The 60,659-nt window shown below is 44.9% G+C and overlaps 1 protein-coding gene across 1 annotated transcript; it reads left to right on the forward strand.

Moving 5' to 3' along the window:
- The first annotated feature begins 26,717 nt into the window (after positions 1 to 26,717).
- On the forward strand, positions 26,718 to 52,376 carry LOC142588998 (uncharacterized). Its single transcript, XM_075700792.1, has 4 exons — positions 26,718 to 26,867; positions 35,561 to 35,706; positions 39,918 to 40,050; positions 50,576 to 52,376. Exons 1-4 carry the CDS (start codon positions 26,782 to 26,784, stop codon positions 50,817 to 50,819), a joined length of 609 nt encoding a protein of 202 aa, XP_075556907.1. The 5' UTR covers positions 26,718 to 26,781; the 3' UTR covers positions 50,820 to 52,376.
- Positions 52,377 to 60,659: the final 8,283 nt, after the last annotated feature.

The following is a 60,659-nucleotide window of genomic DNA, read 5'->3' on the forward strand; positions in this document are numbered from 1 at the left end:
GCTGCATGTAGTAATACTGAAGGCGACCGGGTAATGGCGCAGGGAACTGATGAAGGTAAAAGTTTCGTTAATTGAGTCTGTGATCATGATATTTATTCTCATTGTATGGCATTAAAACCAAGGAAACCTGCATAGACCCGTTGCCACTTGGAATCTAACTCCTGGCGCTGCGGAAATGTGCAAGTGAGAGCCAGATGCAAAATCGATTGAGCTACCGGTAATGTTTTTTATTGCCCAGAAATAGCGCCATTGAATTTCGTTGAAAGTTTTATGCATTGTACTAACACCGAATAGCATTTAGCATTACCGCAAGCACAAAAAGAACTAATTTTTGCAGAAGAGTCGCAAAAATGTCAACCCAGAGCAAGAGAAAACATGCGTGCTATAACAGAGGCCACTCAAGCACCAGATCAGATGTACTAGCCACAATCCATAGTTAACCGGAAAAATTACAACATGCTACATAAGGTATAAGTTGCATGTGGCTTTTGGTTGGTCGTCTAATTTGTTGTAGTATCGGCCCAACAACTCGGACACAGCAGTCACATTTGACAACACGAAGTTCTATATACTGCAATAACACTTGTGTTTTCCCGTGTTCGTGTTTTCCCCCCGGCGCTACAAGTTAAAAGAGCCGCTCTAGTTTGTCCATGTTCATCTCAGTAGAATAGGCTCTCTTTGTGTGTGTCTGCTGTGGTGCTTCAATACGCCCACTGCACATGATAACTTCAGCAGTTTCTTTTCGGAATGCGGCTCACTCATAGCGTGGTGGCTCAGCCTGTCTTCTTAAAATGTGAGGCAATGCTCTGGCTTGGCAATTTATTTGTAACTTTTCCCCACCACGCAGATTCTGAGAGCGTCTTTGTGTATATTTCGCATGAGACGTTATGTGCACGTGAAACAATTTCTTCTTGGCGAGATAGCGTCTCCACTGCGCGAGACTGTCGCACTCTCAGAATTTGTCGAGCTGCAGAAATCACCCAAGTTCCTTGCCTTTTGGTAAAGGCCAGTTTGGTACAGAATATAATTAGGTTTTGGGGCCTAGTCTAGTGATTACCTTTGTTTCTTTTTTTCCTAGGGATACCCTAGGCAATATCACAAGCGAATAAGTTTTTTCTTGATAACGATTTGCTTTCTTTCTAAACAAAAAGAACCTTCAAAACACGACTTCGTCGTCTTGGAGGTGAATTCATGCTTTCTATTCTGCTATTCTTTAGGGCCCTGACTCTTCAGCGCACACACAACAAAGTGTGATGAGCCATTAAGGAGTTACACTTGCACTTAAGCATGTGCTTCGTTCTCTGCGCTTTTATTGCTTAATTTAGACTATTTCGCCTTTCTTTGTTTGCCTACTTGAGTGTAATTCGTTTTTTTTCTATTCTCCTGCATTTCAAATATCTAAAGTTTTACCAATAATATTTATTATCCTCGGCATATTCTACGTTTGCTTAATATTTTTCTTAGATATTGAAGTAAGCACATTTTCCACATTTCTGCCACATAATTCATGGCCAATCCTCCAGATTGGCAATTTCCCCTGACAAATAAGATCCTATTCAGCTTTACTTATACTGTAATTTATAGATGCGGCTTTTATCACGCCCCGCGGTTTGCTCTTTGAAATCATACTGGCACAGTTCATAGAGACAGATCCCTTGCGCTTCCTTCGAGTTCTGAAATGCCAGTCCATACATGAAACGAAGTACACACATTGACGACCTACAAGATTGTGGCACTGTACTTTCAAGCTCTACATATACCCACGTGACGCGTGGTCCTGGGTGTGTGAAAATCAAGATGTCTGTATCTTAGAGGAGACTTTGAGGCAAATAATATGCCAACGTTGCCTCCTGAATGCCATTCCAGAAACCACGCACCACATGTGTGTCGTGCCAAGAAGCACTTAGCCTAAGGAAATATCACGTCTGAAAGGTCAGCATTCCTCTAGCACAATTCAAAGCGCCGGCACACGAATAAGTATGTATGTAAAAATAAATTGTAAAGCGGTTCAGTCAAGAGCCGGAAGGATAAACAGGCAAGTTTGTTGGTAGAGCGTCAGGCACCGAGCGCGCGAGCTCAATTTTCGAGTGAGGCGTTGATGATGCGCGTGTCTTATTTGCTACAATCCCCCCCTCCCCACATCAACGAGTGCCATCCTGGTGACTCAAGGGGAGGAGAGGATGACCGCGTCGTAGTACGGTTTGAGTCGTTATTCACGCACCGTCTCGCATCTCCGGCACTTTAAATGAGTAGACGGCGTGAGCGGCTCGACGAGGCAGTTGACAGGGGACGTCTGCTGCATGACACGGTAGAGACCGTCGTACTTCACGAGGAGTTTAAGGGAAAGACTGGGGGAGGTCGAAGGTATCTAGGGCCAGACTAAATAATCCGGCTGATATGTGCTGATGGGTCAGTCGTCATCGCGACGGACCATTTGCTGCCTTGGTCTTCAGTCGTAAAAGAGCGGGCGAGCTGGCGGCAATCCTCAGCGTTTCTAGAAGCCTCAGACAGCGGCGTGCACATGGAGGGATCAGGTGGGTAAGGAATAATCGTATCAAGTGGACAGGAATGTTCGCGGCTGCATACGAGGAAGAATACAGAAAATATAGTCGAGACCTGTAAGGGGGTGTTGTAGGCATAATTCACATATGGTAAGACGAGGTCCCAGTTGGTGTGGTAGAACGCAATGTATATGGATAGCATATAACCTAAAATGCCATTAAATTGCTCAGTCGTGCGTTTAGTGTGCGGGTGATAGGCAGTAGGGGTGTGATGGACAGTACGCCATGCAATAAGGAGTGCGTTAACTGTAGCAGAAAGGAAGACACGCCTTCTGAGACTTAGAAGTCCCCGGGCCGCACCATGGCGAAGCACGAAGTGTTGGACGAGGAAGGACGCAAAGTCGCTGTCTGTGGCGTTTAGTAGGGCAGCTGTTTCCACTTAACGTGTCCAGCGTTTCCCGCCAGCGTTTCCCGCCATGTGTGCGTTGTAGAGGGCCATAGAGGTCGATGCCGATGGTGTGTAATGGCCGAGAGGGGCGCGGAATCGGCTGCAAGGGACCACAAGAATGGCGAGCAGCAGACTTCCTGCGTTGGCATGCTGAGCATGAGCGGAGGAGGAGGAAAAACGTTTATTGAGCTCTAGAAAATTTTATGAATTTCGCGGAGTCAGATGGTGTCTTTCATCTTCTTAGCAATGGCCGTCTGCCCCTAGTCCAGGGGTCCGCTGGATGCCGCTACCAGCTGGGCCCGTCAGATCAGCCCTAGTTGGACATCCTGACGGTCGCTGGAGAGCATTGCTTCCCATTGCTCCGCACTCGGGCTTGGTATTATTGGTGCCGCATTTGTTTTCTGGCGGGCCCACGTTTTATGGTAGAGCGTGGGTGTTTCCTGGCACCATGGGCATTTGTCAGTGTACTGTGTGGGTTGTGTTTTACTGAGGGTGTTTAAGTTGGGATATGCACCCGTCTGTAGCAGCCTCCAAGCTACGGCGTCCTCTCTAGTGAGAGAGCTATGCAGCGGGGGTACCGCTTCCTGCTGCCCTTATAGTGGTTTAGGATAGCCGAGTATTCTCTGGGGACTGGCTCGGTTTCCTCGGGGTCATTGGCGGAGGGTGCTCGGTATGCATTGTATCCCCGAGCTACCCTGTCGACCTCACGGTTGCCTTCCACGTCCGTGTGACCCGGCGTACACATTATCGTGTGTCTAATTGGTTGTTCTTTTTCTGCGTTTTATGTGTGGGGATCTTCAGGGCGGAGTATGCGGAGCGCTCTGTGACCTATTCTGCCTCACAGGTAGTTTCGGCATGCTGTTTGGGAGTCGGTTAGTACTGTTAAGGACCGCCTAGTACGATAGCCCTCCGCTGCCGCTAGATCGACGGCCGCTTCTTCAGCCTCGACTACCGTGCAGTCCCGTAGAGATACACTGACGATTTCTCGCATATACGAGTTTATCACCGCGGCTACAGGGTTGGGGTTGGTCTGTCTCGCCCTTCTTGTGTATGTGGCTGCGTCCACGTATACCTTTGTTGCCTGGGAAGCTAGTGATTTTTGGATGTATTCGACTCTCCCCTTCCTTCGTTCTTTGTGTAGGTATGGGTCTATGTTCTTGGGAAAGGGAGCCATCTTGATTGTGTTTCGTATTTTGTCCGGGATAGTTGCGGTTCTTTGGGTTTCTTGCATGTGTTCGCTGCATCCCAAATTCTGCAAAAGCTCCCTGCCAGATGCAGTCGGTTGTAGTCTGCGCAGCTGAGCAACATGTTGTGCCTCTCTGAGTTCTTCGAAAGTGTTATGAAGTCCTAGTGCCAAGAGCTTCTCCGTGGATGTGCATTGTAGTAAGTGGAGCATGAGCGGATGTACTTCTGGAGAAAAGTGTACATTACGGGCCAATAAAAGCGCAAGCGCAGCGCGGAGCAAGTTTTGAAGAGGCCAGGGTGTGCTTACTGGGTGTTTGTGCCTTTATTGCAGTATGCCCGACACCTTCTTATCGTGCCACTTACCTGTAGCGGATGAAGGGTCTGTGAAATGTAGGGAGTGTTTACACATGTACCACTTCGGGAAGTGTGCTGGCCTGCTAGGAAAACCATACAAATCTAAATCGGAAATGGCAAAGAAGGCCTGGAAGTGCGTGACATGTAAGAGCAAGGGCCCTCGGAGTAGTCGCAGTGACGTTGAAGTTGACGTACATTTAGTTCCTGCATCGATAAACGAGAAACTTGAGGGCTTGCCGGCTTTAATAGGAGAAGTAAATAGCATGGAACAGTCGATTCAGTTTCTATCCCAGAAATTCGATGAATTTCAAGAAAAGATAACTAAGCAAGACACTGAAATCAAGGGGCTAAAGAAAGGGTGACAGAACTGGAAGAAAAAGAAAAGGCACATGCATCTGCAGAACGCTACCTTATACGGCAGGTCAATTATCTTGAGTTCCGAAGCAGGCGACTGAACTTGGAAGTTCACGGTATCCCTGTTGTGGACTGTGAAAACTTGATGATCTCTCTAAATGATGTCGCTAATAAGCTTAGAGTACCTCAGCTTACAAAGGCTGATATCACATCCGTGCATCGGCTGCTTGCTAAGCAAGACAGGATACCAGGAATTATTATCCGCTTCACAAAGCAAGAGACCAGAGACGCGTGGCTAAAAAGAAGTACACCCTCACTGGCTACAACCCTCGAATTTCCTTTCAAGAAAAGCTGACTCGCTACAGCAGGGAGCTTCTACGGCCTGCGAAAGAAGTGGCAAGGCAAAAGGGTTATAAGTTTGCTTGGCACGTCAATGGCGAGGTTCTTGTACGGAAGACCGAGGGAGCTCATGCAGTTCACATTAAGGATAAGGATGAACTCGAGGAGCTCTAAACAGTGGAGTTGGTTGCAATATCTGAAGGATGTATGATGAAGTGTAGTTTTACTTACCAAATGATGTAAATGAAATTGTAGCAACATTTACTACAACCTCCATAAAATGTATCCACCTAAATACGCGATCTGTGAGAAACAAAATGTCGGGCTTGGAGGAGCTGATTACCGCATTTTCCTTTCAATTCTCCGTTATCATGCTAACCGAAACATGGAGCACTTTTGAAAGTGATATATTTAGGTTGCCTAATTATAATACTTACTATTTAAACAGGTCACACTCTCGAGGGGGTGGAGTAGCAATGCTGATTGCAGATGACGTTGAATGTCAAATCCTTTATTCTTTCATTGTGATTTCATCTGACTATGAAATATTGTCACTATGCACTGGCAAGCATGTATTTTCTGTGTGCTATTGACCACCGACTGGTGATATACCGGCGTTTATAAAGTTATACGATCAATTTCTTGGATATGTGGTTCAATATAATGATTCCAAAACTTCAATAGCTGGCGGAGATTTCAACATTGACATGGGTTCGAATAGTCAGTCATCGAATTATTTCAATATGGTTATATTATCGAACGGTTTTGTCAACTTAATCAACACGCCTACTAGGGTTACGCCTCAAGGCCAGTCAACTCTGGATTTATTGATCACTAATTCCTTACAGTCAAACATTAAATCCGGAGTCTTATCTTGTTCTATCAGTAACGACTTGCCGGCGCTTGTGTGTTCTGAAATAAGCGGATTAAGAGGAAAAAGGTTCCCACCACTGTCATACCAAATAATTACAGACATAACTCTGAAATCTTTTTGTGATACCCTTTTGACAGTAGATTGGGATGTGGTAACTAACCTAACAGATGCCAATGAGGCTTACAATATGTTCATTGATATATTGTCCTGCCTATACCACCACAGCTTTACTTCCAGGACACGCAGAAAAAGTAGAAAAACTCGGAAACCATGGATGACACCTGATTTGCGCGATGAAATGAAAACGAGGGACAAGCTATACCAACATTTCCTCCACACATGATCAACAGATGACCTTGCCATATTTAAAAAGCATCGAAACAAGTTAACTAAGAAGTTACGGCATGCACGCACAGCATACTACTCATCTTTCCTGGACATCGAAAGCCATAAACACAGTCTACTATGGGCGAGATTGAACCGACTTTTGAATCGTAGTGATTGCCACAAACCTTTATTGCAGTTACAAATTAATGGCAAAGAATTATCAGGTAATCAACTAGCTGATGCATTTAATATTTTTTTCACAGATATGGCTAGTACTCACGCTACGACCTGTCATGCTAGTAAATATATTTGCACTAACAATAAGAACACAATACACCTTCAGCCCGTCGCACCGTATGCAATTGTGTCAGTTATAAAAACCTTAAATATTAGCAGTAGTTGTGACATTGACGGTTTTCAAGTGTGCCCAATTAAACATGAAGTTGAAAGCATTGCCCCAATACTCACCCATATTTTTTACATGTGTTTGGAATCGGCAATTTTTACAGAGAAGATGCAGTCTGCGAAAGTAACCGTTCTGTATAAAAAAGAGATCATAATGATTTGAGAAATTACAGGCCGGTATCTATTTTGCCAATCTTTTCGAAACTGTTTGAAAAAATTTGGCATTCGAGGATAACAAATTTTATTGAAAAACATAACCTGTTAACGCCCCACCAGTTTGGTTTTCGTAAGAAAACGTCAGTCGAGTTAGCATTAGTAGAGCAAACAGAATATATATTAACAGAGTTTAAAACAAAGCTATAGTTGTTGCTATTTTCGTAGACTTTTCTAAGGCCTTTGATTTAGTTGATCATAACATTATATTGTAGAAATTAAACTATTATGGAATACGAGGACAGGCACCATCTCTTGTCAAATCCTACTTATCTGACAGCACAAACATTTTGAAAATCGACGCCTTTACTTCTAAGGCTAGAGCTGTCTATTGTGGAGTGCCACAGGGGAGTATTTTAGGGCCTTTGCTTTTTAATATATATCTGAATGATATCGTCGATACTAACTCTCAGGCAAGGTTTATTATCTACGCGGACGACACAAGTATTTTCTTCACTGGTAATAATATTCAAGTTCTTATAGAACAATGCAACAATGCAATGAAGTCCTTAGAGGAATGGTCGAGAGTGAATTTAATGAAGATAAATGCAAAAAAACAAAAAGCAGTTTTATTCAGACCGAAAAACAAGCAAATACCTCCCCATCAAGACATTGTATTAAACTCAAGGACTATTGAAATAGTCAAGACTTTCAAATGGCTGGGTGGCTTCTTTTGAGCCAACATTTCTTGGCACAATCACGTCAAACACGTTCTAAGCAAAATAAGTAGAATAAGTGGTGCAGTAGGCTGTATGAGATACATTCTTTCCTCGCGTATTAAACTCTTGCTGTACAATTCACTTTTCCAATCACATTTAAACTATTGCCAATCAGTATGGGGTAATATAACATCCACCAATCTAGAACATATTCACCTGTTACAAAAGAAGAATCTCCGCTACGCATATAGCGCTTCCTACACAGCATCGACAATAACCTTCTGTGATCCTGTGAATAACCTTCTGAGTGTGATCCTAGCTCATAATCTCTACAGATATTGTCTGAGTCATGTATATAAACTGGAAATCCATCGAAATATTAGCAACCTGCGTACTCTAGCCCAACTTCAGAGAAAATCTACAAATTACGTTACAAGACACTTTAAGGATTGGTTAGTACCAACACCACGTTCAAACTATGGGAAACAATGCCTTAAATACATAATACCAACACGGTTAAATTACTATAATTTGGTCCGAGTTGATCTTTTCAATCCAAGGAACTGAAACTGATGTATAAGGTTTCGGTGTAATATCTGGTAGCGTTATGTATCTGTGTTATTGCATTTCTTTGTTGACATGGAGCAAAGTGTGAGTGAGTAACATGTCACTGAAGCTATGTATACAGCTATATATATATGTATGTATATGTATGTGCGCATATTTTATACTGCCTCCCTGCAGAAAACAGGGATTGTGGACACGTCAAGCTGTTGAAGGACAGCTATTTATCTACAGTACCTCCATCTGTAGATGTACAGGATGGCCAATAAAAAATTTCATTTCATTTCATTTCAAGCATAGCATAGATCTGCACAGTGGTGGCTAGGTACGATGAACAAAAAACAGTATGGGCTTTGGCGTGCCGAAACCACGATTTCATTATGGAACACGCTGAATTGGGGCGCTAGGGAAATTTGGACCACCTGTGGTTCTTTATTTAACGTGCACCTAAATCTAAGTACACGAGTGTTTTCGCATTTCGACCCCATCGAAATGCGGCCACAGTGGCAGGGATTCGATGCCGCGACCTCGTGCTTAGCAGCGCAACACCATCGCCACGGTGGGTATGCTACAACAAACAACCACTTGCGACCCTTGGAAGGATGGTTGCGACGGTAGAGCAGTCCATACCGTACAGCTAAATGAGAAGCTTCACGGTGGAGAGCACGCGAAGGGCGAGTTGCCGAGGAGTAAGAAAAGCAGCAATGCACGGATCATCGCACGGCTCACCAGCCATATCAACGAGCGCTGGTGACGAAAATATCGAGTCGATGGCGGAAAGGCATGTCGTGTCATTTGGTATGGGCAAGCGAGAGAGAGCCTCTGCGTTGTGGTGCATACGGCCAGTCCGATAGACAACGCGCATGTTGAAGTCGTATAAGCGGAGGGCCCAGCGCGCAAGGTCCCTCATGGGTCTTTTAATGTAGACAGCTAACATAGGGCGTGACGGTGAGTAATGACATCGAACGGACCGCCGCAAAGGTATGGTGTATATTTTTTAGGGGCACAAATGATAGCTAAACACAACTTTTCTGCGACAGAGTAATTCAATTAACCCTTGGTTAGTGTCCTGCTTGCATAGGCTACTCTGTATTCGCCGTATGCACTTTTGCGCTGAGCGAGCACAGCACAGCACCATGTGTTCACACGAAAGCCCCGCTGGCCCCCGTGTTAACTTCTGCGGGAACCATGGGGTCGAAATGACGCAGTGTGGGCGGCGATGTGAGCAGATAGCCCAATGTTGTAAACGTGCCTTCGCAAGTTGCGGAGCATCTAGGAAGGGCACTGTCGCTTTGCAGGAGTTGGGTCAACGGAGCAATGTGAGTAGGAAAATTGCCGATGAAACTACGAGAGCATGAGCAGATCCCGATTAAGCTTCGGAGTTCTTGTAGGCGCATGGGTTTCTGGATATAGGTGACGGCGCGATGTTTCGAAGCGTAGTGCAATTGCCCTCTTTCGAAACCACGTGTCCGAGTGTCGTTAATTGCTTGGCTCCGAATCAGCATTTCTTCATATTTAGCTGAACGCCTGCGTTAAGTATTGTAATACCTGTTCGACACGGCACAAATGAGTGGGGAAATTAGGAGAAAAGAGAACCACGTCACCAAGGTAACAAAAGCAGCTCGGTCATTTTAGCGCACGCACTGTCCATACTCCGTTCAAAAGCAACAGCGGCATTGCAAAGGCCAAACGGCAAAACGTTGAACAAACACAGGTAATCTGGTGTTAGGAAACCTGTTTTGGGGCGATAGGCCAGAGACATGGGCATTTGCCAACAGCGAGAACGTAAGCTGAGTGAGAAAAAGTGCTCCGCGCCTTGCAAACATCCAGAACATCTTCAATGCGCAGCGACGGATACACGTTTTTTCGCGTTATCTTTTTAAGAGCGTAGCTCCATGCAATATAGGATGGAGGCATCCTTATTTTTTATAAGGACTACATGGGTTTCCCAGTGACTGTTAGAAGGTTGAACTCCGCGCTGAAGCATATCGCTTACTTGGTCTTCAATAACACGTCGCTCCGTGCCTGATACGCGATAAGGTCGCTGGCACAGCGGAGCATGCATGCCCGTATCGATGTCAAGTTGCTTGTTGACAATCGAACGTAGATGATTACTTGCGAAGCAGGTTGAAGATCTTATTACGTTGAATAGGCCTCAGTAGGGCATATAGAGGTGTCGAAGAGTTCCAGCGTATACAGGGAGCAATTAAGTGGGGCAACAAGCCAGTGAGCAGATCTCAAAACAGGTGCCACCGAGATGTGCGCCAAAGATGGTCACCAAGTCGATGGGCAGAAGACATTCAAAGCACTCACCGCAACGCAATGTGCGCGGAGACGCACAATCGTTGGACACGAGCATATGAACGAAGCCTTCGTTGGCAGTCATGGCAGCGAAGGAAAGAGAACATCGTCAATGAACACAAATAGGGGATGGTGTAAAAACGCAACGGCATCTGTTGCACACTTGAAAAAAACAGCGCTACAAAGACGCGGACAAAAAGAAGAAAATGTACGGCGGACAGGTGGCACAGTTGGACAAGGCGGGCGCAATCACCGAATAGTGCGAATATATTGTTGTGTCATCCACAACGAACAGTTTTTCTATGGAATCGTCGGGATCATTTGCTTGGTCCTCAAAAAATGGCGAAAATTGGCCTTTGGTGCCAGAACAGTCAATAACGGCCTTGTGATCCGAAAGGAAGTCCCACCGGAAGATGACGTCGTCTGAACGTACCGACAGAACAACAAACTCGACTTTGTACGTGAGTACTGGAATGGTGATGCAGGTAATGCAAACCGCAACAAAGGTAATCTGCCGCGCCCTTGCTGTAGAGCGACAGTGCGGACAAGGGTGTCATTACTTTCATGAGCAAGCGTAAAACTTTTGAAAAACTTTTTGCTGGGCGAATTGTTCCATAGCTATGTTTTAGAAGGAGTTGCACCGCAGAAAAAGGAACGCAGGAAGAATACGAGGTAGACGAAAAGAGCGCTATCAGCTGGGTTTATTTGGGCCGAGTCTGCATATATAGGCACGTGACAAAAAATAAAAAGGAAAGGGGAACATGGGGGAAAGGGCAAATCAAACCTGCCTCATGTCAACCCAAGCTGCGCAGGAAATTGCGTTCAGCATGATATAAGCCTTAATAAAACAAAAGTTTTCTTTGGTAATTACAGAAACGGCGGCTCCTGGGCCGACAAGTGCAAGTGCAACAATTCTGTCAATCGATGCTTCGACAACGCTCGTCGGAGAAGAGCGAGGCCTTTTGCTGTTGAACACGGACGTATTTCCTATTTCGGGAACTGCGGCAACTAGTTGTGCTGTTTGGTAGGGGTGGGAAATTAGGGAAAGCGAACGGCGTTGCTGAGATGGCGAGTGGCGATGATGGGGAGAGGCGATGTGGCGCGGGTCGATGGTGAGTGGAGAAATCGCAGGTGATTCGCGAGGTGACGAGAAGAACTGAACTGGAGGGGCGTAGTAGTGTGTATGGATTAGTGAGCTCGGCAAAGCCACGAGCGACGTCTACGGAAGCGTGCCACATGACCAGGGATGTCACAATAGAAACATATCGGGCGATTTTGGGGGGCGCCCGTGGTCCAATGTTGGCTTGTAATGTGGTCGACGTGGTGGCAGAGTGGACGGCATGGGTGGCGAGAATATCGGCGACAGAGTCCGCAGTACAGATTCGGCGTAGGAGATAGGTGCAGGCACTGGGGGCGGAGCACGCGAGGACGGAATAGCCCTAGATGTTTGCTCCTGCATCACATCTCGCAGGACTGGAGTCAACGATGGCCTAAGGCTTGGAATCGCAGTGAGCAAATTCCTGCATTTGCACTTTTTCTGGTTGCGCTCACTGAAGACCGCGAAAAACTCGTGGATTACTGTTGTCCGTGCCGGACTGGTAAATATTTTATTGGAGGTTGAGGGAGTACGTGGATGTCAAGAAGTGAACAACGACCAAGCTCGGTTATTACTGCGACACGTTTAACTGCTATATATTATTAGATTCTGACGGATGACCCACACGTGACATGGCGAAAGCTGATCATATCACAAAAGCTCATTAATGTTAGCTGCATTATTATTACTTACAGCGCGCAGGTGTACCAACTCGCCTAGCTAGCTAGCGTACTAATGTTAGCGGCGCTTGCTTTTTAATATAGTAACAAAAACAATATATGTTTTTAGATGAACTTTCTCAATATATTCGGTATCGCTTACAAATCTGGTTTGCTGCTATAGATGCTTGAACGTCACCGCATTTACGGATGTACCCTTTTGTTGAACATACGGACGAATGTCTCCGTTTATTACTTAAGGGGAAGCTTTAGCTCGGGCCCAACTCCGATGCAGCCTATTCAAATACATGTAAAAAAAAATTACTTTTCTGAGATAATACCCTCACCGATTTTAATAGTATGTGTAGCATTTACAGAGAAAGTTATGTTCTAGTGACTGTTGGAAGCGGAATTTCCATTTAGGGCCTGATTTTTTTCAGAAGAATTTTAAAGAATTCGCATGTTCTAAAAAATTGACGCGTGATGTTTATAAATTAATAGCTCTGCAACAATAGCAGATATCGCGGTCCGGTAAAAGGCATTCATTAGATCATTCAAAGCGGACCAATACGGTATGCGTAATTATATCTTACGTGAACTTGTTACGTCGTATACAAGTGTTCGGATAAAGCTGTATTTCCACATTACAAATTTTTTTAAGATTCATGAGTAAGATATAAATTTTGTTCGCTTCAGATCTATTATTAGATGCAATTCACAGAATTGTGATATCGTTCTTCTATGCTCAGTTGCAGAGTTGTAAACTTGATAGTTTCGTTTTCTGAAAATTTTCGATTCCTCGCAATTATTAATCAGAAGTTTACAATTTAAACAGAAAATTCGAAATCAACGGTCACGATATTTTCAGTTTTTCTTTTAAATGCAACAAACCTCGCCAAAGTCGGTGCAGTGATTGTCAAGAAAAAAGAATTCTGCTTTTACATGTTTTTAGATAGGAGCATCCCAGCTAAAGCTTCCTCTTAATAGGTGCGTGTAGAGCATCAATATTTTTCCGCCTTCAATATCTCGCTTGTCTAGTGACACGCCTGATAAATCCAGTTTCTCGTCTTAAGGATACGGCGGATCCATGAGGAGAAAGCTCATCGGCAACCGCATTCCGCGAAACTTCGCGCTGCCTTCAGAGCACGTTAGTTAGAATACGCACAGAACGGCTTGTAATACAAGCATACGTTCGCGTACTGTAATGTGCTAGGTGGAATCCTGTGCAAACGAGCGGGAAATTCTGTAACCGTAGCAGATTTCGACGGCAAACAATGTAAGCGTAGCGGGCTCGCTATTCAAGCAAGAGAGACGTTTACAAGTGTTTCTATGCATTATATAGGTTATAGGACAAAATGTTGGGGCAGAATGTACGTAAATTGCAGAAGACTCCCCCTTCAAAACTTCCAAATGAAGAAAAATAATGCCGGAAAGGCCTCGAAAATTTCTAACGCAGTGGTTAACTTGACGAATGCAGAAGCAGTTACTCAAGCTCCAGGGTGGCATAGCGGTAGCATGTCTATTGTCGCGTTGCGGTCTCTGGTTCGATTTCTCATCGCGCCAATACTTTTTTTTTTTTGCGGCACTTTCTTTGACGTGGCGAAAGCTGTTTTTTACAATTACATGTGATAACGCCAAAACAGCAAGCAGCGCACCCTTACTACCGCTCGACATCCAGATCTATCACATCGTCGGGTCATGGGTGTACGTGGAGGGAGGGAGAGAGAGAGACAGGAGAAACAGAAGTGAAAGACAGTGACGTGAATGAGGACTCAGCGTGGTACGCCATCGTGCACGGGGGGAAGCAAAAAGGAGAGGTAACGTTTAGGAGAGGAAGAGAAGTTAATCTTCTTATCGGCGACGTAATAACTGTTCTGTTCTATATCACAGATGCGTATACAGGGTGTCCCAGCTAAATATTGCAAGAGTTTAAACATATACGAACGCCACGTAACTGGACAGAATCAAGGTAACGTTGCTTGCAATCGCTTGGAGATACTCGGATTTATTTGCTTCCTCCTAACTAGATAATTAGTGTTAATAAATGATCAAATTCTCAGATCCAAAGTTAGATTCAAAGCGTGAATGACAAACTTGTATAGCAAGATGAAAAACTTCCGATACAGCTTTTTCTTACTCAATATGTGCTAAATAAAAGTGTTTTTCCAAGCGTGAAAGAAACCCGCGTATACACGCAACGTACCTCAAGAGGTCTGTCGCGCGTCGAATTTCACGCGGCAAACTTCGCCATGCATCGGCGAAGTTTGTAGCGAGGGAGACAGGGCCTTTTAAAGAATGCGTAGCATTATATGCCGAGTCTGTGGAAAAATTCTGTGTAGCCAAAAAACGTCTTTTCCAATACAGGACACGAATGCCCAGTTTAAGTCTCTTGTATGCGCGGTTGATAGCTGCCATTCGGAATACAGTGAGTAGTGAGCCATTGTCCGCAATAACAATGGGCGTGCCGCCTAAACATTCTACTAGACGGTCCGCTTTGGCCGTTCGCCATACGAAATACGTAGAAAAGAGGCACTGCACCTAGGCCAGATGTATGTAAGGCTACACTGAGATGGGGATAGCAAGCACTATGGAACGCCCTGGTAAACAAACGACCTGTGAGCATGTACGGTCGCTGAAGGAGACCCAGGACGAGAGGATGCGCCACTTGTGTAATAATTACGCATGCAGGCGCATGCGTCATTCCGCAGCCTATGACGGCTTTAATGAGTCAGTCATATCGCCCTACGAATGTCGCAAACAAATTAAGCGGAACCTCCCCGAACGAAACCTGGAAACATTTTTTTATTACTATGCGATCGTCGTTTTGGTATGCAATGCATATGTTCGTCATAGTATATATGTGAACCTCTCGGTTCTTACCCCTCATGCACATACAATAATTTACGTGTGCCACATCAGCTTAACCCTCAGACGCATCATTGCCAAGCTCAACCCATTCAGCACCACGCCGACTTCCATATTAATGGTAGGCATATTACGCGCAGATCCCGTTCAGGGAGGATCCATTTGATTTTTGTTTAATGCGTAAGCATTCAACTGCTGCTTTCCTCGGAAATCTGTCCATCCCTCTGTCTGTAAAGCCTGACACGACGCGCTCCGTAGGCATACACGGGGTTCAATGTGAGTGTATATGAAATTGGCTTATGACCACGTATACGTAACTACAATTATTTGACATTATGACTATATGTAGTGACTACTGAACACACATTAGGCGTAATTAAGGCAAATAAATCTGAGAATAATAATTTTAAGAATATAGTTAAGCGTAACTAAGCCTCCGTAAGGTTAATGAATCTAATGAAGCACAATCTAGATTAATTACAATGAAATCAATTAGACATAATGATGTATAATTGAAGGTAATCAAAACAGTAGAACTAAATATAATGATTAGGGTCAAGTAGTTACACTAATCAAGAATAATTGGTGTTAAGTAATTCAGCCTAACCAATAATAATTATCGTATTCAAAAATACTTAGGCGTAATTTTGATTTGTTAACGATGCATCATTAAACTTTATAAATCTTACCATTACGATAGCTTAAGCCTCATTAAAATAATTACGAAATTAGTTAAGGTCAGTCAAGAATAAAGCAATGAATAATTGATACCACATTACTTATCCACTATTCAGATTATTTAAATTTCATTAATTACAACCAATAATATTACTTCCGGCTAATTAGGTTCACCAATTGGGTAAGTACAACATATAGTTGCAATTCTTGCTGCATTGCGTCATCATCGGCGCAGTGAGTCACGGTGTTCTTAACTCATGCGTTGCATGAGCGAAAGGTGAGCGACTGGAAATAATGCTTACACACTATCTGACAAATCCAATATTGAGTTCCTGCAGTAATTTTGTCTTTCAGCGGCTGTCATTGTTGACAAAGGGGGCGAAGGACTCTCAAGACGTCGTTTGAAGAGCATTTCCAACCTCTTCTTCTTACCCTGTAGTGTGACGTAGAAAATCAATCAATCAGTCAACCATTCAATCAATGTTTGGTTGTAGAGCCCATCGCGTGTTTCCGGTGCGGCCCGTGCGGCGCTATGTAGGCGCGTGATAGCCTGGCTAATGTGTTGGCAATGCTACAATATAGTGTTGGAGGTTTTAAATACGAAAGCCAAGATCGTCATATCTTGGCTTTCGGATATCTTGGATGCACCATCAGATAGCCAAAACGCTAGATAGCGATAGATCTGGAGCTTGAATAAATCTAGCAGCCAAGGCGAATCTTTGTACCAACCACAGGGTGAGGCCCATAAACATCATCAGGAGCATGTTGGATCCGGTTGTCGCTTAGGGAAATTCATGGAATATGACCAAAAATGCTCTGCTGTGGGTGCCAGCGTCACGTTACCGGCCATTAGGAAATCCTAATTTTCACTTAGGTGAAGTCGAATGAGATAATGTATACTGAAATGAGTAACTCTATACAATCGTCTTATATCAGTGGGCATTGAGCAATCTAGTGAGAGGGAGTATGATGTATAAATTGGCTTACTTGCGCATATTTTCGCATGTTGTGTGCGTTCATCAAGTTGAATTATGGTGCGCTACCACCCGTGTCGAAGCGTGCCCTTCTGACGGCACGCTCTACATTACGTGAGTCTTCCGAACAGGCTCCCTATAGATAGACCCGGGAAAAAAAATAAAGACATAAAAGAATGACAAAGGCACACGTATACAGCGTCCAGGCTGACATGTACAGCTACAAATAAAGCCTTCTTTATTGTGCGCTTACCGTATACTACACCACCTAAGCAGGCAACTGGCGGCAGCAGTCCCTTAAATATAGGTGCCTTCTGAGATGTGCGCAAATGACCAAAAATGTTTTAGCCACGTACGGAAAACTTCCTCTGACGAAAAACAAGAAAGGAAAGAAAAAGAAATTAGTGAATTTGCATCCAGCCGCGGCACCAAGCACAGAAATTATGGCAACGTTAATAAAACGGGACCGACAAGCGATTGTTTCTGTATTTGTAATATTAGGCAACTAATGATTTGTAATATGATTGGCAACTCTAGAGGTTTCTAGCTCATCATTTTTTTGAATCCCGCGTTTCCCAAAATCAAGTATTGTGCCCTTTAAGTATGTTCGTCTAATCTTTTATCAATGTCCTATTGAGCAGAAAGTGCCACTGCATGTTTTGTACAAGAGCGAGCTCCAAGCCGCGTTGGCGCTAATAGTCATCGAAGTGAGCTATTGTACCTGTATTCTCGATCACGTTTATGCGGCGCCGCATACATACAGCATTCGCCATTTTAAGTACGCCAAACATTATCAGAGTAGAACAGATGTAGTAGACAGGACTACGACATCTCATACGACGCCTTAAATCGTGCTAGCAATATTTAAGTTCTTATTCGACGTCTGGGTAGCACTATCAATAAAGCCGTTTCCGGAGGAAGCGCTCAAAAATACCTACTTTGAACTACAAAGCAAACGGTACGACAAGGGTCACTCTGCTTTTTCGCAAGAAAAACTGCATGCGCCTTCAAGAATGGTCAGAGGAGCTAGCTGTTTGTAGAAGGTTCGTGTGTCTCTGCTTTCATGATGCAGCGTTTATTTTAATTTGCCGATCGCAGGTCAAACTTCAACGTCTTCGTAACGTAATTAAGTAATGCTGCAACATGGAGGCACTTGCACCAGTAACAAGTGAATCGATAAAGGGGCGTAATTATATATATATATATATATATATATATATATATATATATATATATATATATATATATATATATATATATATATATATATATATATATATATATATATATATATATTCTAAAGGTGTTTATTTGGCAGAGCTCGACGTCGACAGGCAGTGCAGTCACACCTCGTTCGCAGCATAGCAAACCGGCACCGAGGAATGAAGGAAAACAATCTCCTCAGGCTTATCAATGCATTCGTACTATGTCACTTTACGTACACAATTTCTATGCATAACTGGCTCAGTGCGGAGCGAGACAAACTCAACGCTCTCATCCGCAAAGTGGTCAAGAGGGCTCTCGGGCTACCCATCAGGACCCATACCGAGGATCTCCTTAGGCTGGGGGTGCATAACACTGCCGAGGAGATTGCCGAAGCCCAAGAACGCGCTCAACTCACTCGCTTGAGCACCACAGCGGCAGGTAGACACATCCTCGAAGAGCTGGGTTACCAACCTGCGGGATTCCCGATGGTCAGTACCCCGATCCCCAGGTGCATTCGAGACAAGTTCGAAGTGGCCCCTGTGCCCCGAAACGTCCATCCCGTCCATAACGAGGGCAGACGCAAGGCCAGAGCAGCAGCCATCCTCAAACAGATCAAGCAACGAGACATTAGAGCAGGCTTCGTCGACGCCGCGGAGTACAGCGATGGGAAGACCTTTGCCATCGTTGTGGTCGACTCCAGCGGCACGATTTCCAACTGCGCCTCCATTCGCACTTCAGACCCCGGTGTCGCCGAGCAAGCCGCCATCGCCCTCGCCCTGCTAGACGGTCGTGGATCCGAGATATATAGCGATTCCAAAACAGCAGTTAGGGCTTTTCAGAAGGGTTCCATCGCCAAGCAAGCCGCTCGTCTTCTTAGCAGCTCGAGTCGAGGCGCTCTCACGCATCATTCAATCCACTGGTTTCCAGCTCACGTAGGGTCGGTCGAGGGTGCTCCCCCGAACCTCAATGACTCTGCTCACGAGGCTGTGCGTGACCTCACCGACCGGGCTTCCTCTACAAGAAGCACCGACTCCCCTCCTCCCTACGGCCACAGGGACGCTCCCGCTACTCACAACAAGCTTATTAAATTCTTCTACATGTCTAGAAGGGTCTTTCCACCCCGTCACCCCAAGTTGAATAGGGCGCAAGCCGTTTCGCTTAGGCTTCTGCAGACCAGTACGTATCCGTGTCTGTCCGTTCTCCACGAGGCTTACCCGGACATGTATCGCGACGACGCCTGCCCCTCCTGCGGCCAGACCTCCACTCTAGCGCACATGCTGTGGGAGTGTGGGTCGACATACCCCAAGTTCATCAAGGAGGAGTGGGACTCGCTTTTGCGTAGCCCCGCTCTAGAAAAGCAAATCCTCGCCGTCCAGCGTGCCCGCGACCGGGCCGGTGGGCTAGACCTGCCGGTCCCGACGTGGGACTAGCCGGGTGCGCGACGAGTTCGCGTCCTCGCCGGACCTACAATAAAGTTTATTCACTCACTCACTCACTCACTCACTCACTCACTCACTCACTCACTCACTCACTCACAGCTTCCCAACACGAGAGCCGTTGAGCAGCAGGAGCGCTCGACCCACTAGCGTTTTGAGCCAGTAGCGCTGAACCCCCTAGCGTCTCTCTTCGCTACAATCAGCCCCCGGGAGCGAGAAGGAAGCCGTCCGGCGACCCAACAGCTCGTCACGATGACCGGGTCGTAGTAACGCTTTAAACGGTCGACATGGACAATGTCTCGTCCACGGCGGCGCATGTCTGAAGATGGCTCAACTGGTTCTATGACATAGTTCACAGGAGATGCGCGTTCGAGAACACGATAAGGGCCTTCGTACTTAGGGACCAGTTTTGATGAGAGGCCAGGGGCAGTTAAAGGGACTGAGAGCCACACGAGCGCTCCCGGATCGAAGGTGACCGTGGCATTGGCGTCAACGCGAGTGCTCCTCTGGCGCTCTTGATCAGCGGAATTAAAGGCCCGTGCGAGGTCGCGGCACTCGGATGCATCCGGCCGGTACGGAAGAATGGTGGCGATGGTGTGCGAAGGGTGTCGACCATACAGCAAGAAATAGGGTGAAAATCCAGTGGTGCTCTCCGTATCGGTATTATACGCGTAGGTGACGAATGGCAGAACGGCGTCCCAGTTCGTGTGGTCGGAGGCAACGTACATTGAAAGCATGTCGCCGAGCGTACGGTTGAAGTGTTCTGTGAGTGTGAGGCCATTCGTTTGAGGGTGGTACGCCGGTTCGCTACAATATATATATATATATATATATATATATATATATATATATATATATATATATATATATACGCAGGAAAGAGACGACGAACTTTTTGGGAGACTTCTTTTTCTTACTTAACGTTTTCGGCTGGTGGACCAGCCTTCGTCAGAGTACAGTACTGTACTTACTGTACAGTACTGTACTTACTGTACTCTGACGAAGGCTGGTCCACCAGCCGAAAACGTTAAGTAAGAAAAAGAAGTCTCCCAAAAAGTTCGTCGTCTCTTTCCTGCGTATTTTACGTCGGGTCCTGCGTGCTGAACTTTGAAGAAAACCCCTATATATATATATATATATATATATATATATATATATATATATATATGTGTGTGTATATATATATTGTAACAGATACAAAAGGCACGGACAAGAGAAAAGAAGGGAAGACGAAGAGGACGAAGCGTTGGAGAGGCCGAGCTGCGCTACTATCACGCGACGATCATCATCCATCGCCTGTAAATAAAATCATTTCTTCGCAACTCTTCGTAACAGTTGTGGTGGAAGGTGCGGGGTAATCGACACCCGAAGACGGAGGCTGAACCAGAAATTCTTCGACGGAGCCGTCGCATTGCTGGACTCCCACCGTATCTACCGGAGCTGAATATGTCCCACGACGCAGACGAACAACGGCCCATTCCAACAGCTGCGCCGACAAGTTCCGTTCTGCAACTGAGAGATGCGCGTCCCTTCGCCGGAAGATCGGACGAAGACGTCGAGGAATGGCTCGTCCATTATCACCGGGTGAGTGCCGCCAACAAGTGGAACAGCGCTTCTCAGCTTTCGAACGTCGTGTTCTTCCTAACGGATACTGCGTTGCTGTGGTTCGACAATAACGAGGAAACGTTCACAACATGGGGAAGATTTGTTTCCGAAATCAAAGAGAGATTCGGCGACTCCGCGACGAAAAAGAAAAGGGCGGAACAGACGCTACTGCAACGTGCGCAAGTGCCAGGCGAAACCTGCACGACCTATATTGAGGCGGTAATAAAACTGTGTAGGATGGTGGACTCTGGAATGTCTGAGGAAGATAAAGTCGGGCACATCCTGAAAGGAATTGCCGAAGACGTCTATAATTTCCTCATCGCAAAGGACAACCTGGCTTCCGTCACTGACATCATTCGGCATTGTCGTACTTTCGAGCAGCTGAAAACGAGGCGCATCACGCCGAAGTTTGGCAGGCTAGCCAATGTGACAACAGTTGCAAGCGTGGACAGCAACCAGCCCCTCGATCTTGCATCAACGATCAGACAAATAGTTCGGGAAGAGCTCAGCCTGCACGCACAAGCGACACATTCAGGCACTCACAGCTTCCGCTTATCACCAGATTTCCAGTCAAACGTGGCATCCATCGCCCCGTATCCTGCGGCGAGGGGCACCGAGGATTATGAACTCGCGCCCCGACAGCAGCCACGTCTCTACGACAGAGGCGCTACTTATGACGCTCGGCCACAACGAGAGCAGCCGCGGTTTTACCCCCGAGGTCCTGTGACTTCTGTCAGGCCGCGACAAGAAGGGCACCGACCCTACTACCACGACGTGACTTATGAACGATATGACGGATTTCAGCGAGGCGCAGAGACACGTTATCCACATGACAACGAACTTTCTCGCCGCCCGCAGCAGCCTAGCATCCGTTTCGAGGAAGATGCTGTGCACCACGACCCTCCCGTGTGCTACAACTGCGGTGCCACAGGCCATATAGCACGGTATTGTCGCCAAGGCCGTCAATCACGAAGGACACCAACAATGCTATCGCCACCCAGAACCCGTACTTCATATGACTTGCGGACGACCGATTCCCTTCCAATGGACCACTTCCCACACGAGCCCAGACGCAGCGATTCGCCAACGTCTGAGCGGAGTTTGACGCCACCAAATAATCGTCCCCGTCGCTCTCCGTCCCCTCGGCGCCGTTCTTCGTCACCGCCGCCGGGAAACTAGCATCCGCGGCCAATGGAGGTGAGGTCGCCGGACGGTCTTTGCCAGAAATTCCTCTGCCTGTTGTGATGCTCAAAAACAAAGTGAATGTCTCGATTGACGGAATACCGACCATGGCGTTAGTTGATACTGGGGCGACTGTGTCTGTGATGAGCCTCGCTTTCAAGAACCGTCTAGGCCACAAAGTTATGTTTTCTTGGAACGACGGTATTACTTTTCGTGGAGTGGGCGGCGAGTGGCTTCATCCCCTTGGTGTTTGTGCTGTGAGTGTTTTGTTGGCTGGGAAAGTTTTTGTGTCGGAATTCGTTGTTCTTGCTCGTTGTTCGCACGATGTTATTCTTGGTATTGATTTTCTTGAACAGTGCGGCGCTTCCGTGGACTGTGGTTGTGGCGAAATATCATTGAACAAGTTAATTATATCAACAGATTCCGAACAAAGCTCGCGTGGCGAACACAGGGACACAGACACACTCAGTGTTCTTGATGAAGTGATTGCACCATCGTGGTGCCTGACGCCCGTTCGTGTTTCTGCAACTACTGTTGACGCTGATTGTGTTGATATTGTAGTTAGGCCTCTCCGCATAAACTGTGCTAAAAAAGATATACTTGTGCCCTGCTCTGTCGTATGCATGACGAAAGGAGTCGCCACATTGTGGGCGCTGAACTGTTCCGCCACGCCGGTTGTCCTTCCTCGCGGTATGAAAATCGCTCTCTTCGATGAAGCCGCATGTAACTCAATGGCGGCCCTAACTACGGACGTCTCTACAGCTTGCTCTCCTTGCGATAATAGCCATTTTGAAGAGCTAATGCTTGGCATGATCAGCAAGGCTCTCGGTACGTCGGAACGGCAAGCACTGGTACATGTCCTTGCCAGGCATGAGGCTGCATTCGACTTCACGCATGGAGATGCACCCCTTCATTTGCCGTCGTCCCGCGCTCGTCACAGAATAGATACCGGCTCCGCACACCCCATCCGCCAGAAGCCCTACCGAGTGTCATCCTCCGAGCGAAAGGTTATTGCACAACAAGTCAAGGAGATGATGGACAAAGGTGTCGTTCAAGAGTCGTCTAGTCCTTGGGCAGCCCCAGTAATCCTGGTCAGAAAAAAAGATGGCTCCTGGAGATTCTGCGTGGATTACAGACATCTAAACGCAGTGACGAAGAAGGATGTCTATCCACTACCGCGAATAGATGACGTCATTGATTGCTTACACGCTGCTTCTTACTTCTCAACACTTGATTTGCGATCGGGGTATTGGCAAATACCTATGGACCCTGCCGACAAGGAAAAGACCGCTTTCGTGACTCCAGATGGCCTATTCGAATTTAATGTTATGCCTTTTGGCCTTTGCAATGCTCCTGCCACCTTCGAAAGATTCATGGACACAGTACTACGTGGTCTGAAGTGGGAGATATGCATGTGTTACCTCGATGATGTTGTAATCTTTGGCCGCACGTTTGAAGAACATAATCAACGCCTCAGCCTTGTTCTCGACTGCATCGAGAAAGCTGGGCTGGTTCTAAACTCAAAGAAATGCCGCTTTGGCGAACGTCAAACACTGGTCCTGGGACACTTAGTTGACAAGGATGGCGTCAGACCCGATCCTCGTAAGATTGAAGCGGTGAGCTCCTTCAAGCCACCACAATCAGCACGAGAACTTCGCTCATTCATTGGCCTATGTTCATATTTTCGTCGTTTTGTTCCCAGGTTTGCCGACATCGTTTACCCGTTGACAAGTATTTTGCGACAAAATGCATCCTTCAATTGGACACCAGAGTGTGACGCATCATTTTCTCAACTGAAATTTATACTAACGTCAGCACCGCTCTTGCGTCACTTCGATCCGTCTTGCCCAACTGAAGTTCACACTGATGCTAGTGGAATTGGGATAGGAGCGGTGCTTGTACAACGTCACAGTGGCGCAGAACATGTAGTCGCATATGCCAGCCGTTGCCTGAGCAAATCTGAACGGAATTATACGGTTACGGAACAGGAATGCCTGGCAGCTGTTTTCGCCATACAGAAGTTTCGGTGTTATCTTTACGGTAGACCATTCAAGATTATCACCGACCATCATTCTTTATGCTGGCTGGTCGGTTTGCGTGATCCCTCTGGTCGCCTCGCACGTTGGGCACTGCGCCTCCAGGAATACGACTTTGTGGTGTCGTACAAGAGTGGCCGTCGTCACGCTGACGCAGACTGCCTCTCTCGGATTCCTCTTGCGGCTACCGACTGCGATGCTGAGAATTTTGACGACTGTCTCGCTGCTGTTACTTCTACGTTCCCTGACGCGGCAGACTTTCAGCGAGAACAACGGAGTGATGTTACCCTCGATCCGCTTTTTGTTGCCGCCCGTACTTCTCAAGGCAGTGGTCGCTTTACCGTCCGTGATAAATTACTCTACAAAACTAATTATTCCGGGCATGGAGCGCGTTTTCTGCTTGTTGTCCCGGAGAGCCTTCGCTCCGACGTTCTACGCGCCATGCATGATGATGTGACATCCGGCCATTTCGGTTTCGTACGAACACTACACCGCACGCAGGAGCGCTTTTACTGGCCCAAGATGTACGAAACAACCAAGCGCTATGTCGCTAGTTGTGAAACGTGCCAACGTCACAAGCGACCGACCACCGCAGCCCCGGGTCCCCTTCGGCCATTGACACCACCCAACACGCCATTCGAGCAAGTAGGCATTGACCTTTTGGGTCCATTCCCGTTATCTAGCAACAAGAACCGTTGGATAATTGTCTGCGTAGACCATCTTACACGGTATGCAGAAACTGCAGCCATACCGTCTTCCACCGCCGCTTGCGTGGCGGCCTTCCTGTTGCGTTCCGTGGTCCTTCGTCATGGCCCACCACGTGTCATCATCAGCGACCGTGGTCGCCAGTTCACTGCTGATGCCATTGAAGAGCTACTTCGTTTGTGCACTTCCCAGTTCCGTCATTCCACGCCGTACCATCCACAGACCAATGGCCTCGTTGAAAGGACGAACAGAACGCTGACCAACATGCGTGCCATGTACGTCTCCTCCAATCATAAGAACTGGGACGACGTGCTGCCCTTCATCACTTACGCATACAACACGGCGAAACACGAAACCACGAACTATAGCCCATTTTATCTCCTCTATGCCAGGTTACCGCGAAGCCCTCTGGACACTTTCTTACCGTTCGTTCTGCACAGTGACGATTCTGTATCGAAGACTTTGTGTCTCGCCGAAGAAGCGCGTCGAATAGCTCGTCTTCGTACTCTGGCCTCGCAAAGTCGTTCGAAAGAGCGATACGACAACCGTCACGTACAAGTATCGTTGGAAAAAGGTGACTTGGTCCTTCTTTGGACACCGCAACGCAAGCGTGGATTGTGCCAAAAGTTATTGTCAAAATATTCAGGCCCATTTGTAGTTGTGGACCGCCTGAGCGAACTCACTTACGTCATAGCTCGCCTACTGTGCAATGGTCGGCGATCAAGCAGCACTCAGCTGACTCACATTGCTCGCCTGAAGCCTTTCTACCCTGCTTGCGCATCCTGACTCGCCCCACGGGCTTCGTCTGCTTGCGGGGAAATGTAACAGATACAAAAGGCACGGACAAGAGAAAAGAAGGGAAGACGAAGAGGACGAAGCGTTGGAGAGGCCGAGCTGCGCTACTATCACGCGACGATCATCATCCATCGCCTGTAAATAAAATCATTTCTTCGCAACTCTTCGTAACAATATATATATATATATATATATATATATATATATATATATATATATATATATATATATATATATATATATATATATATATATATATATATATATATATATATATATATATATATATACAGAGAGAAGCCCATATGATGGAACGTTGCAAGAGCGTTACCAGTGCGCTGCAGAGCACGCCTATCATTTACAACAACCGCTCTCTACATTTTAGTAACTTCACCGCATTACGCTGATGTCAACTGAAAGTCTTGTTTATATAAATTTTTTTTCAGCGAATGGCCCAAATTGGTGCGACCAAAATAAACAAAACCATTCATTGGTGTCCGAGTCTTAGCAGGAAAATATTTGCAGTGCTTGTGGTTAAATAAGGCGACGCTAATGAAATATTCATGCCCCGATACAATCCTGATAGAGAACATGCAAAATTCTGCTAGTACGCTTACCCATACATCTTCTTTGGATCACATGTGAAGGCGAACTACACCCTAGAAGTAGAGTTAAAGCAGATTTGTTAGAGCCCGTGTCGTTATCCTAGCCGACAGCTCCTCTTTAATACATCGTCGCTATTCGCAAGCCTAATGACGTCTGAATGCCGTCTTCAGCGTAAAGTCAGCCATCTTGTGCAAGTCTACCTAATAGGGCCAAAAGCTGACTTCCAGTATTTGAGAAATCCAGAACGCCCGCGCTTCGTTCACATAATGGATAACGGTCGCCAGTGCACATGGCTGTCGTACCGCCGAACGAGACGCCTCATTCTAACGCTCTCTTCAAACAGCTCTGCTGGCCTGCCTCCCGCTGTCCTCGACATTGTGTCGGGCTGCCAAGTTGGGCTGCGACCGAGACACAATGGAAAAGTGCAGTGCGAGCCTCTTCTTTTTCGCCAGCGGTCCCCACATACCCGTCGGCGCCGAGGAACTCGCAGAAACCTGCAAGTAGGTCACACAAAATTGTGTTTATTTTTAACTTTTTTCCCTCGGAGATACTTCCACTGCACAGGTTGTCATCATTGTCATCATCATCACCGCCACTATCAAGATCAGCCTATTTTATCTCCATTGAAGGACGCAGGTTTCTCCCAGTGGTGTCCCGTTACCCCTTTCTTGCGCCAGCTGACCTAATCTTACACCTGCAAGTTTTCAGACTCCATCACACCAGGCAATTTTCTGTCCTCCTCGAGTGCAGTTCCCTATCTTGGCAGCAGCTCTGAAACTCTAATTGACCATCAGTTAACACTCTTACGCATTACATCTCCTGCACATCCCCGTTTGTGCCTCTTAATCCCAGTCACTTAGCTATGCAGAACACTTACCACAGCAATGTGCGCAAACAGTGTACTTAATAACAAAGTGTAACAAAATGTACTTGCACGATACTATTGATATATGCTTCTCATCATTCTCTCATGCGCTGTTTGTCATTCGCTCTCAGCACGTAGCACTGCAGTGCTACGTGCAGAAGCTCTCACTTCTTGCCGTGTGCCAGTCCTACAAAGAAGTTTAAGCTCTACGCGGTATGTTGTCATCTCTTCAAGAATAATTTGACTTGGTATTTAATTATGTATTTCTAGATATGGAAAAACACTTGTTTTCCCTATACTTTCCCTGGCTTCATTGCCTATTGTAATCGTGTGGTTGCAACTAGAAGAAAAATTGAGCTCATTGACGTATTTCAGTTGTCCCTGAGTTGAACATGCTTCCATGTACAGATTTTGGAAGACGTAAATTATCTCGTAATATTAATCAATGCTTCTTGCGCCACGTTTATTTATCGAACGTCAATACTAATAACAGTGCGTCATAAACGAACAGCTAGCCCAATTTCGCCCTCAGAATGGAACCAAGTTGGCACAAGGAGCTTCCGGACTACATGTGGCTGAACTGGAATTATAGAGCCGGTCATGACTAAAGTGATATTAGCTTGGGTTTCGCAGAAAATAGGTATCCAGTATGTTCTAGCCTCTGTGATCCACACGTCTGCTTGTATATAAAGATTTTTTATCATTTTTTCCTGCCTACTTCTTGGAGGAACGGGAAGCCGCCCCATTGACATGTTCCCCTCGCTTGAACAGCTGAACGTCTACCTTCTCGAGAATTTAAAATTCCCGCCACCACTGCTACACTCTAACAGCCCATTTAAGGTACATTTGACTATCGTTTTTCAGCACGCCAAAGCGCTCCGATGGCGCGCCTTACGCTCGGATGATCAAAATTGGCCACTCAGAACACATTCGCCGGGTTTTTCAAAGCTCCTTGATCCTTCTCAGAGCGCTCAGAGCCCTAGTGGTAAGGTGTACGTCGGTACAGGCACAGGCGGGCCTTTCTTCACAAAAGGTAGCGCAGATGTGCTTCCTCGTCCGGCCTGCGATTGCGCTGACGAGCGGCTGAACATACGGTTGGGGCACGCTTTCTCTAACAGCGATTAAAGTGCCGCAGGTTGACATCACGCCCATTGCCGGAAATCGCTACATCGTGATGACGCCCTTGGCGCCCCCTCCCCCCCCGACAAGCTATCTCGCCAGCGTTGCAGAACCCATTGAAATTCTAACTCTACAATGACGCTACTTTGGAAACTAATAAATAAATTATGACTACACTTATAGTCAATTCCGGCTTAAAACAACGCATATAATACGGAAAGTAGATAAAAATTTCGCCGCTTATAAATGGCTCACTCCAAGTGGCTTACTGCATATGCAGCCTATTTTATGCGGCTCTTGCATTTGCGGCCCGCATATAAACGGCCCCATCTACAGCACAGAAGGGCCGCTAAGAAACCATCATGAATAACGCCAAATATTTATGCGACATTTGAGATGAAATCTGTTCGGCTTACTAGGCGGCTCAAATATTATGCGGCCCAACGGGCATTTTTCACGAAAAAAAATTTCTTCTAGAGGTGCCGCCCAGTTTCGTTCTGCACGAGATTTGATAGATACAGCTTATATAGGAAATTCGTAACCCATCCCACAAATATTGAAACACAAAGAGCGTCACACGGGGAATCGAGCCCAAATACATCGCGTGACAACCGCACCATCTAACCACTACACCATCTCACTAGGCTGACACGTAGGATTGGCATAGCTATTTGTACATACAATTGGGCTTCCGAGGTGGCATTTTATGTCGACTTTTCACCGTCGGCGATCGTGTGTGGTGTACATATAGTTCGTGTAACTGTTGGAAATGCTTATGTGGTTATGTGGATGGAAGCTGCACGAAAAGGAAACTGCTTCGCCAGGCGAACGTTCTTCTTGATTCGCTATCCTGCGGATTGTTCACTGCAGTCGCTGTTCAACCGGGAACTTGGCGTTGTCCGAGAAACTTTCAACCTCGTTAACAAGCATCAGTCAAATATGATCCGCCGCCAATGTGCACACTTGCAGCTATAGATAACTGCACTTGCTTCAAAGTTGCGCTGCCTCGACGGTATAACGGCAATACGGCTACACTATTCTGAGACGTCGAATAAGCTGGCGGAATTTTGCCGCCACGTCTAAGTTTCTTGAACCTACGAATATTTCTATTCACTTTCGCGGGCCGCAACAGGGATGCCCCGTCCGTAAGACTGACATATATAGCTTTAGTGAGTACGTAAGCAATGCTCTCGAACCATGCCATTTATGCCGCTCCGTTGCAGTTACGAATTCAGTGTTCATTTTCAAGCAGCAAGGCGCCTCAGTATCTCCGTTCGTGAGCGTACCATAATTGTGCTGCAAATATCGGAAGCTTCACTGCTTTGGACACGCTAGCTTTTTTATCCTCTTTATCTGCCGGGCGCAGGTGACGTTGCGGCTAGCTACCGTGGCCATTACCTGCAGTGCCGTTGATGTTAAAAGAAGGAAGGGAGGAAATAAATCAAGGTGTGGTTAAAGAATTTATATTATGGTACTTAGCATCCCGAGACTGCCGTGGATTACGGGGGACGCAGTAATGGAGAGCTTGCGTGACCACCTGTGGTTATTTAATACACACACAAACGGAACAAAAGTGTTCTTGCATATCCGTCGGAATGAGACAGGCGGCGCCGAACCTCTATTGCCACCGGGTTATCGCGCCGACTGTCGTCAGAAGAACAGTTTAGCTATTCGAAAATGCAGAAACAGACGCGATTTTGCCGGTGTATCGAAGTTGTCAACAGCTCCATTCTTATCCTTGCAAGTCGACGGCTGCGACTCAGAATGAACCTGGAATAACCGCGATTTGACTATTTTATCTCATGGAACATTTGTGTAATCAGCCCCAACGCAATGAGCACTTCCTTCTATCTGGAGTGCAAGCAACTCTCGGTGTGGAAGGCGAGCCGTATTCATGCAAAAATTACTTTAATTATGAAAATATATAAAGGAAGAACAACGTGGCTACAGTATTAAAGTCGACGCGCTGTATTAAGCAGGCACGATGGTATTGTGTCGAGTGACAGGCAGACTTAGGCGTGCCAGGAAGTGGTTGCAAGCAGGTTAGATGGACTGCATGGTCACGTACTTAATTATCTTGAAAAAGAAATTGAATTCGGATTAAGGTATCGTGCACATTTGTTGAGTCTCTCTGCCTTTGTAACATCGACTGCGCCCATATACAGTTATTAAAATGATAAGCTTTTATCCTACCACTTGAAGTATGCTTTAGCGCAATGTCCTTTTCATCTCTGCACGCAGTCTGAAAGCATGCTGTGCATTCATGCAGACTTAGGCACAGAACATATTTTTTAAAGGAGAATTATTTATTTACAATACAACAAAGTGTGCAGCACAGTTTCACTGTAGGCTCTTAACACAGAATAAGGACTTATATACGAAGCTCTGACTGTAAAAAGTAAATTTGTAACATGAAATATAAAAGCAGATAGGCAGTGTTTTCCTCCTATAGTTGTTAAAATCTGCATAAAGCATAACGCATGAACTTGCATTAACTTCCTCAGGTTGTGACCAACAAAAGCCGGGTCTATCAGCCCGCCCATTTCTCCTTCTTTAAAAAAAGTTTGTTTATAACCAAGATTATGTAAAATAACAGGTAATTGCAATATCAGTAACATGACACACATGCGTGCCAAACTTGATGTAAGTGTCCATTTTCTATAGATAGCTTATCTTATGAGGAACAGCAAAGTGCTCTCAACTAATGAAAATGTAGCTATTCATGACTAGCATGAACAAATAAAGATTAAAAGTGCTGCAAGAAAATGCGCGTGTTTGAATTGAATAACTTCTCTGGGAGCCAAGCAACATTAGAAATCTATTGTCCTGCGGAGCACACTCCGCAGAGTTTGGGTGAACGCAGAGAGATGCAAGTGAAGTTTTTTATGTATACATTGCAAACAAGAGAAACAAAAGCCTTCTCAGATATGTGTTTCATTTTGACTTAATTGCTTTGTCATCACAAACACAACAGATATTTTTCGTATATGTTCTGAGTTATCTGTCCTGATGTCTCTGGACCTCTAGGCGATCGTCGTACCTGGAATGAAGAAGAAGTTCCACTGAATGTTAAACAATTCCAGAAGCTGTTTCCCCATAGCCCTGTTAGTGCTATGTTTTGTTCAATAATTGGTCAAGGTGAATATATTAGTGGTCTTGCACTAAACATGTCTCAATGTTAACCGTAAACTTCTGATCCTGCGACATAACGATCCGAATTCTTTTATGTGACTGTTCTCATTGTGGTGTGGCTAGAAAACCAAACTTGACTGCACTTATTTGCCCCTTGTTTGGAGAGAGAACCAATGTCCAGACTGTGCTCAACACCCTTGCGTTGTCCTGCTTCTTTCCATGAGGGCTGTTACTAAAGTTCATTGCATCGTATTGATGTGCACACATTCTTTCCCTTTTTATTTAATATGTCGGCGTCCCTGTTTCCTTTCATTCTCTTCACACCCTTTCCCAGCACAGAGTAGGTCCCTTGTATTTACACTGACTAACCTGCCTGTCTTCCTTTCTTTATTCCTCCTTCCTCTAAGAGCACCTATCCGCATTATAAAACTTATCTGATGCTAAGGACACGAAGACGACGAAGGACAATATGGTCAAGCTAGTTAAACGCAACATTGCTAACATGTGCCTACTGAACGTTCTGAAGAAGTCCTGTCCGTATGTAGCTGCTCAAAGTTTTCATAAGCAGATTGAATGACTAGAAGAGGCAGGCTACCCAAAACTTGTGCCAGTTTCCGTAGGAGAAAAGATCCTGAAGAAGTCGCGAACCCACCAACTCGCATAGGAGCCACCTCGCGAAAAAGAAAAGGTAGCCGCCATACTTACATACACCGCATGTTGCATAATTCGAAGAAGACTGCCAAGTGAGCTAATGTAAAGGTGGTGTTTTCTGCCCCGTGCAAGCATTCAGGGCTCTGCAGAATAACCAACCCGCTTTTCGCAAGGCACCGGCCTGTTTCACAAATCACGAAAATATACGTTCACTATCGAGCAGGATTCGCTTATGAAGTTCCTTTGTCGTGTGGTAGAAAGTACGTGAGACGAAGCTAGGAATGCCTGAATGATAGGCCGAGGCGAAATCAAATCAATGATGGAAATGAGAGAGGACTGCCTGGAAATTATTGTAGAGGTTGCAAATGTACGCCATATTTTCCATCCTGCAATGTGGTGGCCAGAAGCCGTGACAAATGGGTTGGATCGGTAACTTAGGCGAAAAGGATCATTGAGGCCGGTAATATATGCGTGAGTTTTGCATCAATCTCATTATCGCAAACAGAACTGCATTACCTGAACGCGAATGTGCACGGAGGAACTGTGATAGTGCTCCTTGTATAAAATAGTGGCGTGTGTTCCTGAATTAACATCCTTGGAAGTAAAAAAAAAGGTGTCCTTTGTGTACGTGTCTCTGTCTTTGTCCGTCATTGTCTGGGCGCCTTTCACAATTAAACATGCTCAACTAGCTCTCCATCCTAACATTATAAACTAAGTGGCGATGATTTGTTCACAGACAGTAGAGCATTCTGTATGACATATTTCACATGTGCTTAACGCATAAATTGTTAACATGCGAATGTGTCCGACCTTTGATGTTACAGCACTGTGTTTGAAATGTCACTGGAATTATTAGCACCAAACTCCATCTCTACTTAGTCAGAATACAATAAGTGCATGCACAGTGTAAACGAAGTATTCAAGCCATGGCAATAGATGAACGCACGTAATGCCCTGAGCAAGCAACTAAAGCGAGCGAAATGCGCTTCAGCTGCGTTCTCCACATCCTGCACAAACACATTTTACATATACTTGTCGACTTCGAAATGAAATCAATGTGCCTGGCCTTATTGTTTATTTCACAGTCATATTTCTTCACACTTGCAAGTAAGAACTAATTGGCTCACATTGTCAGTTGGCGCTGAGGGGCACTCATTTACGCCGCTTACACTTGCTGGCATTCAGCTACGCTGGCGCTCATTTTACACTCGCCTAAACTCAGTGACTTCCCACTCTTGTGAAATGAGCATAAATGAGTGAGAGTTCTTGAATGTGCGTCTAGCTGTAATCACAATACAGTTCGTGCTAGTGCTTCAATGCCACCCGCATGCGAGCAGTACTGTAAACACTTGTCTCTTTCTGAGCACCACCTTACTTTCATGCTGGCAAAGTGTCACCATTTTCTTCGCGTGCATCACCACAAGAGTATGATCTTTGCGCGTTGCAATGAGCAGCCATTCTTGGCCTTATTTTCGTGTTGTGGTCCACTGTATAGTTGCACTGGAGAGCAGGGGTTCTGCTTTCTTTGGTGGCGTTCTTACTAGCGTCAACCTCTTCTGCTTTAATCATGTGTAGAAAAAAAGATACATTTAGGTGAGAATAAAAAGAAATTGCAGACATGTGATAATTTGAGAAACAAAAGCTCACAAGAAAGGAAGGTCTTATTAAGGCCCATATTGAGATAGTGGGTACCTCCACAGCCAAAAATTGATACAACAAAGCAATCACGTCTACACCAAGCAAAATGTCCAACTTATTGATATGTTTTCGTTATTTTAGAGTTTTTTTTTTGCAATACAGCATTGCTTTCTGACAAGATTTTGAAACGACGCAAGTACTCAAACCCACAGATTTCTCAGTCTGCAATAGAACTTGAAAGTGCTAGCTCGTCGTGAGATATCGCGCCGTAGAACTTCTTCCAGTGGCATAGAACTTCGCCTCTGCATGTAACGAGTGTACTGCTCCTCTCCAAGAGATATTGTGCCAAATGCTCCTTCCAGCGCAAACCAACACTTCGGTGCTGCTGCGTCGCCGGAGTTAAATGGCTATTTTCGTGTCCAGCAAGCTTCTAGCTGCATTGGGCTTTGAGTTCTAGTGACCTCGACGCATTGAACAGGAAAGCCGGAAACCCACACAAATCAACACATTACACCGAGGAAAGTGCGTAACACACCAGAAAGCTGTTCAGAATGTAGTCATCGTTCCACAAACTTAACCTGTGATATGCAATGAACTCATTTCGCCGAGTCGACGAAGGGGATAAAAAGGGAAGATTTCAAGGTTAGAAACACGCGATTACTAGAGGATCGATAAAACGGAAGCCCGTATGAAATTTCAACCACAGGATACGCTAGAAAAATACCGCCAGCAGTAATGCGATTTGAGGAAACCGCAACGGAACTACGCGTGCACTTATAGCTCCTTCACACGCCAAAACTTCTATGCGCCTGTCCGCATTAGCACTACACATTCAGATTTTCAAATCACCAAGACTCGTTATCTGCTTACTCATACTAATGCAGTGGCATGAATTAAACATTTAGTAGTATGGTACAGAAAAATCAACCTACCGAATTGAGACTGGTTCGCAGCTGTACAGCACGCACTCCTGGGGCCCGATGGTCCGGCGCAAATGGCCGTCGATTCACCGTGGCCGTCGCACTGCGATGAGTTGTCGAAGTCGCACTCGCTTCTTGAAGTTTATGGTAACATCGGTAGAATATAACATCACTGAGATCACAGAGTGCATTCATCGATTCATCGACGCAGGCAGAAGACTTCACAACACGAACACCGTCGCATAAGTTTGCCGGCGCAAAAATATGACCATAATTCGTGCTCACGCAATGTTTCGCTCCTTCCCTGCCGGTGCAGTCTTTCCTCGTCCTCCACCATCAATGCAACGCACACAGGCGACGACTACTTTCTTGGTCCATTCGATCTCTCATTTTGCCTTTCCCTTATTTTTCTCCCTCACAGAATCTCTTTCACCGCCTCTTCAGCTCTTGCTTCGAAGCACCCTCTCAACGCGTCAACACGCTTTTTGGGCGCCAAATTTGCAGGGCTGCATATAAACCTTGCGTTTGCTCACTGGCCGCATACATCCGTGAAAAGCGGGTAGGCCGCGTTTTGACACGCGTGATCTCGCTTTATAGAACACTTATATGCGGTGGCCTGGGCCAAACCTAGAACATAACGCTTATACCAAGGACGTTATGCAGGACTTCACTAAGAGTGGAGTATGGAGGGGAGCCCTCCGCTTGTAGCGCAAAGTAAACATATCTACTTAATTTCACAGCTAAGAAGTTTGATGCGCGAAATGGGCAATAAGTAGCACCCTACATGGACTGATGCATGTCACAGCGGTCCCGTCTCTTATTTGTGTCAGATGTACTAAGGTCATAATTTCTATCGAAAATGTCGCAGGTCCGACGAGAACGACATCAAGTGCCTACAGGATTACATCAAGAACTGCCTCAACGGCATCTCCAAGGGAATGGTGCAGCTCATATTTGATGGCATCACTGCGGTAACTCAGGAGAAGTGCACCGTCGGACATCCCCAGCACGATAGTGAGTGTAAAGGCCGCTCTATGGCAGCCACGTGCGCGAGCCGCCAATCTATCCTGGCGCAGGATTCTCTAAATTACCGCTGACTATAACCATGTTTTACGGCGCATTTCCTTCTGCGCCTTTCTTACGTCTCGTGTTAATGCGCAATTTATTATGAGCAAATTTAGCATCACGACATGCAAATACAAACTTCATTGAGAGGTACAGGTCGCTTATATTCAAATTACGAAATGCACTAAGTGTGGCTTGTAGGCAGTGCAATGCGTGCTTGATATACTTAATAATGATGACACTTTAATTAGACCAGCAGTTTTGATCGTTCTTGAGGTCATTCATAAAGGATTATCACTCACAGGGACATCACTGGCGGCTAAGTTAAATCAACAAATCTTAAAATGCGGTGATAACATTGATAGCACAAAATATAGGTCATATATTCCCTGTAGTATGAGCAAGCGACTACTGCTTGCACCGACAGTTCAAGGGGAAATAAATAGCTTATTCTTGATGTTAAAGAATCCCACAGCATGTGATGTGGAGGGCGTAAGGGCAGAGCCAATAAAACCTGTGGCGATGCATATTAACAAACCCACGTCATACACGCGCAATTTAATATTGTGTGCTGGTGAATTTCCCAAAAAATAAAAAAAAAATGCACCAGTATAGGTAATTTTTAAAAGGGGGTACAGGAACGACATGAAGAACTGCAGACCGATTTCAGTTCTGTCAATTTTTCCGAAAGATATAAAGCAGGTTATTAAGGACTGAATCTTAAATTTCTGCACCCGAAATAATACTATAACAGAAATACAGTACGGTTTCCGAAAACTCTAATGCACCGAAACGGTGCTGCTACACATTAAAGAATAGTACATAACACTGAAGAGAAGCTATATACAAGTTAAATGTTTCCACACTGCGAACAGGCGTTTGATTCCATTGAGCATGATATTTTATAAGAAATGTTAAATGATTATGGGGTAAGGGGAACCGTTCCCAACCTCGTGAAAAGCTACTTAGCGAACCGACCACAGTGCACCGACATCTGTCATTCCAAGTCAGCAGTGGTTAACATCAAATTTACTGTCCCACAGGGGTCCATTGTTAGGCAGCTTCATATTTTGTTAAACATTAATGATATTACAAACACACCTATAACATTTGACATAGCCACCTATGCTCATGACACTAATGTTTATATTTCTCGTGATAACTTATCTGGTCTCCAGCAAGAAACAAATATTTGGCTCAGTAATCTTTCAGGATGGTTTAGAGTAAATAAGTTAGAAATAAACATTAAAACGACAAAATACTTTGCTTCTTGGCTTCGTAACAAGTGTATTGATCATAACATAGTAATAGAATTGCGTGATGAAGTCATGCTACGTTCTACGTGCCATAGGTTCTTTGTTATTATGTTTAAAAAAAAAAGCTTAAACTGGTCCAGTAATGCCCACAGAATAAGATCTAGCATTGCAAGATGCATCGGCATTATTAATAAATTAAAGCGTCTATTACTTTCTCAATTGAAGAAGCTACTGCACTATAGCCTTGTGCATCCTCGCCTTCAATACTGTTTATTTGTCTGGTGTACCACGACTAATACTAATATCGATAGCTTACTAAACTTGCAGAAACGCATGATGCGTATAATTCAGAATGCGCCCTGTAGACGTCACACTGCTCCTTTTTTCAAGAAGGATAGCATATTAATAATAGAACATCTTATTAACAAAAAACAGCCATTGCAATATTTCAAGACATCAGGCTTATAAAAGCCCCCTTTTCAGGAAACACCTTCCCAAAGAACACCACAATTTTAACACGAGGTACATAACATAGAACAAAAGCAAGCTACGGACAATTTACGGCGTCCAAAATCAATCATTCCTTGTTGCAGATATTCTAAATTATCAACCTGCCATACACACTATCGCAAACGGATCACCACCTATAGGAATATTTAAAAAAGTTAACGTTTATTTGTTCTCGCTTCTGAAATGGTTGTTTACTTCGAAACTGCAAATAGCATTCAACATTTCTTCCATTCATTACATGTACCTTCAAATTATAATGGATTTATTCACTAGAAGTAGCTTGCTTACCGTGTGTGCTTTAGTATTTTCTTCAATGGGAAAGTGAGTGACACTCATGCTTTTTTGTTAGCCTCTTATACAGATCTTTATATTTTCGGTCAAATCAACATACACTCATTCATTCATTCATTCAATCATTCATTCATTCAAATGTCATCATTCACTTCAGAAGTGAGAGGTTTGATTAGAACATAGTTGAGCATCGCTTTAACTACAATAAAGATTATTTTAATATCTATTATCGGTAACACTAATTCGATGCCAAGAAAGGCTCGGATTTGCAAATGTTATAAAAATTTTTTTTCTGAAAAATAATTCTTGTGAATCACTCTGGCCTGTACTTCAATCTCATACCTGATACATGGTTGAATACCTTGATCTTTTTATCATTGATTGTGGTACATCTGTTATGAGTTATATACACGGTTTCGCGTAATTCCGGAGGTGTTGCTTTGAATTTTTTGCTTGCACATGTTCTGTGTAAGCAATGTAATGAGCACAAACAAGCAATGCTAATTACGTTAATAGTTTTCTCGCCGAGTCTTTTAATTCACGTAGGATGCACTTATCTAACAAACCGATACGAGATGGTAAATGAAAGTCGCCCCATGGTTCAATTTTTTAATAGCGTAGCATTGTTCTTACATGATGTAAACATTTTGGAAGGCGGCTCTATCTCAAGGACCGACATTGAGAATCCAGGTTTGAGTAGTACATGAGAAGTGCAGTCGAGTTCACACTTGCAACTGTCTTTCTGTCATTTGAGTTATTAATGCTGTTATTGTTTGGTTTCAAGGAAACATGGGGCCATTGAAGAAACAGTCACGCAGTACTTTTCCCACCATCTCCTCCACTTACTTACGTAAACATACATTTCTGTTGGGATAAATGCGCTCTAGTCTAATACCGTGGGGTGACTCGACTTTCCATAGCAGCATTGTTCTGAAATCCATTGTAATTGTACCTGAGATTGCCCAATTTTCTCCCATATTGAAGACCAGGATCTTTTGGAATATCTTTAAGGAATAAGAAAAAAAAAATTTAGCACGTTTTTTGCTCCTTCTTTAGGTAACGGTTGACTACGTAATTAGGGAACGTACCCTGACTGGCTAGATAGTACCACAAACATACAATTACATCATCTTTAAAGCGGCTTCTTCACATTGTGGGGCAAGAGCAGTGCGAGTTCTGACAAGATGAAAGGGACTGTTCAAGCGAAAGAGGTGATCACATGTAATTAGCAACTACTCAAGAGTGCACCATTTAGGCGAGTGCAGAAATTGAAAGACTTGCATTGACTGTGTCGTGGAAAGCTCCCAAATGTACTTTTATAATTGTGCACTTCTGTTGGACACTTACGACAACCAGCTCTTCCCTCTTCCAAAGTCCAGTGCTGAATACACTCAGTTTTAAGCAGTGAGGTTATATAGCGTGTGTGCACGTCAATGGTGCCTGGTGCCAGGAGGCGCCCACGTCCGGTTTCGGTGAAATAAATCGTCGCCTTCTTCACTTCGAATGTGACAGTGCACTTGGCATGCGTTTCGATCTGTTGCATTAAAAGGCAACGTGATTATTGGTTGAGATCACGAGTAATTCATACAAAATAGCATATCTAATGACTCAACCGCTGTTCAATAAAAACAAAAACTAGACTAATATTTTCTGTAAGCAATCTTTATACCAATGTACCGTGAATTTACCGTGTACCGCGATTAGCGTTGTGGCCATGTCACAACCTAAGTTACGCGATTCAGTCCTTGTCGGCCTACTTAGCCTCGTCTGTTCATTATAGGTAGCATCACCACCTCTCAACCACGACTTCAGTGCTCAATACCAAAAAGCAAAAATAACAACTACACCGCTTAAAATATCACGAATAATAGTACGGCCCCTCTTCTTTATTCATTCTTGATTATTACACTTTTACTTTCGGCAGACTACCTGAATAACGTAAATTCATCTGTTGTAGCCTAGGCTATCAAGAGCTCCTGAAAAAGCTTCTTCGGTGCTCCTGTACAGTCAAGCAAACTGGAAGAAGTATTATATAGAATCTCAGTAACATTAGTGTATAGCGTTTTTTTCAATCTCGATTATCATACTTATGTATTGTCGCAGACTACCTGAAGTACGTGGTATGCATGAACACTATCGGACCGAGGATACACCAATGTAACAGAAACATCACCGCCGTCCTGGAGACGAGCTCCGAGGTCGCTCAGCAACAGCACAAGATTGGCTACGCCTGCTGGTGAGTAACGCACCAACTCGACTTCGACTAACTCGTCTTACAACTAACTCGGCTCCTTGTGCTGACAGCATCGGCCCTAAACTGATTAAACTGTCCAAACCTGCAATGTGTCACATTTTAGCCACCCTTTTTCAGCAATCTATCGGCACGATGTGCATCCCAAACTATTGGAAAGAAGCTCGCGCAGTTCCCATATTTAAATCTGATGATCCATCTAACAAATCAAATTACAGACTAATTTCCTTAAGCAGCACGTGTTGCAAACTTGTTGAATACAGCATTTCATCTGCTGTAACGAAGTTTACTAGAGAAGATAACTTTTTCTTTATCAATCTGCGCGGATTTTTACATTATCAAACTTGCGAAACGCAACTTTTTAAATTATTTAATGACTTGCATCCCTCCATTCATTCTTTCCATGAAATTGGTGCCATATTTGTAAACTTCGCGAAGGCTTGTGACACTGCTCCTGTGTTGCGGCTTATTCATAAGCTGTCAGATCTTAACACAAATGCGAGTATAACGAGGTAAATTAGCACTTCTTTAACTAATCAGTAGCATACAGTTTTTGTTAATGACCGTTCATCTCCTTTAATACACGTGAAATCAGGAGTAGCGCAGGCTTCCGCGCTCGGGCCTAATTTGGTTTTTTTTTCAGTTTATATTAACCATAATAATAATGGCATGCGTTCCATATTCAGACATTTGGCTGACGATTGCGTCATCTACAGACAAACTACTAACCGTGAGGGCACCTCTTACCCTGAGTATGATCTAGACATCTCAGTAAATGGTGCCATAAGGGGCAAATCGAAATTAACAATAATAAATTCAAAGCTATCAGATTCAGAACTACAGTTAAACCGTTGTTATGCGATTACATATTAAACAGCGGGCCCATAGTTTCTGCATCAACAATAAGATACATGGGTGTTCATCTCTCATCCTATCTATCATCGAACACTCATGTAGACGCGATTGCTAATAAAGCACTTCCCACTTTTTAGTACACTCTTCAAATGAGAATATTTACTTACAATGAAAGGTAATACAAAGTACAGGCCGCAATTTTATTCGATGCCTTCAACACATTATATACCAAGCTCTGAAAGCAGTAAGCAGACGACAAAAAAGAACAGAAAATAAAAAACCGCATAAGCAGCATCTGCAGTGTTGTTGTAAATACAACTTTAAAAGTGGCAAAATATGGATAATGCATAAACTCGCTTCAACTTCATGCGGTGTCGACCGACGAAAATTGAGCCTGTCAGTGCGCCTTCTGCACCTTCATTGAATTGTTTCTTTTATAATCCAAATTATGTAAAATTGCACACAAGTACAATACCAGGAACACAACCAGACGTGTGAGTAATGAATATCATATAAATAATTGCTTGTAATCTTTTACAGTTCTTTGTAACTTTGAAATTTGACGATTTCTTTTTTACTCGTAAACGCTCATTTTAATTCAATAGCTTTTCCCAGTAACCGAACATATGTAATTCGTTACTTCATTAAAAAGACATTCTGTAACAAGCTTTGAGAACAAGATTTCGGGGGCAAGCATAACCGCAGAAGGCCTCAGATTGTGTCACACAGCTGCCTCGCTGATGTGCCATGTTAAGACAGCCAAACCAAGGAGCTCAATATGACTTTCCTAAAGCTCACTCTCCACCAGAGAACGGTCGGCGAACTGAATCGGTTTTCGTATATCTCTATAGCGACTGGCAGTTAGGATGGTATTGCCAAAAAGTCACCTATAACAATTTTTTGCACGTTTTCAATGCGCCAACCGGGAGCATCGTCTTTAAGTCCCGGCAGAACCCACATGCCGAGTAACGACGATCTTGTGCGCGAGATATGCATACGTTGCAGCACTGCGCTACAGCTCAGCGTGCACATCGAGACCGTTCTAAGTGTCACTGCTGGTGCCTTCGCGGCAAAAACGAGGGAAGTTCGCCAATGAAATTTTTGAAAAAGCCAAAGTTAGTAAAAATAAACTATGCAGGAAAACCTGCAGAGGACGTTCTCGATGTTCCAGGCCAACTGGGTATATTTACAGTATATTGGCAATGGCATGAAAAGTTCGTACAGAAGTAATCGATTACTTTGTTTTTCTGCGACGCGTAGAAGTCTCAGCAAAACACACGTATGTTCAATACCTTAACTATAAGTTCTTATGTTCCCGAGTGTTTCATTCTAGTGTAGTATATACAAGTTATCTTAAGGAAGCTTTAGACGTCTAAGCGACAGTACTTTTAATGGAAATAGAGCCATCCATCATTAATCTGAAAAGAAAGAATAAATTTGTTGCGTTAAATTGTACTTATTTGAATTTAAAGCTGTCATAAGAGATAAAAACATGAAACGATTGGCTTGCGGAGCGCACTTAGCACAATTGTCGCTGTGTTTAGGTGAAGGCTGATACACTTAACTGAAGCACTGTATGTATACTTTATCAATAAGCGAGAGAAAACTTTTAAAAATATGCATTTCATTTCACTTAATTGCTTGGTCATCACTGACATATCCGATAACATTCATACATGGCCAGAAAACTTCGTCCCAATGACCCATGGACCTTTTGGCGACTGTCGTATCGGAATAGAAAAGAAATTCCACTCGCTGTTGGACAATACCAGACACGGTTTAACCTAGGCCCTTAGGGCTGTGATTTGCTCAATAACTGTTCAAAGTCAATATAAAAGTGACGTTGCAGGAAACATGCCTTCATTTTTACCGTAAACTTCTGAGGCAGTCAGATGATCAGAAAGAAATTATGTGAATGCCCTGGTCCTGGTTTGTATAGAAAACCAATCTAGGTATCCGTAATTGCACCTTAACTGGGAAGATAACCACAGCACAGACTTCTCTCAACACTATTACCTTGCTCTGCTACCTAACATGCGGGCTGTTGCTGCAATGCGCTGCATCGAGTTGCTCTGCATACATGCTTCCGTTTTATTTGAAATCTGCGCTCTACTAATTCATTTTGTTCGCTTGATCTTTTTGTCCAGCTTGTGTTTAAACTGGTTAACCTGTCTGCTTTCTTATCTTTTATTCCTTCCTCTAAGGACCTGTTTCGATGCTAAAAAACTAGGTGTCAATAACTCACTGCAGAACATTTTGTCTCACGCTTCACATGTGTATGACATATATGACATTGTGAAGGACATCAATGAGAAGAAAGGGGGTTAACCGAGGATCCCGGTTTTTATTAGTCATATCATAAGAAGCCAACAAACACTGAAACCAAGGACAACATAGGGGAAATTACTTGTGCTTAATAAATGAAAATAAATAAACGATAGAATAATGGAAATTAAAGTGGATGAAAAGCAATTTGCCGCATGTGAAAACCGAACACACAACCTTCGCATTTCGCGTTCGATGCTCTACCAATTGAACTACTGCGGCGCCTTTTTCCCATCCACTCTCTTGGGTATTTATGTGCTCTTAGTAGAACCCTGGGATTGTTAGCCAGCGCCACCACTCACAGACCTTGGCGGCGGACGTGGAACATCCTTTCTGCCGCAGGCGTCACGAGAGCGAGATTTTTTTGGGTGAACGCAACTGGTCAATAAACCCACATATGCTACCTGAAGGCATCAACGTTCCGGATTCTAGGCCCTCGTTATGTAATCAACGAGAAGAAATGGGGTGAACCGAGGGGCCTGATTTCTGTTTTTATTTATTTATTTGTTTATTTATTTCATTTCCTTATTTTATTGTGAAGGACATGCAATTTGTCGACGACATTAGAAATTACATCATTCTGTTTTGAATTTCACTTTAATTATTAAAAACCAATTTCAATAATACTTCATCGAAATGCAAAGAGTGCATACGTGCTCTAGATAAACTTTAAAAATTCACTGAAGATTACGGCGCTCGTTAATGCTAAATTTGTGCGCAGGTCTATAAGTGTTCGCAATTCGCAATATATGGAGGCGTCGAACCGATCAACGCACCGAATGGCAGAGTCGTGACGCATAGCGCTATATATAGACCGGCCACACAGTTGTGGCTTCCCGGAAACTGCAGCTTATGCAACTGGAATCTTTACCGGGAAACGCTTGCGGCGACCATTATTCGCGAAAGCGACCTTTCTGGTTCTTTTCTTTTTCTTTTCACCTTCTTTGCCGGTGCCTCCGCTGGCTCACATGCACGGATGTGAGCGCCGTCGCGCGGTGCTTCAAGGTGGCTCCTCTGCTGTCCTCTTCGCGCTCTCTCTGCTAACGCCATGTTTCCACGTTCGCTCTTTCACCCTTCGCTGTGCTTGTTCGCTCGGTTGCACCGAGGTAGGACAAGGGACGGCGACGCTCAACACAGGAACGGGCTCCTAAAGCTGCGCTCTAAAAAATGCAATCTTCCCTGTAGTTGTCTAAGTAGGCGTAAGCATACCCCCAATTTTAATTTGACCATTCCCAAATTTCATGATGACCCACCTCCCAATTTAGGTTGGCCCGCCCTCCAATTTCAAGTTGGCCCAACCCCGAATTTCAAACTGATCTACTTCCTAATTTTAGGTTGACCAAATCCCAAATTTAAAGTTAAACCAACCCCAAAATTAGAGTTGACCTACCTTGACTATACGCTACCCCGTGCATATTCTAAGGAGCCCTACGTATCTCAATGGGTATTTTCATTCTAGATATTTTTTGGGTGATGAAATTGTTCCTTATTGCTTAAATGCTTCCAACTACATTTTCACTGTTATAACAATGAAATGTATTTGCAAATTATGTGTTTCCAAGAAGATACACGGCATTACACTTTTGGCTTGACGGGCCAGGGTACTCGCCACAGAATGCTTACACATTACAAACCATGACGATAAAGATGAACAGAAGTAATACTCTGGCCAGGCAACCGGAGTAATAAAATAGGTTCAGTTGTGATTTCACCTTATGAATAAACATATTTCACATATTTTGCATTCCTTGGAATAAACTGCACGGGCATGGGTTTATGTTTAATTTCACACTTTTATACCTTCACATTTTTCGTCATTCCCTCAGTGGCCCCCATTTCCCGCCGGCCTTCATTTATGTATCTTACACTTAATGGCACTTCATTCGGCTGCACTTGCCCATTCACACTCGCCCAAACTTATTCAGCGCCTTCCTAACATACTGATAAGATACTGTAAAGGGTTCCCTTCCTCACAGACTTGGGCATAAGCACTAGCATGGTTGCAGAAATGTTTGCAAACAATACATCAATAGGTTGTCTTACTCCTTCTTAGTTATTATTTACCTTTTACTTCGCGCTCGCCCTTTGAATTATAAAGCATATCTTAAACAAACGGTCACGATGACATACAATCACACTCTTCACACCTAACGAACGTCAGTTTGCAAGTACAAAAATCTTATTGCGCTCAACAGCACTCGCCCAGTTTCAAGAAATGAGCATAAATGAGTGAGAGGACGCTCGAATGTGAGCCTACCTGCGACGATATTGCAGCTAGTCTCAGCACGTCAATTCATTCACGTGCGAGCAATTTGTGAAACACTTCTCGCTCGATGAGTTCTCCCCCTCTAGCATACTGGCGAAATCACACCTTTTTATCTTGTGCTTCATCACAAAGGTACCATATTAGCGCACTCAAATGAACAGCCGTTCTTGGCATATTCCTTGTTTGCGGGTGCTGTGGCCCACTGTATGATTCCACTAGAGACAAAGGTGTTCAGCTGTCGTCGGGGAATTCGCTGTTGGTGTTACTCTCTCTAGGTTTGTTTGCCTACGGTAAAAGTTCAGCAAGGTGACAAAAAGAATTTGTGAATATTTTCTCGTTTGAGAAACGTGGCCCCTGGCGGAAGGGTAATAAAGCCCATTTTGTGGCTATTTGGTAATGCATAGCCGGAAATGAACGCTGCGCAGTTTGAGAAAAGCAATATGCCGAACTTGTTTCCTTTTCATGATTTTTTAGCTATGCACTTCCGCTTGTCCACAACACTACGATACGAGGCAAGTACTGAAAACCAGGTTTTTTGGCCTTTTATGAAATTCCAAACTTATACGCTGTACATAAGTTATCGTACTGTCGAAAATTTACCAGAGGTATAGAGCTTTGCACCTTGTATATGTAACGAGTGTACTGCTCATCTCCAAGAGAAGCTGTGGTGCATTGTGCTTCCAGCGCAAAACGACACTTTGGAGCTAGTACGTCGCCGTATATAAATGATTATTTGCGGGTCAAACCAAGTTCTGAGCCAAAGTAAACTTGGAGTTCAAGTGAACACAATGCACTGTACAGGAAAGGGAGAAACGTAAAGAAACAAGGCAAATAAACACACTAAACAGAGGAAAGTGAGTAACACGCGAGAAAATTCTTTATAATTACAGATGATCGACAAACTTCCAATAATAAATGCAATGAATTCGTTTCACGAAGTTAGGAAGGCGATCAAAAATTCAAGATTTAAGGGTTACAACAGAACACGGGCTTGCTTACTGCGCTATAAAACGCATGGACTATAGAAAATTCGCCCATAGAATTTAAATGATTAATTAGTTCACAAGGCTACCGCCCGGAGGACATATCGAATAATAATGCAAATGGAGAAAACAGAAACTCCACTACGCCAGCAGTTATAGCTAGCGTCAAGCGTCACACGCTAAAACATTCATGCGCGTGGCCCGTCACTGCATGTAAAGATTTTAAATCGCTGCGATTTATTACCTACTGGCTTATAATATTGCAATGCCACAAATTAAGCATTTAAGCAGCTTAGCCTAAGCGAAGCAAAAATTGACTTGGAAATCGGACACTGGTTCTCAGTCGCACACAACGCACACCTGCGCGTGGCTTCTAATGACTCTTGTGTGGCCGTCGCACTGGCATGCCTTGTTGAAGTTGAACAAGCTTCTTCCAAATTTCGTTAACATCGGCTGACGGGAACGTCACCCAGACCACTGAGAGCGTTCCCTGACGCGGACGGATGCTTCCACAGCACAAACAAAGTCGCATGATGTATTCGGCACACACACACACACACACACACACACACACACACACATACACACACACACACACACACACACACACACACACACACACACACACACACACACACACACACACACACACACACACACACACACACACACACACACACACACACACACACACACACACACACGCACGCACGCACGCACGCACACACACACACACACACACACACACACACACACACACACACACACACACACACACACACACTGACAATTATGGCAACCGACAACAATCGACCCATCCGCCCCCTCAGGCCATGTTTTCGCGGCGCAGCCTTGGATTTTTTCCACCACCCGAAGATCACGCAAGCCAACAAAATAGAGGCGACAACTTCTTTCTTAGTTGATTCGTTGTCTACTGTAGCCCTTCGCTTTTTCTTCTCTTCTGAAACCACAGGCCTAAACGCAGAGATCGTCTCTCTCTGCGCTCCTTATAACTTTTGCTTCGTTGCACACTTTCACCATTTCGGTGGCGCTTTGCTGACACCTATTTGGCAGGGTTGCATATCAGCCTTGCGTTTGCTCATCGGCCGCAAGCAGTCACGACCAGCGGGTCGCCCGCGTTTTGTCACGCATGGTATTGCTTGAAAGTACGTTTATGTGCTGTGGTCTTGGCTGAACTCAGTACGCACGCTTAAACGGGGACGGTGTGCCGGAATTGACTAAAAGTGTAGCCTCAATTTCATTTCAACGTTTTGCCAATAATAGAGAGTCTATGCAAACTTTGCGGCATGAAAGATGCATTTTTTTCTCAGCACTCACTAAAATGTCACCTTGCTTTTCAAATGCAGTCTATAGAGCACAATCAAGCTAAGGGCCATAGGCTAATGTTCCGCACTTCGACTTTTCGCGCGTGCTTTAAAAGAAGAACGTTCATTCCGAGCTCTCAAGCCTCTGTTGTGGCAATATTGCCATTTGTATGACATCCTTTTTTAAAATAAATCTCAAGCTTTTTGCAATCATTCATCATGCGCTGCGCAGAAGGCGCCATAACGCTGCCGCAGAACTGAGGCCAGTTGAACAAGCGGATGAAAGAGAGAAAGAACACGAGGTTTCCATGACCCTGTAAAATAAATGAAAGAGCTAGAGCTTAACAAAACCTCACACCTGTCAGCAGAAACACAGCGATGTTACTCATCGAAATGAAAAAAAAAAACATTAGCTTGAGTACCACGAACTCGGGAAACATAAAATTTCACCTTCAGCAACGAAAAAAAAATTTAGAAAGCAGGAAGCGTTCGCCCAAGCGTGGCGGACTTTGCTGAAAGTGTACCGTTAAACTTGTACAACGTGGAGCCCACTTCTCGAGTATTCTACACTAGTTAACGCGACCTCTATGTTTCCACGTGTACTTCCTGCGCTGCAAAAGGACCTACACCACGCTCTACTTTTAGCGAGCCAAAATAGCATCCACGTGGAACATAGTTCAGCCGCAGTGAGAATGCGAGCATCGCGATGTACAAAATTGGAGCAGTGACATCGTGCGATAAATGCGTAGCTCCTTGAAGCGCGTCAAAGGTAATACGCAAATTGCGTTCGGATGGCTGTATGCCTTACCACGAGCTGCCCGCATGAAATTCTGCAACACGACTAAGAGTTCAAAGGGAAAGCTATACTGCCACACATTGAAATGTTTGGTTAGGAATAATACATCTGCGGGATGCTCAAAAACAAGTTTAGCGTTGCCTGTCCTATAGCTCAAGACTGCACCTCCGAAATACGTGTCAAGAACAAAGCTCTTCGATAGTACCACTTACGAAACTCTCCCTACACACTAATGTACGAACAGCGCCACGACTATTATCGCCAACAGATGATGAAAATAACCACAAAACAACATTTCGCTGCGAACAACAAAAGATATAGGCGCAGATTTTGATCGAAGCCACCAAAATCACTTCTTACAATCAGAAAATGTCTTCACAACTTCGTTACCTATTTTAGGAGGCGACAAGGGACGGCGACGTTCATTTTATCACTGAATTCTGGCGCATCTATCCATTACGCGCACTCGTAGAAAGGCACCCATGCCTCGCTACGAACCTGAAGCAGACGTTTGGAATACAGCATCATTTTAGAACTCTTTGCTATGTTATCGCTGCTTTTGGACATGATGCAATTTTTGAAGGAGTATTCATGCTGCGTGGCTGATTTCAAGTCGCTGTACTCCCCGCAAATAAAAGCTCATAGAAGTGTATTTCGGCGAACGCAGATACGGCTTCAAAAAAGAAAACTCGAAGTGATAGAATCGAACACTCCGTTTATGGAAAGCGCAACGCAATATTATCCTGTTCACAAATCCGTCTCAGCATTCCAGAAAAACTCTGCTATAAGGATTAAAATATACACAGAAGAAAAGAATGACAACATTAGGCTGAGTTCAAAGTAAAGAAGCCTAAATTAAGTGAGCGGGATGTTGCCGTAGCACGAAATTCGGTCCTACTGCCGGTCCGTACTTTTGCATTGTAGTGTTAGGCCCTGAATGGTTGAAGCGACGTGATTGGTCAAGTTCATGGTATTACGAGGGTATTATAGTTGAATTGCGTAGTTATCGTAAGCAATGCAGAAAAATTTGTACAATTAGTACAAATTAGTACAATGGCCGTACTGTTTTCTTTATTTTCTGAGTAATTCGCGAGGGCGCAGCGTAATCCGAGTGCACTTTATTTGCACGGCTAATTCAAATCGCTACAAGCACGGCCCCATACTGAAGAACTGAAAGAAACGTGTGGCCAAAAATTGTACAAGACTTTCTCACACTTCCTTCAAAACCGAGCGAAGTTTCCGGAGCGGCAGACAGGCAGGGAACTGTATTTAGGTCCTGAAGTACGCGACCAGTCAAGGCGGTAGAGCAGCGGGCTGCTCCCACGTCGGGACGGGTAGGTCGATCCTCACCGCCAAATCTGAAACAATGCAATAGGGTTCATGGTCGGTGCGAAGCAGGGTTGGGCGATTCACATTCATTACGTGTCACATTTGTTGACTTTGCGTATGATGTGAGCGGTGTTCCTTTAAATTACTTAAATTGAATGCCAAATTGAGGAATCTGCTTGAAATGAAGGAATAATCCCTTCGAAAACTAGCCCCGATTGCTAAATGCAAATGCCCCATAATCGTCTTCGTACAAGCTTATTCGAAGAGGAGATTTCGCTTTGGTGGCTCTCATATGGCACGGAATTGGCAGTGTTACACTTATTTTGCATACGAGTCAATGCAAACGCTATAATACTCATGCCCTTGCCTGTGTGTAGCGAGTTATTGTTGCTTGCTAGCGCGAGCGACGAGCAACGAGAGCTTGAGCCGACAATTTCCAAGCACAGACTACAATTTTATTGGGAAGTGGGGTGGGGCCAGCGCGCCGAGAGGCTGGCCTGTCAGGTGCATAACGTGCTTGTTGCCACAGAGTGGCGCTGTGAACTACCCATACAAACACGCGCCCGTTATTCGCCACGCGCGGACGGCGTTCACTGTGTTGTAATGTTTCTGTGTACGCGTTTTATTTCAGCACGTTCGCGACATACAAGCAGTGTGTCCAGGACTCTATTCGAGGAAGTTGCTCGGACGACCACATTGATTACGCCGAAGGCATCGTGCACCAGTACGCGGGCGAGATCCTGGACGCCGTGTGCACAAAGTACCGACCGGGTGGAGAGGGCTGCAAATCGCTGCCGGCCATTGAGCCCGTCCAGAAACCAAAGACGAAGTCTATGCTGCCCCCGCTAAGCGATATTCTGAAGACGTTTGGCTAAATGGCGGGAAATATCTGCCAGCCAATGGCAAGCTGTGGGACTGCATTGCTGTAACTTGCTATCGGACCTAATACTGCAACAAGTTCTCGATAGTTTGACTCCACTGCTACAAGCTGTTGAACAAAGCGCAGGAAAGATAATGTGTTTGTAATGATGCCCGTTTTCCACGAGTATTGTGTGGGTGCTGAGCAAAACGCTGCGATACAGTTTATGACGCTGTTGGTGCAGATGGGAAATCCAACTGGCTTCTTGACAGCGCAAATATAGAGAAGAAACAGGGAAAGCTGGGATGATACTAAAAATAAGTTAGTCGAATTATTTCTGCGTTTTTGCGTTGAGTGTACGTAAGTTTCCTTTACAGAAGAATTCCATGACACTTAAATGCAATCATCCCTTTAATTGAATCTACTGCTTTTCTATCATTCATGGCTCAGAACCAACCGATTGCGGTGATAAACGATTCGCTAATCATGAAAGGCAGTAACATTTATGTTGAATAGTTACTTTATTGCGGACAATTAACGACTGCCTAAACTGTGAAGCGACGTCATAAAATATTTGCTGGTTTCCTTTAGTTCCAACTTGTGCAGAGTTCGTTTGCTTTAATATTCTGCTGTAATCATATGCTACGATCCTATGCAAAAATTATACGCTATTATCTTTCTCAACAGATGTTTATTTGCTAAGAGCTCATTTGGTTATATATGCGCAGAGCAGACAAGTCTCTTTTCTTTTATCTGCCCACTTTTCACAGCAGAGGCAAAATATCCATTTCATCATTTCGAGATAAAGCAACGTATGCTATTTAGGAGCAAGAAATAGACACAGAAAGTTAAGTAATAAATATTATATGAGGAATTATTTTCATACTACTACAGCCTCTGGTTCCCACTCTTTTCTCAGAGAGTGAAAACCAAAAATCCTTCATTGAAGCATAGCAGAGCAAATGGACATCTATGGGACACAACGCCTTACTATAATGGCTGAATGAATCAACACAAGCATTTCTGTGATAACTTCAATTAGCACATTCATTTATTCCCAATACTATAATTTCATAATAGTGTTCGTTTTTGTAGGTTTGTGTATCATACTCGTGACATGTGTTCATTTCGTGCCTTAGGGATGCGGAAGTGTTCTTTCTCGGTAGTTTTGGTTGTGCTGAAAACAAGAAATAACAAAAATAAAGATTCCATAATTACTTTCAAGTGTGAATTTTATAGTACCTGAATAAATAAGTATAAATGAACTGAGTGTCATCTTTAACTGGAGTACGCCTTCTTACCTCAGATGGCAGCAATAATAAAGAGCTATATAAAGTGGCGCTTCAATTCTGCCTAACAATGAAGAAAAACATCAGAAACACATATATATGAAGTCTTTATATTCTTTATGGTGTGTATGTGCCGTCTTCACGATGTATCGATAAAAATGGCAAATGCACTTAGCATGTATTATCAAGTTTTCCTTCCGATGAGTACTACTCGAATATTTCTGTATTTCTCGGTATTGTTAATGTCTTGTTTCAACTTTTTGCAGAAATAAAACAACTATTTACTGTCACACTCACGGTATTTCTAGAAAGTTTTTCACAATTCACTACATATTTAAAGAGTTACACAAACTAAATTCACCTCCCAGAGACAGGTACATGAAATAGTGCAATAAGCTTATGATAAAGTACATGTAATGGTTTTTAATGAGGTACGCTGGAAGGATGTTGGAACTCCGACTGGGCCATAGATCTTCATTAAAATCGTTCCCACAACACTAAAAACTAAGGCGCGCCCCTACCTTAAGAACTTCATAAATATTGTCGGTTTACATCGGGGTTTGAACTGCACGCCAACTTCATTTTTCTTGTCCGTATTTATTGCTGCGCAGCAATTGTGATAAAAAAAACATTCAGCGAATAGACCAGCAACGTGAATTTATTGGGACGTAAAGAAAGATGGAGGGGCACCGACAATTGGCCAACATCTTCTAAAACTAAAGGAGCAGCTGTTGCACATGGTCCACCGTGTCTACACGCAAACTGAAGGCTACAAGAAGGTCGACAGGCTCCTTCTTTGACGCACTATTAGTGACTCGACTTTGGTACTATAAGGCGAAGCTTTCCTTACGTCTTCCCACCACTCTGCGGGTTTCGGCTTCTCTCCTGCTGGATTGGCAGATACCAGACATAGATCAAACCTGCGTGGTCTGTGGCGGCAGCAGCAAAGAGCTCATGAATACTTTATCTTGTAGAAACAGAATAATTAGAACTCTTTTTATCTAAGCTTCGGTAGCTGGCTCCATAGAAGCTTACGAGATGGGACTGCATTTCAAAACGAATAAATGTTATTTGCCCAGCCCAAACGTACCCAATAGAGCAGTCATCAGCTGTAAAAAAATGGAGGAGTTCCACCGCAACGGTTATATATTGAAAGCGACAGCAAAATTAAACTACCTGTCACAGACCGGCGCCAACCATGTTATATATATATATATATATATATATATATATATATATATATATATATATATATATATATATATTTCTTTAGAGTGCGTTTTTCGGGCATACCGTTCAGAAGCTACGGGAGGAGGCTGCGAGAGAGGGCGGATAGGACTGTCCAGGGTCGAGGGGCATCTGGAGACGGTCGGCTTTGTGAGCCGCGCAATCGGCTGTTCTTCGGAGGAGGCTTCGCTGTCCCCTTCGACGGAGTCGAGGCTTGGCCGCGGTGTAAGGTTACCAGAGTGGAGCAGGCAGAGCTCACGGTGAAGAGAGTTGTGCGCCCTGTGTCCACTGTTCGGTCACTTTCGCTGGTTGGGATCGCGGAGACGGCCGGGCCATAAATCGACAGTGCGCATGCTGTCTTCGGTGGCACCGAGGAAAACGCCCGTAAATAACCGCTGGGCACAGCGCTGTCTTTGACCAGCCTCTTCCGCCGGCTCGTTAGCAGTTCGGTGGGACACTGTCGGTTGGAAACAGGCAGCGAAGAAGGTTGTGTGAGTCTTTGCGGCGTGCGGGGCCGAATTCCTGCCGGCGAGGCGCGCGCTTCATCGCATGGTAGGACTGGTTTACAAACCAGTCCTACCAACAATGTGAATTAGCTTCTTGAGCGGCCTTTTGCGGAAGGCCCCTAATTTTAACTTAGAGCGGGTTTAGCGCAAAGCAAACGGCCACGCATGCAAATACACAAGGAACGAGTGCGACACATAGATCAACTCTTTTGTCCGACGATATATCTATGGCAGCTTCGGTGTATTCCTGCGGCAGCCGTGTACTTCGGTGGTGATGTGATCCATAAGAGGAAAGCCTAGACAAAATGGAAAAGCCGCGGCCTCATATTCAAGTCCGACTGCAGCTGTAGAATGAAAGACTGTCGGATTTTATCGAAAGCTTTTTCCACATCAAGTTCAATTAGTTCCTTAGTATCCCTTGACCGCCGGTCAAGAAGCTGATGGTTAATCCTGATCATAGCATCCTGAGTCGGGAGGCCGGGCCAAAATTCTATCGTGTGCTCAACATAACGCGTTAGCGTACTTAAAATGACATGTTGAGCGACTTTCCCCAAACATGATGTCAGGGAAATGGGTCTGAGATGCTCAAGCCATATGGCCTTGCCCGGTTTGGGTATCAGAATAGTAGTTGCAAGTTTCCACTGTTCCGGGAAAGAGCCTTCCTTCCATCGGCTGTTGACCTCCCGTGTAAGGAAATCAATTGACCCGTCGTCTAAATTCCGTAACATTTTATCCGTAATGTCATCCGGCCCTCATACCGATCCACCATTAAATTCTGCAGCGCCATCCTTATATCACTTTCAGTAAATGCCTCATCCATAGCTGCATTTTCGTCCCCACTATATTCCAAAATAATGTTAGGTGTATCGTGCCAGGTCTCCAGCGGAAGGTATCTCAACCAAATCCTTCAGCAACTGCTGCTCCGTGGAGTCCCGACACGCCTGATGGACCAGCTCACCTATCACAGTCCTCTGGTTAGATTTAGTGTTTGTGTCATCCAGTAAATGTGTGAGCAAACACATGGCGCCTCCCCTCTTATTCCGACCATCAATGAAATTCTATACTTCATCCCATTGCTGCTTGCACAGTACCCGACAAAGGTCTTCAATTTCTTGATTAACCACTGCTATTCGCTTTCTAAGCCTTCTATTCAATCTCTGGCCCTTTCATCTCGCTAACCATCGACTGCTTCGCTCCCGAATAAATGGGCCAGGCGACTATCCATATGTGCTGTGTCAATATCATCTGAACCTCTTTAGTAGACGCCTCAACGTCAATTTTAGGCTGACTACTCCACTGTTCCAAGGTCAACTTATTTCCTTCATTTTCGATTCTCTGTGCTCTTCGTTTCCTAAAGGCATCACAGTCAACCATCCTGAATATGCGCTACTTTTTATTAGCCACTACCAAAGTAATCATGAGTATAAAATGATCGCCACCAAAATCTATATTAGAATTGGACCAGAACGAATCCACCCCCTGAACAAAATTGAGATCGGGGGTCGAATCTCTACATGTCGATGTGCCAGATCGGGTGGGATACGCAGGATCTGTAATCAGGGTTAAATTCAAGTGTAGTGCCTGCTGCCATAGTCTCTCCCCCTTAATGGTGCTATAAACATATTTCTACGCATGATATGGTGCATTGAACTATTCTCCAATAAGCAAAGGCGCATCCTTAGCCAGATTGGTTGCCTTGGTCAAGTGAGATTTGCAACTCTGCTTCGTATCCCGGGGGCTACTGTACAGGTTAAGCAGGTAAATTCTCCTCTGACATGACCTTTGCCGACCTAAAATCACCTTCAACTTAATGTATTCAATCTTGCACACCGCCACATGAAGGTCATGTCTAATATACGTCAACCTCCTATTAATGAGAGTAGCGAGTCCTCTGCCCTGTTCATTATCCTTAACATCCGCTTTGAAATCCGTTAAAGTCAAGTTAGACGTCAGTGTTTCCTGTAATATGATAACTTGAGGTTTCACACCATGCCCTATAACAAACTGCTGCAGAGACGCCTTCTTATGATTGAAGCGCCTACAATTCCACTGCCAAATACTAAATCGACTATTTAATAGAGCCATCTTGACCGCGCAAATTCGGCGAACTAGTTTTGAGCTCAAGTCCACTCGGCGACATACCCTGCTGGGCTGGCGGCCGAGTGCACTGCCTCTCCATAACACGGACCACCGTCTCGTTTAGATATATTTCAATTATGCCTAATCTCTGATCCGTGATATTTTCCCGCTCTTCTCTCCGCTCCAGTCTACTAATGATCTGATTTACACTTTATTGCAATGACGCCATCATTGCTTGAACCGACTTTGCCCTTAATCTGCACCGTCGAGGATAGGGCCCTATTTTTCGGAGGAAGCGTCTCCTTATCAGCCATGTTCTCTTTTGTGACCTCCACAGACCTCGGCACCTCAACCGAGTCATCATGTCTCCTAGCCTGTCCTAAGCTACCGTAGTTACCGGAAGGTAAGCCGTTCCTAAGTTCAGTAATCTCTTTGATCAGCCCATCAATGGCTGCTTTTAAGCTATGATTCTCTCTCTCCAATTGCGCAATCCTATCCCTATCGCTATTACCATCCACCTGCTCCTGGCACTGCTTACGCGCTCGGCCGGTGCTGATGCCGCCCTTGACCTTGTCAGCTAAGATGGTCTGGGCTCATGCGGCGCCGCCGCCTCCATCAGCTGCAGGAAAGCGCACCCTCGCCTCCCTAGAAACGGAGCGGCTCCTGGTGGTTGAAGTCCCAGACGATGGCCCCTGCCTCGACCTGGAACGGCTCCTAGAGCGCGAGCGCCCCTTAGAGCGTTGTACCAGCGGCACCATCTCGGCTGCCTCCTGTTCCGCCGTTAGCTCCGCCCTGGCTCTCTCCTGCCGTCGAACACGCACGACGTAGGGAAGCTGGTATCGTTGTCTGCGTTGTTTATCCGCGGTCAGGTGTCGTCCGCCACAAAGCTTGCAACAAGTAACACAGTTGTGATCCTCTTCAGGGTTCCGAGCCCCACATACTCGGCATTCAAAACTAGCTTGACACAAACAAAGAAACATCCCTGTGCTTTTAATATAGGGAACACCAGACCAGGGTTGGCCCACATCTGACAAAATTGCGCATTTTTAACCCGTCGAAAACAATGATGACTGATCCTCTGTTCTTTATTCGTTTGACCGCCACAGCCAGCAGAATGCTCAATTGTCGCTGGGCCATCCATGTTGTCTACATTGCGAATGACCCGTTTACACGTAGTTTGTTGGCCCGTCTCGTAGGTACTCACTTCAAAATCCTTGTCCGCCACTCTGATTGACCTGTCTCCCATGTCGTTCAGCCTCGCTCCTTTCTGGCATACTAGCCACCAAAATATTTTGCACAAAGTTAGGGTGAATAACATCTTTCCTAATCTGCTCAATGCTGAAGCCTGCCGCCTCAACGATCGCCTTGCCCACCGATGGAGGGCTAACTTTTTCCAAATTCAGTCCAACCCATGGGCGAATGACTATCCTGATGTGTTCTTGTGGCATTGGTGGCACGCGCGACGCCTTCAAAATGCGAGTCTTGATTTCCAAGCCTCCGCGCCGTTCACCTGCGCCCCATAGATCAGGCATCTCGCTTTGTGAAATTCCATCACCTTATCCAGGCTTCACCATAACTCTACATTTTCAGCTGGGCACTGTCCGCCATCCCAGGTCTTCAGTTAAGTCCTCCGCCAGGAGCACTTCCCCTTCAACGTACATTACTGCCATGCCGCGCTAAGTCTACCAGACGCTAGCTGTCGACCAGCGTGGCGTGAGCACAACAGTTCCAAAAAGTCCAAAAAACGTGCATCGTACGTACCTGACATTCATACACAAATTCAGTGGGCGCCACTTTTTACTGTTTTGATAACTATTTTTGTTAAAAGTAACTAAACAAGCGCTAATGCCACACCATGACGACTCCGAATGTATCGCATGCACTACAGTTTGGTACGCAACACTTGTCAAGCGCGTGTGGCAAGGTCTTGTTGTGAATGGTTGTAAATAACACGTTTACGATCGAGTGCCAATATCCTGGCCTCAGTAAGCCTCAGTAACTTAAGTAGTCCACGCCGTCCTTACCGCGTGAACTCGAGGCGCGTATCAGCTATGACGCACAAAGGCTGCCAGAGGGCGCGAACAGTGGCTGCTCTGAAGGTTCGATAGAGTATTACAAGCTACAGTTGCACCAATGTGCCCGCTTGCTAAGATTCTAAGCAAGCGCAGAGGCTCAGAGGTGAGTGCTGGAGCTATTATGTTTGCCGTGCCTCAAAGTTGACAGAAATACGCACGGCCGATCATCGAGTCGGGACTGTGCGTACATGAAAAATGAAGTCAGTTTTTCAGCATTCGTTCTCAAAGCCAGAACGTGGTATCAGCACTTCACTCAGTCTCAAACAAGAGCATAGTGAGTTTACGTTGAATAAATTGTTTTTTGAGGCTAGTGACTCATCACAAGCAGCATTTTAGCGTGTGTTAGCTGGTCCATTTACCAAATGACGTACTTCTGCCGAACCGATTTGCACTAAGGTGGATGCATTGAGGACAGTTGCGCTCGCTCCGAAATGGTATTTGCAAGATATGACTTTAGTGAAGGGATGACCGTATGAAGAATTGCCTCGCTATGACGCGGCCGAAGCTGCGGTAAGTGAAATGATGCAATCGATGATATTTAGGCACCACTTCTCACGTTACGTGACTAAACGCACCAGCCTTAGTGGCCTACAGCAAGTGCGTTTCAGGGATCTAGTAGCCATACCAACTAGTAGCAGAACGAACGAGCAAATGACTAAACCTAACAGCAAGTGAGCGGCAAACATACGCTTTTTCCTGCAAGTTCTCCACCGTCGCATCTTAACCTTAACACATATTAAAGCCGACGTTTATTAGCACGTACCTCTCAAAGAAGTATGATAGTATCGTCGCGCGACGAACGCACCCCGTAACTTGGTTTCGGGAGACCACATAAGATTTTCATCTGTGCCTTGGTATCGCAAATCCACCGGGCGACCACCAACAACGAACAGGAGCAAAAGAGACAAAGCTACTGATGTAAAACAGGTCGTAAAGTTGCTTTGCTAAGTTGAGTTTTCTCACTCGAGCCTCAAATTTTGTCAAAAGTTTCGAAATCACGTTTTCACACGCAGCCTCACGTGCCAGTTAATTGAAGCCCGTTGGCGTACAAAACGATTTCACGCACCAAATAGGATCCCGTAGTGCTTACATAAGCAAAGTACCCGTCGCGTAGGAATCGTTTTAAAGCTTGCAAACAAACGATAACATGTTCAGTAAACTGTGCTACTACGTTATGGCACGCAATAAACTACTCAAGCCTGACACATACAATACTATGAGAGACTCGCCCCTTACCTCGCATAGACCTGCAGAGGATGTTGGTTTGAAATTCCTTCTCCCGTTTTGATGAACCCAAATGTTTCTTCTGAACCCCTCGCGCTTACCGGACGTTACTGAGAAGACCTTCGTTATTCTGCTGCAACTCTTTTGGCATCCGAAGGTGCAGCTGGTCATGGTGATGGAAAATGCCGTGAAGCGATGTCAAAGTTGCTACAAAATTTAGTTCAAGGAGTTCGCAAGCGAAAACAACACGGAAGAACAATGGTACCAACATGTGGTGCTTGCCAATCGGCAGACGCTTCTCAAGCGAAAATGGCAGTGCAGTCGGCGCGAGGGTCCACGTGATGCCATTAGGCTAATGGTGACTTGGCGTTGGCCTCGGCCAGGGTGCCTGAGAAGGAAGCGGGATTCTTCAAAGCGTGCCACTATTTTACGAAGTTTGAGGGGCAATTAATTGACGGCCCAGATCACGCCATCTATAATTTTATATCATTATGGTGGATAAATGTTGTTCGTATTATCCGGAATGTTGGTTTATTTGTTTCCATAAACATTAAGTAAGACAAACAGAATACACAGCGACAATTAATCACCACGCTCAGGCACTCCGACACAGCAAGTATCGTTTGCTCTGCTTCTCTTACAAAGGTGTCCATATTAATAAGAGCTGCACGTTTAGTGGTGGTCTCGTGCTTTCTTTTTGTGAGCACCTTTAAAAGCCCTTCTTTCGTCGTGGGCTGCAAATATAACAATGAGTGACGTGTCAAGCTGCGGCATCATGTTCCTGTGCAAGGCAACATGCGAACGGAGTGGCTGCAGCGCATTGGGTATCAGGTGTCCGATTGGCACCAGCATCTACACACGTGCGACCACCATTTTCTCCAGAAGGAATATTGTCAGAATAGAGTCCAGTGTTCGGTATTAAAAACGCAAGTAGACTGGGCGTTTTAAGGGATGAGTGCAGGCGCAAACGTGGCCAGCCTGCACGGTGCAGCCACCTAGTAGCACAGAGTTCAAGAAAACACGGAGCTAATATATCAGTAACCAAGCGTATTCTGCGTTGCTGCTGGTGTGAATTTTCTACGGAAGCGTAATCGTGAATATGCTGTCCTTTTAAATGTTTTACACTCGTTTATGGCAATATTCATTCTCTATTTGGCTGGTTATGATCTGCACCGCGACGTCGCCGGACCATGATTGGCCCCTCAGGTACGTATTGGCCCCTATGATTGGCCGCTCACAGCGGTAGTAGGGCAGAGGGGCTTTCGTTTACGCCTCCAGCCATCCGTCAAAACGCCCAGCTCACCTGTGCCACTAGTGATGTGTCGCTCTTCAATAACTCTCTTTACCGCAAACTTTCACGCTCACTCCCCAGTGATACAAAAATTTTGGAGGACGCGTAATTCGCCTTTAAGAGTGGAACGCGACAGCGTTCAAGGATCCCTGACTGCTTCTCACG

Source organism: Dermacentor variabilis, chromosome 7, assembly GCF_050947875.1.
Source record: "Dermacentor variabilis isolate Ectoservices chromosome 7, ASM5094787v1, whole genome shotgun sequence".
Classification (NCBI taxonomy): domain Eukaryota; kingdom Metazoa; phylum Arthropoda; class Arachnida; order Ixodida; family Ixodidae; genus Dermacentor; species Dermacentor variabilis.

Bases quoted from the DNA above. Each gene is read 5' to 3' on its own strand.
- LOC142588998 (XM_075700792.1), top strand. From the start codon at position 26,782: ATGGAAAAGTGCAGTGCGAGCCTCTTCTTTTTCGCCAGCGGTCCCCAC. The intron at 35,707-39,917 runs GTGAGTGTAAAG...GTATTGTCGCAG, and splicing joins CGGACATCCCCAGCACGATA to ACTACCTGAAGTACGTGGTA. The intron at 40,051-50,575 runs GTGAGTAACGCA...GTTTTATTTCAG, and splicing joins AAGATTGGCTACGCCTGCTG to CACGTTCGCGACATACAAGC.